General features: G+C 42.6%; 1 protein-coding gene across 1 annotated transcript; it reads right to left on the reverse strand.

The window, feature by feature from the left end:
• Window positions 1-3,806: 3,806 nt before the first annotated feature.
• On the reverse strand, window positions 3,807-42,733 carry slc4a1b (solute carrier family 4 member 1b (Diego blood group)). The gene is made up of 18 exons (XM_014158638.2): window positions 42,624-42,733; window positions 33,270-33,316; window positions 31,187-31,370; window positions 25,861-25,996; window positions 22,830-22,899; window positions 22,627-22,669; window positions 22,093-22,277; window positions 21,331-21,541; window positions 17,703-17,906; window positions 17,219-17,367; window positions 16,276-16,470; window positions 15,678-15,926; window positions 15,257-15,346; window positions 14,311-14,477; window positions 13,661-13,902; window positions 6,246-6,415; window positions 5,694-5,867; window positions 3,807-5,277 (listed from the first exon to the last, which is right to left on the reverse strand). Exons 3-18 carry the CDS (start codon window positions 31,344-31,346, stop codon window positions 5,197-5,199), a joined length of 2,526 nt encoding a protein of 841 aa, XP_014014113.1. The 5' UTR covers window positions 31,347-31,370; window positions 33,270-33,316; window positions 42,624-42,733; the 3' UTR covers window positions 3,807-5,196.
• Between the last annotated feature and the right edge of the window lie 29,356 nt (window positions 42,734-72,089).

Consider the following 72,089-nt stretch of genomic DNA (forward strand, 5'->3'; position numbering starts at 1 on the left):
TACAGACCTATATCTATCCTACCCTGCCTTTCTAAAGTCTTCGAAAGCCAAGTCAACAAACAGATTACCAACCATTTCGAATCCCACCGCACCTTCCCCGCTATGCAATCTGGTTTCAGAGCTGGTCACGGGTGCACCTCAGCCATGCTCAAGGTCCTAAACGATATCTTAACCACCATCGATAAGAAACAATACCTTGAAGCCGTATTCATTGACCTGGCCAAGGCTTTCGACTCTGTCAATCACCACATCCTCATCGGCAGACTCAATAGCCTTGGTTTCTCAAATGATTGCCTTGCCTGGTTCACCAACTACTTCTCTGATAGAGTTCAGTGTGTCAAATCTGAGGGCCTGTTGTCCGGGCCTCTGGCAGTCTCTATGGGGGTGCCACAGGGTTCAATTCTTGGGCCGACTCTTTTCTCTGTATACATCTGTAGCTCAGTTGGTAGAGCATGGTGTTTGCAACGCATGGTGTTTGCAACGCCAGGGTTGTGGGTTCGATTCCCACGGGGGGCCATGTATGCATTCACTACTGTAAGTCGCTCTGGATAAGAGCGTCTGCTAAATGACTAAAATGTAAATGTACATCAATGATGTCGCTCTTGCTGCTGGTGAGTCTCTGATCCACCTCTACGCAGACGACACCATTCTGTATACTTCTGGCCCTTCTTTGGACACTGTGTTAACTACCCTCCAGACGGGCTTCAATGCCATACAACTCTCCTTCCATGGCCTCCAACTGCTCTTAAATACAAGTAAAACTAAATGCATGCTCTTCAACCGATCGCTGCTTGCACCTGCCCGCCCGTCCAGCATCACTACTCTGGACGGTTCTGACTTTGAATATGTGGACAACTACAAATACCTAGGTGTCTGGTTAGACTGTAAACTCTCCTTCCAGACACACATCAAACATCTCCAATCCAAAGTTAAATCTAGAATTGGCTTCCTATTTCACAACAAAGCATCTTTCACTCATGCTGCCAAACATACCCTCGTAAAACTGACCATCCTACCGATCCTCGACTTTGGTGACGTCATTTACAAAATAGCCTCCAATACCCTACTCAATAAATTGGATGCAGTCTGTCACAGTGCCATCCGTTTTGTCACCAAAGCCCCATATACTACCCACCACTGCGACCTGTACGCTCTCGTAGGCTGGCCCTCGCTTCATACTCGTCGCCAAACCCACTGGCTCCAGGTCATCTACAAGAACCTGCTAGGTAAAGTTCCCCCTTATCTCAGCTTGCTGGTCACCATAGCAGCACCCCCCTGTAACACGCTCTCCAGCAGGTATATCTCTCTGGTCACCCCCAAAGCCAATTCCTCCTTCGGCCGCCTCTCCTTCCAGTTCTCTGCTGCCAATGACTGGAACGAACTACAAAAATCTCTAAAACTGGAAACACTTATCTCCCTCACTAGCTTTAAGCACCAGCTGTCAGAGCAGCTCACAGATTACTGCACCTGTACATAGCCCATCTATAATTTAGCCCAAACAACTACCTCTTCCCCTACTGTATTTATTTATTTTGCTCCTTTGCACCCCATTATTTCTACTTTGCACTTTCTTCCACTGCAAATCTACCATTCCAGTGTTTTACTTGCTATATTGTATTTATTTCGCCACCATGGCCTTTTTTGCCTTTACCTCCCTTATCTCACCTCATTTGCTCAGTTTGTATATAGACTTATTTTTCTACTATATTATTGACTGTAGGTTTGTTTTACTCCATGTGTAACTCTGTGTTGTTGTATGTGTCAAACTGCTTTGCTTTATCTTGGCCAGGTCGCAATTGTAAATGAGAACTTGTTCTCAACTTGCCTACCTGGTTAAATAAAGGTGAAATAAATACAAATAAAAAATTATTCTAATCTGCTGCGAAAATTTTTCTATTTTCTAACGTGCTACAAAAAGTCAGTTCTGACTAAAGCAGGGATGGGTGACACTTTTTTTTTGTTGCACTGAAACATGCAAAAAAATCCTGCTAGGGGGAAATGCAGGTTTTAATTAAACAACAAAGACTATGATTTACATGATCAGTCTCTGTGTGTAAAATAAGTGGTTAATGTGAACCTAACTCTCATCTATAAAACTTAAAGAAAGCAATCCAATGTTATTTGTTGCCTAGACTTTACTGCAAATGAGAAAGAACAATACACTAACATTGCAGTTAGCTATGACAGCCTTTATAATAGAACGTTTGTGACCACACACACACCTAAATATTGCACTTGGGGGGGAAAAAAAACATCGTAGAAATAGAATGAAACAAACATGCATTCTATTTTTGCTCTATTATAGTGGCCACTATAGACATCGATCAAGTGCACAAGGCTACATGTGTGCAAAAATAACATTCACTGAGTAAAAAAATTAAAAAAATGTAAAAATCCCCCCTCATTCACAAGTGTTACTGTCAAGTTCAACACAAGAAAAGCAATATCTTTGGGCTACACTGAACATTATTACATTGTACACTTTTTGCCTGTGGACATCTGTGCTACAATGTGCCAGCAGAGCATGATACCCTTTGTTGGCATAATTGATCTCTTTCAGGCAGAGAGTACACCTGGCATACCCCTTTTTAGCCACTGTATTGTAAAAGTGAGAAAGAGGGAAAGTGTGTGGTGTTCCTTTCACCTCCATAGTGGCATCCAGCTTAAGCCAGGCCCAGCTCCACTTGTTTAACAAGTCATTGTCACCTAATTCTCTCATTCTGTAAATTAACCACATACTGTAGAGGGAAAACATTCGTTCACAGATAACTAGTTATAGTTAGCTAACGAACTAACTTCTAACATTTCACACAGATTGCCAGGGTCCAGTAATCAACAAACGAGTTATAACTTGAGGAACGGCAAGGAGTCGTATAACGTTACCAGTTAATACTATAGCGAATTGGTTAGGTTACTAACGTTAGCTCACCAAGGTAAAGTTGGTTTTATATTCACACATTCAAAAGCCATTTAAAATTGTTAAAAAAAAATCAATAACTATTTAATTAATTGTCACAGAAACATAAAAATTGATATGGTTTATTCTATAAGTGTTGTAAAAGTATGCTAGACCTTCTTTTAAAGGTTTCTTCTTTTAAAAATGTATTTTAAATCCAGTTAATGGAAATAACGTTACACACAATCTTTAAAATGCAATTTAAAGCTGTATAAATCAATAACTAATTCACCGTTTGTCATAGAATCAAACTAGGTATGGTTTATTCTATAAATGTCTAGCATGCTTTTACAACCTGTTTGAAGAAAAATTCCAGTTTATCATAATTCCACGCTGATTCAACTCAAACCAACTCCTTCCCCACCCACCCTGAAACCACAAATGGATTAGGCTCCGTCTTCACCACACTTTCCACCTCACTTAACTCGCCCTCATTCCCTTCCATTTCACCCCCAGAACTCGGTCTGGTGTAGGGCTCACCGTTTCCACTTGACACCAGTCTTCTGCGACACACCTCCTCCCTCTTCAACAGATTCTACCTCAGCCTCCCTCATTCTCTTCAACCTCTCTTTTCCCCTCCATTCCTTCTCCGAAATCCAATTAAACGACTCCTTGTGAAAATATTCCACTTTTCCGCAGTGAAATATCTTTCTCGCTCCATTTAGGGACACCATCTTTAACGTACCCCCGTCAATGCAAGTTGTCTTATCTCATGTCTCATATGTTTAAAAAAAGAAATAAAACATGAGCGGGTCAATGCAAAGTAACCAATCAGGTGGACGAAAGGGTGCGATTACCGACGGCAACCGATCAGTGACGAATACAAAAAAAAGTGAAATCACTATATATATATTTTTTGAAGCATTTATTTGATGTTGAGAAGAGATCACAACAACAAAGAAACACTGTCAGACCTAACTTTTTATTGATAAATTAAACACACCCCTATGCATCCCTCCATCCTCTCTTCAAATATACTTTTAATTTATGATTTTAGCTTTGATGTATGTACATATAGATAATAGTAATGGTGTCTTTTTGTAGGCACTAACCACCACATTTCGTTTGCCAAAGCCTATGCGAAAACGAATGGTTATTTTAGAGGGTTTTTGGATAAACGCTGAAAATAAGGTCTGTGGTAAACACAGGTTTAGGAGATCTTAACGTTTTGTTCTATGAGAATCTTCATCCGCTAACGTAATTTTTTTGTGAATGTTGAAGCATTTATATAATCAAAACAAGCACATACAGCACATAAAGGCTTCATAATTCATAAAGGTCATGCTAACTGACTGATATTATCTCACAGAACAAAACTTCTAAGATCTCCTCAGACTTTTTTCAACATTTATCCCAAAACCCCATACTTTCCCCATTAATTTTCCCCATAGCAATGGCTAAACAAACCAGAGGTTACTCATTTCCATTTTTAGGACTACAAGCTTGCTAGCTCTATTGTTCAAATCTCTCTTATACAATATTTAAATCAATAACATTCCACAATCCCCAGGGGCTTAAATTAAAATAAAAGCATTTTTTAGAATTTATCCCATCTCCATGGTACTTCATATCAATACGTAAAACAATACCTAAAAGTTATTCGAAAGGCAAGTTTGAGTGATTTGGCATCTTCAGTCATATGGTAGCTTTGTAATTCATGGATAAAACTCCTTAAAAAGGTGAAAGATATTGACACTGATATGGCCTCAGTCTACAGCTGTCTGCTTTTCAGCTCAACTGTTAAAAAATACCATAATATTGGGAAGACGTGCAAAACGTAATTCTTATATGGAATAAAGCCTTGTACAATTTTTTGCAAGATAATAGTTCTAAGTAAAAACCTTTTTAAAAGGCCTTACAAAGGTGGAAAGTCAATAGAGCAATGTGAAATTAACACACTATCATAGGCCAAAGTATTATTATGGCAGGAAGAGCTGTTTGCTGTTTAAATACACACATATATGGCTGCAGGAATATTTGACTGGAAAGAAATAGGGAAATATACAGAAGATATATTCAACTCTTTAAAAAATCATTTTCTTTTACTGACAATTTCTTATATTTGACATCTAAGGGTCATAACCTACTATTTGGGCTTCATGATGGTTTAAAAACACTCCAAAGGATATATATGTCAGTTCATACGGTAGTAGACAAAAACAAGAATCCTATTAAAATACTTTGTCATGTCAGATAAATAAAATAAAGGGCTTTTAGATAAAACTGGCAGGTCCAGATGTCTACAATGGCATCTGAGTTTCATTGTAGACATCCTGTCCAGGTTCCTCCTCAAATGTCACCTTAGCATCGTCGGCGTCCAACTGAAACACAACAGAACAAGGAAATACATAACAGTAAGGAAGAATCTCATTCGATGTCAACCTCAACAAACGTTGTGCTTATTGGTTGCTTTATGTATGAGACCAAACCAAACAAAGGCCTTCGATTGACTGATTTCAAATGAAGATTCAACCCACAATGATGACCAGCATGATATAGATGAGGGTGAGGTTGCTTGTAGGTATGCTGCATTGTACTGTATTGTTCTGTATTGTACAATTAATAATAATATGCCACTTAGTAGATAATTTTATTCAAAGCAACTTGCAGTACAGTGGGCACATTCCTTTTTTCGTATGTGTATCTGATCCCCTGCGGGAATTGAACCCACAACTTTACCATTACCAGCACCAAGCTTAGGACCACACACACACACAACACCCTGATGTCTACTTACACATTTCATCTCCAGGTCGGTGAAGAAGCGTCCGGTCATGGCCATGCGGAGGGGGATAGTGAGGATGAGAACGAAGGGCAGGGCCAGGGAGGCCGGGCTGGACTTGACGATCCACAGCACTGCCAGACACACCACCTGGATGGCTGTGTATATGTGCATCCTGCCCGTTGACACCTAGTGCAAGTATGAATAGGGAGAAAGGGAATTCTGATTCTTATTTATTTACTAATACCATCTCCTTTTTGAGGGAGTCCTAGCCAATACACAAGAATACAGAGGCATACAGCGTGATGTTGTAATCTGGTAATCTGACCTACAAAAACAAACACATAACCAAAATATGGCATCTTTCCCATGGCGTCTTGATCTAGTCTTTAACTGGTTGTAAGAGTCCAGCTGGTTGTAATCTGGTTATATTACGTCTTCTCAACCAAAAAACTGTTTATAACTACAAAATGTTGTCATAAAGACATCACATCATATGCCACATTTTGCCCAGATTCCTGACACAGTGGGCATATTGTGTCAGGGATCTGCTGTCTGTTAATATACCCTGGTGGCGTAGGGCTCGTTGGGGTGGTATTTCTTGGGGACGAGCAGGAGCAGAATGCGATCCCACAACTGGATCCCGTTGAGCGAAGTGATTCCCATGTAGAGGAAGATCCCGAACAGAGCCGTCATCGGAATCATCTTCAGGATGGGCTCCATGAGAATGGACAGACCTGGATACAAACAGGTATTAGCTTCGTTAATACAGGTGAAGGATGAAGATGCCCCTAGACACTGATGGGGTCAGTTTTGCATTTCCCCCACTAATGGTTAAGGATTGGGGTGGTGTATTTTATGCATTATGCAATGATATGGGCAGTGACCATGTAACGCGTTTACAACATACTGGTGTGCTGGTTATCAAGGCGCAAAGTATTGACACATTTTTTGAATTGAGAGATGAGCTTAAAGTTATCTTTACTGACAATAATTTTCACTTGTCTGACCGCTTGCATGATGACGAGTTACTCACACGACTGGCCTATCTGGGTGATGTTTTTCTTGCCTGAATGATCTGAACCTAGGATTACAGGAACTCTCCGCAACTAGATTCAACGTGCGGGACAAAATTGAGGCTATGATTAAAAGGTTGGAGCTCTTTTATGTCTGCATTAACAAGGACAACACACAGGTCTTTCCATCATTGTATGATTTTTTTTGTGTGCAAAATACAAATAGTCTCGGTAGCCATTTGATTAGGTGTTCATGAGTCTTATGGCTTGGGGGTAGAAGCTGTTTAGAAGTTTGGACCTAGACTTGGTGCTCCGATACCGCTTGCCGTGCGGTAGCAGAGAGAACAGTCTATGACTAGGGTGGCTGGAGTCTTAGGGTCTTCCTCTGACAACGCCTGGTATAGAGGTCCTGGATGGCAGGAAGCAAGGCCCCGGTGATGTACTGGGCTGTTCGTGCCTTGCGATCGGAGGCCGAGCAGTTTCCATACCAGGCAGTGATGCAACCAGTCAGGATGCTCTCGATGGTGCAGCTGTAGAACCTTTTGAGGATCTGAGGACCCATGTAAAATATCTTCAGTCTCCTGAGGGGGAATAGGTTTTGTCATGCCCTCTTAATGACTGTCTTGGTGTGCTTGGACCATGTTAGCTTGTTGGTGATGTGGACACCAAGGAACTTGAAGCTCTCAACCTGCTCCACTGCAGCCCGGTCACTGAGAATGGGGGCGTGCTCGGTCCACTTTTTCCTGTAGTCCACAATCATCTCCTTTGTCTTCATCACATTGAGGGAGAGGTTATTGTCCTGGCACCACACGGCCAGGTCTCTGACCTCCTCCCTATAGGCTCTCGTCGTTGATCAGGCCTACCACTGTTGTGTCATCGGCAAACTTAATGAGGGTGTTGGAGTCGTGCCTGGCCGTGCAGTCATGAGTGAACAGGGAGTACAGGAGGGGTCTGAGCACGCAACCCTGACGGGCCCGTGTTGAGGATCAGCATGGCGGATGTGTTGTTACCTAGCCTTACCACCTGGGGGAGGCCGGTCAGGAAGTCCAGGATCCAGTTGCAGAGGGAAGTGTTTAGTCCCAGGGTCTTTAGCTTTTTGATGAGCTTTGAGGGCACTATGGTGTTGAACGCTGAGCTGTAGTCAATGAATAGCATTCTCACATAGGTGTTCCATTTGTCCAGGTGTGAAAGGGCAGTGTGGAGTGCAATAGAGATTGCATCATCTGTGGATCTGTTGGGGTGGTATGCAAATTGGAGTGGGTCTAGGGTTTCTGGGATAATGGTGTTGAAATGAGCCATGACCAGCCTTTCAGAGCACTTCATGGCTATAGATGTGAGTGCTATGGGTCGGTAGTCATTTAGGCAGGTTACCTTAGTGTTCTTGGGCACAGGGACTATGGTGGTCTGCTTAAAACATGTTGGTAGGGCTGCGCTCAGAGTTTCTTCTCTTGGCAAATCGCGCTGTTAAGACACTGATGCCCTTTGCAACCACGTACCTATGTGAGAGTGGATTCTCGGCCCTCACTAGCATTAAAACTAAATACAGGCACAAACGGTGTGTGGAAAAGGATTTAAAACTGAGACTCTCCAATACAACCCAACATTGCAGAGTTATGTGCATCCTTTCAAACACACCCTTCTCATTAACCTGTGTTAAGTTATTCACCATTTTTGATGAACAAATACGTTTTTATATGCAAGATTGCTAAATAAAAGCACAATTATTGATTATTATTATACACTGCTCAAAAAAATAAAGGGAACACTTAAACAACACAATGTAACTCCAAGTCAATCACACTTCTGTGAAATCAAACTGTCCACTTAGGAAGCAACACTGATTGACAATACATTTCACATGCTGTTGTGCAAATGGAATAGACAACAGGTGGAAATTATAGGCAATTAGCAAGACACCCCCAATAAAGGAGTGGTTCTGCAGGTGGGGACCACAGACCACTTCTCAGTTCCTATGCTTCCTGGCTGATGTTTTGGTCACTTTTGAATGCTGGCGGTGCTTTCACTCTAGTGGTAGCATGAGACGGAGTCTACAACCCACACAAGTAGCTCAGGTAGTGCAGCTCATCCAGGATGGCACATCAATGCGAGCTGTGGCAAGAAGGTTTGCTGTGTCTGTCACCGTAGTGTCCAGAGCATGGAGGCGCTACCAGGACACAGGCCAGTACATCAGGAGACGTGGAGGAGGTCGTAGGAGGGCAACAACCCAGCAGCAGGACCGCTACCTCCGCCTTTGTGCAAGGAGGAGCAGGAGGAGCACTGCCAGAGCACTGCAAAATGACCTCCAGCAGGCCACAAATGTGCATGTGTCTGCTCAAACGGTCAGAAACAGACTCCATGAGGGTGGTATGAGGGCCCGACGTCCACAGGTGGGGGTTGTGGTTACAGCCCAACACCGTGCAGGACGTTTGGCATTTGCCAGAGAACACCAAGATTGGCAAATTCGCCACTGGCGCCCTGTGCTCTTCACAGATGAAAGCAGGTTCACACTGAGCACATGTGACAGACGTGACAGAGTCTGGAGACGCCGTGGAGAACGTTCTGCTGCCTGCAACATCCTCCAGCATGACCGGTTTGGCGGTGGGTCAGTCATGGTGTGGGGTGGCATTTCTTTGGGGGGCCGCACAGCCCTCCATGTGCTCGCCAGAGGTAGCCTGACTGCCATTAGGTACCGAGATGAGATCCTCAGACCCCTTGTGAGACCATATGCTGGTGCGGTTGGCCCTGGGTTTCTCCTAATGCAAGACAATGCTAGACCTCATGTGGCTGGAGTGTGTCAGCAGTTCCTGCAAGAGGAAGGCATTGATGCTATGGACTGGCCCGCCCGTTCCCCAGACCTGAATCCAATTGAGCACATCTGGGACATCATGTCTCGCTCCATCCACCAACGCCACGTTGCACCACAGACTGTCCAGGAGTTGGTGGATGCTTTAGTCCAGGTCTGGGAGGAGATCCCTCAGGAGACCACCTGCCACCTCATCAGGAGCATGCCCAGGCGTTGTAGGGAGGTCATACAGGCACGTGGAGGCCACACACACTTTCATTTTGAGTGTGACTCCAAATCGAGACCTCCATGGGTTGATAAATTGGATTTCCATTGATTATTTTTGTGTGATTTTGTTGTCAGCACATTCAACTATGTAAAGAAAAAAGTATTTAATAAGATTATTTCTTTCATTCAGATCTAGGATGTGTTGTTTAAGTGTTCCCTTTATTTTTTTGAGCAGTATATTATTATTTGTGCCCTGGTCCGATAAGAGCTCTTTGTCACTTCCCACCAGCCGAGTTGTGACAAAAACTCACACTCATTCCTATGCTTAATAAATGTATTGTATAGAGTGTGTGGCAGGCTTACAATTTTGGCAAAAAACAACATTTGAGAGTAAGCTGACCCTGGTGCTAGAGGGGGTACGCAGCTGGAGGTTGAATATTTGAAGGGGTACGGGACTATAAAAGTTTGGGAACCACTGCTCTACACTATACTTGCTTGTTTTGTCACATAAACTGAAATTAGGCAAACTATTAGAATTTTAGTAACCAGGAAATGGCGGAGCGATTCCTGCATAGTGTATCTTTAAAGTTTCATTGTTAGGACAGTCACCATTTCGTTACAATATGATTTGGCACATTTTCTTTTATATTTTCCATACATTTTAATCAAAAAATATATTCCTTAGAAATACATTTAAATGCATTTTTTTGTATTTACCAAAAATATTGATAAATACATTGAAAGATATATTCTAAAATACATTATTTAATGAATTTCAGAATGTATTTTGAACTACATTAAATTTGTTGTCAGAATCATTTCACGTACAGTGCCTTGACTTTTTCCACATTTTGTTACGTTATAGCCTTATTCAGATTTTTTTTTTTAAATCCTTAGCAATCTACACACAATACCCCATAATGACAAAGCAAAAACAGGTTATAGAAAGTTTTGCAAATGTATTAAACATTAATAACAGAAATACCTTATTTATATAAATACTCCCCTTTGCTATGAGACTCAAAATTTAGCTCAGGTTCATCCTGTTTCCATTGATCATCCTTGAGATGTTTCTACAACTTGATTGGAGTCCACCTGGTGTAAATTCAACTGATTGGACATGGTTTGGAAAGGCACACACCTGTCTATATAAGGTTCCACAGTTGACAGTGCATGTCAGAGCAAAAAAGAAGCAATGCGAATGGGGGGAAAAGGGCCTTGGTCAGGGAGGTGACCAAGAACCTGATGGTCACTCTGACAGAGCTCCAGTGTTCCTCTATGGAGATGGGAGAACCTTCCAGAAGAACAACCATCTCTGCAGCACTCCACCAATCAGGTCTATGGTAGAGTGACCAGACGGAAGCCACTCCTCAGTAAAAGGAACATGACAGCCCGCTTGGAGTTTGCTAAAAGGCACCTAAAGACTCTCAGACCATGAGAAACAAGATCGGCGCAAAGTACAGAGAGATCCTTGATTAAAACCTGCTCCAGAGTGCTCAGGACCTCAGACTGGGGCGAAGGTTCACCTTATAACAGGACAACGACCCTAAGCACACAGCCAAGACAGAGCAGAAGTCTCTGAATGTCCTTGAGTGGTCCAGCCAGAGCCCGGACTTGAACCCGATCGAACATCTCTGGAGAGACCTGAAAATAGCTGTGCAGCTGTACTCCCCATCCAACCTGACAGAGCTTGAAATGATCTGCAGAGAAGAATGGGAGAAACTCCCCAAATATAGGTGTGCCAAGCTTGTAGTGTCATACCCAAGAAATCTCGAGGCTATAATCGCTGCGAAAGGTGCTTCAACAAAGTACTGAGTAAAGGGTCTGAATACTTCTGTAAATGTCATATTTCAGTTTTTTCTTTTTATAAATTAGCAAAAATGTCAAAAAACGGTTTTTCTTTTGTCATTATTGGGTATTGTGTGTAGATTGATGAGGGGAATAAAAACAATTTAATCCATTTTAGAATACGGCTGTAACGTCACAAAATGCGAAAAAGTAAAGGGTCTGAGTACTTTCCAAAGGCACTGTATATTCTAATATACATTTTACATACATTTATGTATACATTTTCAAATAAGCTCTGCAGTATTTGTAGGAATGTTTTTAAAATGTATTAAATAAGGCTTCTCTAGTGGCGCAGCGGTCTAAGGCACTACATCGCAATGTTGCGGCGTTACTACAGCCTGGGGTTTGATCCCAGGCTGTGTCACAACCGGCCGTGACGAGGAGTCCCATAGGGAAGCGCACAATTGGCCCAGCGTCATACGGGTTAGGGGAGCGTTTGGCCAGGGGAGCTTTACTTGGCTCATCGCTCTCTAGCGACTCCTTGTGGTGGGCTGGGCGCCTGCAAGCAGACCCTGGCCGTCAGTTGAACAGTGTTTCCTCCGACACATTGGTGCAGCTTGCTTCCATGCTAAGCGAGCATGTGTTAAGAAGCGCGGCTTGGCGGCTCATGTTTCGGGGACGCATGACTCAACCTTCTCCTCTCCCGAGCCAGTTAGGGAGTTGCAGCGATGAGACAAGATCATAATTGGACCACAATTGGATATCACGAAATTGGGGAGAAAAAGGTGTTTACATAAAAAAAAAAAAATTAAATCATTATTTGGCCAATTTTAAATATTTCACATGTATCCGAAAACATTTATCACAAAAATATATTTTAAATGTATTTTCTTCCCATATGGTACGAATAAGAATTGACCGATCAAGCAGTGGTGTAAAGTACTTAAGTCAAAATACTTTAAAGCACTACTTAAGTATTTTTTGGGGGATCTCTGTACTTTACCTGGCTATTTATATTATTGACAACTGACTTTTTTCCCCACGACATTCCTAAAGAAAATAATGTACTTTTTACTCCATACATTTTCCCTGACACCCAAAAGTGCTCGTTACATTTTGAATGCTTAGCAGGACAGGAAAATGGTCCAATTCATGCACTTATCAAGGGAACATCCCTGGTCATCTGTACTGCCTCTGATCTGACGGAGTCACTAAACACACATGCTTCGTTTGTAAGTGATGTCTGATTGTTGGAGTGTCTGATTGTTGGAGTGTGTTGGAGTGGGCTATAAGTTAAAAAAAAGAAAATGGTGCCGTCCGGTTTGCTTAATATAAGGAATTAGAAATGTTTTATACTTTTACTTTCGATAGTATATTATATAAGTATAAGTATATTTTTGCAATTACATTAACTTTTGATACTTAAGTGTATTTAAAACCATATACTTTTAGACTTTTACTCAAGTAGTATTTTACTGGGTGACTTACACTTACTTTAGTCATTTTCTATTAAGGTACAGTTGAAGTCGGAAGTTTACATACACTTAGGTTGGAGCCATTAAAACTTGTTTTTCAACCACTCCACAAATGTCTTGTTAACAAACTATAGTTCTGGCAAGTCACTGAGGATATCTACTGTGTGCACGACACAAGTAATTTTTCCAACAATTGTTTACAGACAGATTATAACACTTATAATTCAATGAATCACAATTCCAGTGGGTCAGAAGTTTACATACACTAAGTTGACTGTGCCTTTAAACAGCTTGGAAAATTCCAGAAATCCTATATCGACATAACCTGAAAGGCCGCTAAGCAAGGAAAAAGCCACTGCTCAAAAATCGCCATAAAAAAGCCAGACTACAGTTTGCAACTGCACATGGGGACAAAGATCTTACTTTTTGAAGAAATGTCCTCTGGTCTGATGAAACAAAAATAGAACTGTTATTCTGACATTTGACATTCTTAAAATGAAGTGGTGATCCTAACTGACCTAAGACAGGGAATTTTTACTAGGATTAAAAGTCAGGAATTGTGAAAAACAGAGTTTAAATGTATTTGGCTAAGGTGTACGTAAACTTCCGACTTCAACTGTATCTTTACTTTTACTCAAGTATGACAATTGGGTACTTTTTCCACCTCTGTGATCTAGTAGTGAGGTCACTCACCGACGAGCAGAGCCACCAGAATCCCACTGACCCTCTGCTCCAGAACCTTCTCGATCTCCGGCTTGGGCCCCTTGCTCATGACGGTAAGGGCGTTGGCATGGGTAACCGAACGCACGGTGGCTGCACTCAGCCACGGCACGCCAAAAATTGCACCAAACCCACCCATGCCCACCAGGATGAGAAGGTCCAGATGGAAGCCGGATCCCTTGACCATCTTCCTCTCCGGCTTACTCACAATCAGACTGACAAGGAAGAAAATAAAGGTTAGGTTATGGGTAAAGGTTAGGGGTAAGGATTGTGTATCTATGGCCTTGTCCAGAAATAATCCTTAGAAACAAATGTGTAGGAGATGGGGAATAGGGGTTTTGGACAGGGCCATCATAATGTAACCCGGTTCAGAAAAAAACCCTAGCCCTTACAACCTGTGTAGCCTTTCTGAGGGCATGGTGGAGATACAAGCATATTGCTCTCTGAGTATGTTTTCCACAATAAATTATTATTCCATATCTCAGTTACTTTTGTAACTGAAATTTCTATCCAATGACTTATTTCACAATCACACAATTTCCCTTGTAAATGGCCTGATTTACAAGTGAAATATCCAGATTTATTGTAAATGGCCTGATTACTGATTGACAGCTGTCACTCACGTGGTGATCTGGGACTCGAGGAAGATGAGGATGAAGACGAGACAAGCGGGCACACAGCAAGCGAACATCACCCACACGGGGAAAGTCTTGTGTTCGCCAAACGGGTTGATGAGCCAACCTCTGGCAGCAGGGTTTGACACCGTCAGACCCTTGGGTACTACCAGTTTCTAACCAGGGAAAGACACCAGTTAGGGTGGCAAACTTTTAATTAATTTAATCTATTCCTACATCAGGTAAGTTAGGCTTATGTAACGGTCGTTGTACGTAATGGACCAAGGCGCAGCGGGTTGAGTGCTCATCTTTACTTTATTAGACCACGTATCAAACAAAACAAGAAAACGAACGAACAGTGTTGCAGGCTAACACACAGCAGTACAACTTCCCACAAAGGGACAGGTGAAAACAGGCTACCTAAGTATGACTCTCAATCAGCAACAATGATGTACAGCTGTTCCTGATTGAGAGCCATACCAGGCCAACACAAAGAAATACACAACATAGATAGAACCCAGAATATGACACATAGAACATAACCCAAAACCCCCGGAATACTCTAAACAAACACCCCTCTACATAAACACACCCCCCGAACCACATAAAACAAATACCCCCCTGCCACGTCCTGACCAAACTACAATAACAAATTACCCCTTTACTGGTCAGAACGTGACAGCTTATTATGCTCAACTCACACTACAAGTTTATTCTATAACAAAGTGAATTGATTCTTTAGTTGAAAGTAGAGTTGAAAATGCTTTATAAAAAATGCTTTATAATTTTGTGTAGTCTGAAAATTTCCAGAAAACCTGCAGTCATAGAAATAACAACTTATCCTGAGTGCCAGTCTGTTTGTGCCACCATACCAACATGTTTGGTCCGACAATGACAGAGCAATGGAGTTGGAAAGAGCACAAACATATCTGAGACCACGCTAGCAAGGACTAACCTGGGTGTACGCATCCTCTATGTTGATGTCCACAACACACATTAAGAAAATAGCAATGGGCACCCCAAAGTCCCCAATCAAGCGCCGGATCTGAAAGGCAGACAAACACATAACAACAAAGTGTATCTGACTGGTTCCAAGGCTAGTGCCGAGTCCCCTGTCTTATAATTTAAAGTGCTTATAGCACTTGAATAATTTAATTGAGTTGAACTTTATTGATCCCCAATCCGGGATTGGATGGGTATGTAAAAAACATTGTTAAACTAAAGATACAAGCCCTATTGAAAGGAAATCATGCTACAATTGAAATGAGTCTGTTGACGTTATCCTCAATGTGTGCATTGTTGTATTCACAAAGCTGAGGCCACTTTAAATGTACATTAAATTGTCGAATAAAAAATGTATTAATTAATATCATTACCTTTCCAGGTAGGAAGGTCCCGTTCTTGAACTGGCGCAGGAAGAAGGCGATGAAGAAGCATCCAAACATGAGGCACATGGAGAGCAGGGCCGTGTTGGGGTAGGCCCGGTCCAGGATGTTGACTGTGGTGGTGGTGTTGCCTGTGCTGTTGTCATACAGGTGGTTGTGGATCACCACTGGGTGCCATGGGTCCTCCACCGTGTTGTTGAGGTGGTCGTAGTTCAGGATCAGTGGGTGGGCCTTGAAAATCTACAGACAGCGATTGGATGAATGTTGATTGTGCTTTTTGAAAAAGCTGTATTTCCATTCCTGTTTTTTAGCAAAAACAATGATTTATTTCTCCGGTCCTTTGAGTCAGACACCAGTAATTGATATTGAAATAAAGTTAAGCGAAAGCAATAGGATTGGAGGAGTAATGTAACAGTAATGACAGTGTAATAATGTAATGTAACAGTATTGACAGTGGAAAAATGTAATGTAATGACAGTGGATTAACGTAATGGAAAAATAATGACAGTAGACTGAATTAATGTAACATTAATGACAGTTGAGTAGTGTCATGTAACAGGATGGACAGAGGTGGGATGGTGATGTATACCCTGCCCAGCTTGGCGAAGGTCTCGTAGATGAAGATGAGGGAGATAAGGATGGAGAAGATCTCCTGGGTGAAGCGGGAGATGAAGCGGACCAAGAAACTGCCCTCGAACGCCACGATGAGCACCACGATGAACACCAGCCACACTCCCACCCACACACGCCCCACAATGTACTCAATGTCCTGAGACTTACAGAACTGAATGGAATGGAATGGAATGACTCCAGGTTATTGCCAGTGGTCAGTGATATTTAGTGGTATTCTACATATACTGTAGTCAAAGCGATATGTGAAAATTTGAACTTTTTCATAAAAACATGAAACTTGGTACACTTGTACAGTTTGGAGCCCTGAACATTTTCAGATATGGATCCATCGCAAAAACAACTCATGATGGCCGTGGTGGACATTTTCCATTCCTACATAACCAAATAATGTATTTTACCTCATATCTCCAAAACCTAACATAATAACATAGGAGTAGACATAAAATGTTCTACGTTTACAATGATGCCATGCACAACTTCAAAAATCACTCCAGGCGGCCATGGTGGCCATTTTGATATTCCGCCACAACCACCTGGCTCCATATTTGAAAATAATCAGGGCCCCAAACTGCACAAGTGTACCAAGTTCCATACTTTTATTAAAAAGTGAATATATCACCTAAAATTTGGCACATATTGCCTGGACTAATAGGATATGCTGTGTACACATCTTTAGCATTCTCAAATGTCCATTTACTATTCATCATACACTTAATGAAATATGATGAAACACATATGACACCACAAACATAACAGAAAGAAAAAAACACTAACAAAACACTTGAATAAGATGCATCGTTGCATGCACGATGGAATATCAGTTTTATGTCGATCAGACATAGAGAGCCATAGCTCATTAGTCATTTTGCAGGAGTTGCGTTACAAGAGGAGTCACTCACGGCAAAGAAGGCCTCCTCAAACACCAGAAGTGGGCCTGAGAAGCCGATGACCAGGACGGGCTGGGCTGCGATGCAGCAGAAAATGACTCCCTGGACACAGGTGGAGACCAGGAGCTCAGACACACCCATCATGTTGTCCACCTTATCAGCTGAAGTAGGGAAGTGGGAAAGGAGAGGTTATGGCGTTACAGACATGGGTTTGAATAGTATTTGTTTTCTTTCAAATATTTTAGTTGCATTTGATTGAGCTTGCCTAACCCAATGGAGTAGTCCCCAAAGTACAAATCACACCCATCTGGCACACTTGACAGGCTCACTCTGACACATAGATAACACGAACACACATGTATATACACACACACACACACACACACACACACACACACACACACACACACACACACACACACACACACACACACACACACACACACGCGAACACGTAAGCAAGCACGTACAACACACACACACAGACAGTATTTACCTAGCAATCCTCCGAAGGTGACGGCAGGGGACAGGGCAGCGAAGTAGATGAAGATGACAGCGGCGAGAACTTGAGCGTTGAGGGCATCGGTGAAGTCACTCACATAGTGCTGGTAGCGTCTCTTCGCATCTCGTATCATCCCGCCGAACGGCCGACCCGTACGAACCAGAGGATCCTCAGGAGCAGGCCCAGATGGTTTGGAAGCTAGGAAAAGATTAGGTATAGCTAAGCTGGGAAGGTTGGGAGTACCAGTCAAAAGTTTGGACACACCTACTCATTCAAGGGTTTCTCTACATTTGTACTATTTTCTACACTGTAGAATAATAGTGAAGATATCAAAACTATGAAATAACAAATATGGAATCAAATATATTTTAGATTTTATCAAAGTAGCCACCCTTTGCCTTGATGTCAGCATTGCAGACTCTTGGCATTCTCTCAACCAGCTTCACGAGGAATGCTTTTCCAACAGTATTGAAGGAGTTCCCACATATGCTGAGCACTTGTTGGCTGCTTTTCCTTCACTTTGCGGTCCAACTCATCCCAAACCATCTCAATTGGTTGAGGTCGGGTGATTGTGGAGGCCAGGTCATCTGATGCAGCACTCCATCACTCTCCTTGGTCAAATAAACCTTGCACAGCCTGGAGGTGTGCTTTGGGTCATTGTCCTGTTGAAAAACAAATGATAGTCCCACTAAGTGCAAACCAGATGGGATGACGTATTGCTGCACAACGCTATGGTAACCATGCTGGTTAAGTGTGCCTTGAATACTACATACAGTCACAGACAGTGACACCTGCAAAGCACCCCCACACCTGCTCTTTCATGCTTCACAGTGGGAACCACACATGCGGAGATCATCTGTTCACCTACTCTGCATCTCACAAAAACACGGCAGTTGGAACCAAAAATCTTATATTTGGACTCATCAGACCAAAGGACACATTTCCACAGCTCTAATGTCCATTGCTCGTGTTTCTTGGCCCAAGCAAGTCTCTTCGTCTTATTGGTGTCCTTTAGTAGTGGTTTCTTTTCAGCAATTCGACCATGAAGGCCTGATTTATGAAGTCTCTCATGAAAAGTTGATGTTGAGATGTGTCTGTTACTTGAACTCTGTGAAGCATTTATTTTGGTTGCAATCTGAGGTGCAGTGAACTCTAATGAAATTGTCCTCTGCAGCAGAGGTAACTCTGGGTGTTCCCTTCCTGTGGTGGTCGTGAGAGCCAGTTTCATCATAGCGCTTGATGGATTTTACGACTGCACATAAGGAAACTTTCAAAGTTCTTGAAATTTTCCGCATTGACTGACCTTTGTGTCTTAAAGAAATGATAGACTGTCGTTTCTCTGCATATTTGAGCTGTTCTTCCCATAATATGGACTTGGACTTTTATCAAATAGGGCAATCTTCTGTATACCACCCCAACCTTGTCACAACACAACTGATTGGCTCAAATGCATTAAGGAAAGAAATTCCACAAATTAACTTTTAAGAAGGCACACCTGTTAATTGAAATGCGTTCCAGGTGACTACCTCATGAAGCTGGTTGTTAGAATGCCAAGAGTGTGGAATGCTGTCATCAAGGCAAAGGGTGGCTACTTTGAAATATAAAATATATTTTGATTTGTTCAACAAGTTTTGGTTACTACATGATTCCACATAAGTGTTATTTCATAGTTTTGATGTCTTCACTATTATTCTACAATGTAGAAAATAGTAAAAATAAAGTGAGTTGGTGAGTTGGTGTGTCCAAACTTTTGACTAGTACTGTACTTCTAATAAAAAATATTTAAATTAGGGAGGAACGCTGATATGATTTTTTTTTCTGGAAAAGGTTACAGTTGAAGTTGGAAGTTTACATACACCTTAGCCAAATACATTTAAACTCAGTTTTTCACAATTCCTGACATTTAATCCTTTCCCTGTCTTAGGTCAGTTAGGATCACCACTTTATTTTAAGAATGTGAAATGTCAGAATAATTGTTAAGAGAATTATTTATTTCAGCTTTTATTTCTTTCATCACATTCCCAGTGGGTCAGAAGTTTACATACCAAATAGTAATTGAGTGTAGCATTGCCTTTAAATTGTTTAACTTCGGTCAAATGTTTCAGGTAGCCTTCCAAAAGCTTCCCACAATAAGTTGGGTGAATTTTGTCCCATTCCTCCTGACAGAGCTGGTGTAACTGAGTCAGGTTTGTAGGCCTCCTTGCTCAAACACACTTTTTCAATTCTGCCCACACATTTTCTATAGGATTGAGGTCAGTGCTTTGTGATGGCCACTCCAATACCTTGACTTTGTTGTCCTTAAGCCATTTTGCCACAACTTTGGAAGTATGCTTGGGGTCATTGTCCATTTGGAAGATCCATTTGCGACCTAGCTTTAACTTCCTGACTGATGTCTTGAGATGTTGCTCAATATATCCACATCCTTTTCCTCCCTCATGTTGCCATTTATTTTGTGAAGTGCGCCAATCCCTCCTGCAGCAAAGCACCCCCACAACATGATGCTGCCACCCCCGTGCTTCACGGTTGGGATGGTGTTCTTCGGCTTGCAAGCCTCCCCCTTCTTCCTCCAAACATAACGATTGTCCTTATGGCCAAACAGTTCTATTTTTGTTTCATCAGACCAGAAGACATTTCTCCAAAAAGTACGATCTTTGTCCCCATGTGCAGTTACAAACCGTAGTCTGGCTTTTTTAATGTGGTTTTTGAGCAATGGCTTCTTCCTTGCTGAGCGGCCTTACAGGTTATGTGGATATAGAACTTGTTTTACTGTGGATATAGATACTTTTGTACCTGTTTTCTCCAGCATCTTCACAAGGTCCTTTGCTGTTATTCTGGGATTGATTAGCATTTTTCACACCAAAGTACGTTCTTCTCTAGGAGACAGAACATGTCTCCTTCCTGAGCGGTATAATGGCTGCATGGTCTCATGGAGTTTATACTTGCGTACTATTATTTGTACAGATGAACATGGTACCTTCAGGCATTTGAAAATTGCTCCCAAGGGTGAACCAGACTTGTGGAGATCTACAATTGTTTTCTGAGGTCTTGGCTGATTTCTTTTGATTTTCCCATGATGTCAAGCAAAGAGGCACTGAGTTTGAAGGTAGGCCTTGAAATACATCCACAGGAACACCTCCAATTGACATCATTTGAGTCAGAAGCTTCTAAAGCCATGACATCATTTTCTGGAATTTTCCAAGCTGTTTAAAGACACAATCAACTTAGTATATGTAAACTTCTGACCCACTGGAATTGTGATACAGTGAATTATAAGTGAAATAATCTGTCTGTAAACAATTGTTGTAAAAATTACTTGTATCATGCACAAAGTAGATGTCCTAACCGACTTGCCAAAACTATAGTTTGTTTAACAAGAAATTTGTGGAGTGTTTGAAAGACGAGGTTTAATGACTACAACCTAAGTGTATGGAAACTTCCGACTTCAACTGTATGTTTTTTTTTAACCGAAGGAGACCTCCATTAACCAACTACAAAACAGGTGCTTTGGATGCAAGTGGGTTTTTGCAACACTTATGTATGTGTATGCTCATGTATTGATGCTATTTTAATTCATTCTAATCTATTGTATTGTTGTAGAATATGTTAATGAGCCTCCACCCACATTTGCGGGGCTTCAAGTCCAGATGCAACACGGGGTCGGAGGGACGGAGCCTCTCCTGCAGCAGTTTCTTCTGGAAGCCAATGATGGACTGAAGCATCGCCCCGTCCTGGATCTCCGTGGGAGGGATCACGATGCTGCAGTCCATGAAGTCAGCCACGGCATCCATCAGCTCCCGTTCGCCCTGTGCTTGGAACGCCGCCTGGTTGAACACCTGGGATAGAGGGAGAAGAAGAGAGGGGAAAGAAATAGGGCTGTGGGTCCCGTGTGGCTCAGTTGGTAGAGCATGGTGTTTGCAACGCCAGGGTTGTGGGTTCGATTCCCACGGGGGACCAGTACGGAGAAAAAAATATGTATGAAATGTATGCATTCACTACTGTAAGTCGCTCTGGATAAGAGCGTCTGCTAAATGACTAAAATGTAATGTGAGAAAGTATGAGGATGATGTCTAGTGTCTTCTTGTATTGTTGTGAAGTTATATACTTTGGGTCGGTTTCCCTAACACAGATTAAGCCTAGTCCTGGAATAATTAACATGCTCCTTGGAGAAATTGTTTTGCATTTCTCCTAAATGGAGAGTGTATCATGGTTGTAGTCCTAGAAACACCCATATCTTACAGACATGTACTGATGCTGGTTAAACAATGTGTCGTGAATCCCGTTTTTGATGATTACCATTTCCTGTTTACCTGCTCTCATTTCCTGTACAGTTTAGCTCATCTCCACTTCCTGCTCTTTCATTGGACCTTTTAATTTGCTAACTCACTTTGTCGGCCATGAGTGCTGCCATTGCCCGGCCGGTTTCGTGGTAGTCCATGTCACTCTTGGTGGGGCCCACCAGGATAAAGACGAAGCGGACTGGCACTGGGGCCTCCAGGGCCGAATCCAGAACCAGAGCCTCTTTCAGACGCACAAATGCCACCGTGGGCCTCTCCAGGAAGTCCAGAGCTCCTGTACACACACACACAAACAAACATACATAAGCATACATAGGGTATGACACAGGATGTTGGTGGCACCGTAATTGGGGAGGACTGGCTCATAGGCTGGAACGGAATCAATGGAATGGTATAGAACTCATCAAACATACAGTATGGTTTCCATGTGTTTTATACCATTCACCTCCTGTGAGGTATGAGTATACGTACACATAGACAGGCATGAAGATGTGCGCACACACACACACACACACACACACACACACACACACACACACACACACACACACACACACACACACACACACACACACACACACACACACACACAGTACTGATAACCAATTCAGATGTGCACTTACCAACAAGCACCATAGAGGCCTCTACAGTGTCAGTTGCATCTCTCTGAGGAAAGAAAAGTAATGTGTATAGTATTTAGTCAAATCAATTATCTAAAATGGCTGTTTGAACACATTGACATTGAATTTGTGTGTTTTTAAATGTTGGTATTGTTGATCTATTACTGTTCAGGGTGACTGCCGACTGAATGACACATTACACGTACCCTCTCTTTGACAGAAAAGGTCTGCATCTCCGCCCCCCCGACCAATGGTTGGCTCTCTACTGCAGTTTGGCTGGGGAGAGAATCACACCTTATATTCATGTACTGTATGTATAGCTCATAGAAAGGCTTATGCCTAGGTAATGTAACAGGTCCCCATTCTATGTCAGTTGTAGAGTTACGACCAGGCATATACACTCAACTGGTTTAACTGGCCCCTGGTCTGTTCCTAACAGCGGTGGTCGGTGGCATTTCTTTTAATGAGTATGTGTCACGCCTGCTCCCGCTATCCCTCTCTGGTGCACGAGGGCCCCAGGCAGCCTTTCATTACACACACCTGTCACCATCATTACGCACATCAGCGCTCATTGGACCCACCTGGACTCCTTCACGTTTTGATTGCCTTCCCTATGTCTGTCTGTTTCCTCTGTTTCATCCCAGTGTCAGCATTATTGTCATTTCCGTTTCCCCTGTCCAGATGCTGTCTGTATTCTGTTCCTGTCCGTGGTCCTTAAATGTTCACTCCCTGTACCTGCTTCTCGTCTCCAGCGTCGATCCTTACAGAATGCTGACACCCCTGTACGAAGCCTCAGGGAAGTTTTTGTTTTTTTGTTTTGTTGGTGAACCGGGGGTGACACAGCTGACTTGTCGGGCTTCCACGCCTTAGCTGGCTCGAGAGGTTACCTTGCCCTGGTTGGGTTGGCAGGCTCCCATCCCACATCATGCCTCAGCCGGCCCATCAGGCTCCCACGCCTCAGCGGGATCGTCAGGCTTTCACGCCTCAGTGGGATCGTCAGGCTTTCACACTTCAGCCGAATCGTCAGGCTCCCACGCCTCAGCCGTCTCGTTGGGATAACCATGCCTCAGCAGGATCGTCAGGTTTTCACGCCTCAGCCGGCTCTCATGGCTCCCATGTCTCTGCCGGCTCGTCGGGCTTCTACGCCCCCAGCCGGCTTGTCCAGCGCCCATGCCTCGCCCGGCCCGTCAGGCTCGCCCAGGTGGGACGCCGGGTGGCGTCCGGGTGGCGTCCCTAGAGGGTGGGGTACTGTCACGCCTGCTCCCACTCTCCCTCTCTGGCGCTCGAGGGCGCCCTTTCATTATGCACACCTGTCACCATCATTACGCACATCTGCGCTCATTGGACTCACCTGGACTCCTTCACGTTTTGATTGCCTTCTCTATATCTGTCTGTTTCATCCCGGTGTCATCATTATTGTCATTTCCGTTTCCCCTGTCCAGATGCTGTCTGTATTCTGTTCTTGTCCATGGTTATTAAATGTTCACTCCCTGTACCTGCTTCTCGTCTCCAGCGTCGATCCTTACAGTATGGCCTTATTTCTACTACTGCATATTGGATGACTGTCATTCATATTCCATTCACTTAACTCAATGTAACATCAATAGGTTTAGGCTACTACATGATACTCTAATTTGCCCTATAACCATCATGAGGTTGCTACAACCTAGCCTACAAATGAAAGTTTATAATGTGGGTGCATCGGTCGAGAGACAAATTGTAGTAATCAAGGTGACAGACAGTGACACATTCAATACCACTTTGCACATTCTTGCCTGCATCTAGCTGATCTGGGGTGTAATCATTAGTCCAAACTGTTGCAAAAAACTAAAGCGAGAGTTTCTATTGAACAAATTCAGGCATGTCCCTCCCCATTTCGTTCCGTTTGCTTCTGTTTAAGAAACGTTTTGCAACAGAATCGGCGGAATGCATACACCCTGATCACCTGCGTATAGAGTTCACTTTCATAGCAGCAATATATAGCATCATCACTTTGCTCGTTGTATAAATCCTTTTCGAATCTACACGCTCTCCTCCTCTCACCTTTTCCCTTCGCTTGTGGACTTCAGTGCACAACAAAACAGCTGTCTGTGACCAGGCGCAAAACCCTCTCCAAGCCAAACCTTCATATCATAACCGTTAGCTGCTACACAGCCTACATCATTTTCACCATATTAATGTTAATGTCAACAAACTAAAATTAACACGTTAGTAAACTCACAATCCAATCCATGTGTATAATCATGCAGTACAGCGTACAGCAAGCAGTTTAGCATTTACACCGACGGGCTCCGGTGGAAATAAATGAATAAAACCTCAAGTTTACCTTGACTTGGAAGAGCTGCAGTGTTGGAAAGCCTTAGTCTGCTAGCTAACATACATAGCATTCCTCTCTGAGTCAGCTTATTGAGTAGGCTAAATTAGCTGCATTAGCTAAGTAAGTGACAGGTTAACAAGGAAGAAATGAGTACAACAAAATATAGCTAGCTTTCTCGCTCTCTCTGCTACTTCTCTTTCATTTGTGAAGAAATGTATTTTCCCAAAACTGTTCAACTATTGTTTTTCTCTCTCTTTGAGTCAACTACTCACCACACTTTATGCACTGTAGTACTAGGTAGCTGTAGCTTTCAGTAGATTCTCTGATTCATTGATTGGATGGGCAAGATGTCAGTTCATGCTGCAAGAGCTCTGATAGGTTGGAGGATGTCCTTCAGAAGTCGCCATGATTACTGTGTAAGTCTATCGAAGGGGGTGAGAACCATGAGCCTCCTAGGCTTTGTATTGAAGTCAATGTACCCAGAGGAGGACAGAAAATACCTGTCCTCAGGCTACACGATGGTGCTACCCTAGAGGGTGCTTTTGAGGCTACTGTAGATCTTGACTGCAAAACCGTGTGTTTTAATCAGTTATTTGGTGTTGTGAATGTCTTTAGTATAGTTTTATCTAAAAATAATAACTTTTTGAAAGTAAAAAAAATCAATTAAAAAACATCACTAAGTGAGATGCTCCTCCCCTTCCTCCTCACTGGTCCCTTAGTATTTATATGGACAGGGGTATGGCTTGGCTTTGAACCACCTCCGATACAAAGACCTGAGTAGGACTTTACTGTGACAGACCATCTGAACCCATTGCGCTAAAGCCTAGACGTTTACTTAGACAGCAAACACAAGTCTTCAGGTCTTAGGCAAGATGACTAATCATACAAGCGTAGCTTAGTGAACACCTAGTGAACTTTACCTGCGGTTTCGGAGCAGGGAACTGAGCACCCCATCCCGATCGCTGGGCCTGATCTCTTTCTTGCTGATCAACTCGTCCACTATCTTCTCAGCGATGCCGGAGAGACTGCGCTCCACCCGGTCTAGCATCACCACACCTGAACAATCCACAGGAAACATCACAGGGTGAGAGGTTGAACAGGGCCAGGGTTAAAATAAGAAGGAAGGATGTAAGAGGGGTTGAAGAGAGAGAGTAACTACGAAGGAAGGGAAACGGAAAGGGGATACCGAGTCAGTTGCACAACTGAATGCATTAAACTGAAATGTGTCTTCTGCATTTAACCCAACCCCTCTGAATCAGGACACTGATGTTGACTGGTTGTATGGGAAGGAATATGCAGGTGCAGTACCCCTATAGGTAATTTCCTCTTATATTGCAACACAACCTAGAAATACAGGTTCGGACGGGTTCTACAGTTAGAGGGCAGTTGACGGAGCTCACTCGAGCTTCAAGGTCAAAATCTGATAATTTCTCTCAAGATCTCATCTTGATGATATTCACTCATCTTCAAACCTGTTCAAAGACTTTTCAATAAATGCTTCCTTTCCCTTTACAAGGTAGCTACTGCAACAAAGCTTTTGCCAATCCAGTCATGCCAGATCACTGATTACCTCACTAAAAGAAGAAGAAACTACCCACTGGGCACAAACTGATTGAATCAACATTGCTTCAATGTAATCATTAATATGATGGATGTCACCATCTCAACCAAACATCTAAGTCAAAGAATAGGAGTAAATGAAATCAAACTTTATTTAAAGTGCATTTCAAGTTTGATAAGATTTTGTCCTATTCTTTAACTGGTTGAGATGGAGATGTGAATCGAACATACAGTATCAAATTATTAATTTTGAGACAAACTGGATATTGAATTGTGCTTGGTTGTCAACGAAACCAAATATCAACATTTGAAGGAGATGTATCTTCTGTTTGCATAGATCCATCTGTGCCACTGACTTAGTCTGGATTTAATTCCAGTTTGTCTTCATCTCAACAAAAAATAAAAGTTAAAGAATAGGATAAAGCCAGTGGCTCAGATGAAACTCTCCTGCGTTGTCAACCAAGCACAATTCAACAATACAGTGGCAAGAAAAAGCATGTGAACCCTTTGGAATTACCTGTATTTCTGCAAAAATTGGACATAACATTTTTGCTTATCTTCATCTAGGTCACAACAGTAGACAAACACACTCTGATTAAACTAACACACAAACAATTACACGTTTTCATGTCTATATTGAACACACCGTGTAAACATTCACATTGCAAAAAGTGTGTGAACCCAATTTAATAACTGGTTGACCATTCTTTGACAGCAATAACCTCAACCAAACATTTTCTGTAGTTGCGGATCAGATCTGCACAACGGTCAGGAGGAATTATGGACCATTCCTCTTTACATAACTGTTTCAGTTCAGCAATATTCTTGGGATGTCTGGTGTGAACCGCTCTCTTGAGATGCCACAGCATCTCAAATCGGGTTGAGGTCAGGACTCTAACTGGGCCACTCCAGAAGGCATATTTTCTTCTGTTGAAGCCATTTTGTTGTTGATTTACTTCTATGTTTTGGGTCGTTGTCCTGTTGCATCACCCAACTTCTGTTGAGCTTCAATTAGCAGACAGATAGCCTTACATTCTCCAGCAAAATGTCTTGATACACTTGGGATTTCATTTTTCTGTCGATGATAGCAAGCTGTCCAGGCCCTGAGACAGCAAAGCAGCCCCAAACCATGATGCTCCCTCCACCATACTTTACAGTTGGGATGAGGTTTTGATGTTGGTGTGCTGTTGTATCAGCCGTTGTAGGAAGTGGACCAAAATGCAGCGGGTATGTGAATGCTCATATTTACTTTATTACGAACACCACACAAAAACAACAACACGAAACCACGAACGACAGCTAACAGTTCAGCAGGCTAAACATAGCAGTGCACGAATACAACTTCCCACAAAGGGACAGGTGAAAACAGGGCTACTTAAGTATGACTCTCAATCAGCAACAACGATGTACAGATGTTCCCGATTGAGAGCCATACGAGGCCAACAAAGAAATACACAACATAGAAAAACATAGAAATACAAAACAAGAACATTACCCAAAAACCCCGGAACACATAAATCAAACACCCCTCTTACATAAATACATATCCCATTAAACCCCGAACCACATAAAACAGATACCCCCTGCCACGTCCTGACCAAACTACAATAACCAATAACCCCTTATACTGGTCAGGACGTGACAGCTGTCCCTTTTTTTCTCCACACATAGTGTTGTGTGTTCCTTCCAAACAACTCAACTTTAGTTTCATCTGTCCACAGAATATTTTGCCAGTAGCGCTGTGGAACAACCAGGTGCTCTTTTGCAAACTTCAAACGTGCAGCAATGTTTTTTTTGACAGCAGTGGCTTCTTCCGTGGGGTCCTCCCCTGAACACCAATCTTGTTTAGTGTTTTACGTATCGTAGACTCGTCAACAGAGATGTTAGCATGTTCCAGAGATTTCTGTAAGTCTTTAGCTGACACTCTAGGATTCTTCTTAACCTCACTGAGCATTCTGTGCGGTGCTCTTGCAGTCATCTTTGCAGGACGGCCACTCCTAGGTAGAGTAGTAACAGTGCTGAACTTTCTCCATTTACAGACATTTTGTCTTACAGTAGACTGATGAACATCAAGGCTTTTAGAGATACTTTTGTAACCCTTTCCAGCTTTATGCAAGTCAACAATTCTTAATCTTAGGTCTTCTGAGATCTCTTTTGTTTGAGGCATGGTTCACATCAGGCAATGCTTCTTGTGAATAGCAAACTCAAATTTTGTGAATGTTTTTTATTGGGCAGGGCAGCTCTAACCAACATCTCCAATCTCGTCTTATTGATTGGACTCCGGGTTAGCTGACTCCTGACTCCAATTAGCTTTTGGAGAAGTCATTAGCCTAGGGGTTCACATACTTTTTCCAACCTACACTGTGAAAGTTTAAATGATGTATTCAATATAGACAAGAAAAATAAAATAATTTGTGTGTTATTAGTTTAAGCACACTGTGTTTGCCTATTGTTGTGACTTAGATGAAGATCAGATAAAATTTTATGACCCAGTTATGCAGAAATCCACGTAATTCCAAAGGGTTCACATACTTTTTCTTGCCACTGTATTTTTGTATTACAGTAAACAGCTTAAAGTATCTTACAAATTAATGTAACAGTATTTTTTCAACCTTAAAATGTATAACACATCCATGGCTTTTTGAGTTTAGTTTACTGTAACTAGTATAAATGTCTTCCTACTTAATCATAGAAAGCATTAATGTTCAAGATAGCATGCAAAGGTCGCAAGTTGTGGCGATCTTCACACTTGCTGTAATAATCTGTGCAGAATCTTGAACAGCGTTGATCACTTGCACTATGTACTTTTTTTTCACCCCAATTGGTAGTTACAGTTTTGTCCCATTGCTGCAACTCCCATACGGACTCGGGAGAGGCGAAGGTCGAGAGTCATGCATATTCCAAAACACGACCCCGCCAAGTTGCACTGCTTCTTGACACACTGCTCGCTTAACCTGGAACCCAGCTTCACCAATGTGTCGGAGTAAACACCATACAGCTGGCAACCAAAGTCAGCGTGCATGCGCCTGGCCTGCCGCAAGGAGTCACTACAGCACAATGGGACAAGGACATCCCGGCCGGCCAAACCCATCCCTAACCCAGATGACGCTGGGCCAATTGTACGCCGCCTTATGGGTTTCCCGGTCGTGACCGGCTGCGACACAGCCTGGGATCAAACCCGGGTCTGTAGTGACGCCTATGTAGTGACGCCTTTGTAGTGACGCTATGCAGTGCCTTAGACCGCTGCGCCACTCGGGAGGCTCTGCAATATGTACTTTTAATGTAATCTCAACTGCAATCCAGGTTATTTGGCTGTGCTATTTGATGAAACACAGTGATAACGCATTAAGTTGTTGTATAAATACAACATATCTGACATTGTATTGCCATTTGAACTTTGTTGTGCTTTTAAATGGTTGAAAGCGCAGATAAGACATTTAGATGACACCTAAACTAAAAAGCAGATATTGTTTTTCCATTGGAATTTAGTTGTGCTTTTAGATGTTTGAAAGGATATTGATAACATATTGGGAATTTACAAAACTTCTGGCTGTCTTTTTGAGTGGGTGAATAATGGTTGAAATCTCAGTGATCAACATCTCAACCAAATATTACCCAAACGTCCACTTTGAAATGACGTGGCGTGCCCAGTTGGCAGGCTTTTCAGTCCATTCTATTCTATTCTATTCTATTCTATTCTATTCTATTCTACATTCAAATTCAAATAAATTCCATTCAGATAAGTAATACTTCTACGAGAGAAGGAGGAAGAATGCATTTGAAAACTATTGGAATGGGACCTTTTCCTCCATTCAACTCTATACTGGGTCGTGTTCCCAAATGTTTTTGGCCAGTGACCCCATTTTGATATATATATAAATATATATTTTTTTTTACGACCTCACCATGTAAAGAAAGTGATGTAATCAATAGCTAATGTTTCATGTTTTATTTGGGCGCTATGACAGTCTATTACAAATCAGTCTGACAGTACTTCAATCTGAAGGAAGTATGGTTTGAAGTGACTGAAATGCATCAGAAAGGTATTAGGAAGTTAAGAAGATTATCAGGCAATAATTGTGTATGATATTTGGTGTAGAAAAGAACACCCTCATCGCTTTCAATGATGATGTTCTTTTCCCCCCCAAGTCTGATTTGGTGCCTGGTCCTGTGCGTGCCTGGTCCTGTGCGTGGCTTGTGAGCATTGTAATAGCTTATAGCTCCAACCGTTCACAAGTTAGAGCGACATTTGTAAGAAGTAAACAGAAACCGCTTTGTTTGTCACGACCTGTTCAGCGGATATCGAAGGTTACTCACATCACAATGGTTCTATGAACCAAGCAGCGATTTTTCTCCATAGTTTCGCTCGTGACCCTATTTTCAAATCAAGCGACCTACATGGGGTTACAACCCCTAGTTTGTAAACGCTGCATTGGGGCATGCAACGGAAAACGTCTTAAAACATTTCAGAACTTAAAATTAAAATTAGCATTTCTCATTGGACAAGTCCAGGTAGTTCCTCCCTGTTTCAGTACATTTTCTTCAGTTTGGTGCCTAACGAACACAACCATGGGACAAAACACGAGGTTCTACCTGGACTAAGAAATGTTAATTTTCGTTTTCCATTGCAAAGCATTTCAAAACATTTTCCGTTGTGTACCCTAATAAACACGGCCCTGTTCTGACCTGTGTTCATGGTGCGGCGCAGCTGGATGAGGCTCTTGAAGGTGAGGTAAGAGATGTGTGAGGGTCCCCAACCCCCGGCCTCGGGGTCGTAGCTCTCCTCATAACCCACCCATCGGCCCCTCTCCTGCCAGAAGCCCTGCTGGTTCTGCTGGTCATTCATCAGCTCGTTCAGCTCCACGTAGGCCTGCATGGGGAGACACAAGATACTGGCAGTGTGGAATTGAGAGGGATCGCATGGGGACTAAGTGAGTTCCCAAAGTAACACACATTTTGTCCCGCAATTTTTTTGCTAATTCTCCAGCATGTATCAATGTAAATATATATGGACAGATGAAGTAATATAGCAGTAGGCCTATGGAAGCCACAGGACACTGATGCAGCCAAACTAATTTGAAATAATCCATAATGCCCGATATCGGTGTTACCCTTGTGGCAATACCGGTGCACTTAAAAAATGTGGTTACACTAATGCAGGTGATTCAAACACCCACAGGCATTCATCATTGTGCTTCACCTTATTCAAGCAAGCAGGTGCACTTGAACATGATTTAGCAGTTTCACCAAAAGGCTGATTCAGGTGTGTTCGTTATTGACATTGGAAGCAATGACCTCTCTATCAACTTTTGCGTTGTCACTCCTGCACACTGCACACATACAGATCTACAAGGCATGTAGTGAGGGTGGGGTGAGGTCGGTCGCCAAGGCACCGACATGCTCGGCTGGTTGCCACAACGAAGGAGGCCGGGTGTAGCTGGTGTCTACAGCGTAAACATGGTGACGGTAGCCCCTGTCTGCAGCGTTTTTGTCCACTGGTTGTTTTCGGTGTCGGTGTGGAGGTGACAGATTAGCTGCTGGCTCTGTTTGGAGTGTCAATAAATGGCGTGTGGCAGAGTGTGTGTGGGTACAAGAGTTTCAAAGGACAGGAGTGTGTGTTTGTTTGTGTGTATGTCTTTCCTATGTATGAATACATTATCAATGGTGACAATCAGTTTGGTGACAACGGTGGCAGCTATGACATAGTGGTGGCAGCTATGATATAATGTATGTGTGAGGGGGGAGGGCTTGTGTGTAACAGTGTTGAAGTTTGTTTTTGTTCTTGAATGAACCCTCCTGTCCCTGCCAGTCACAGGTGTACCTCAGTTTAATTAAGTGCGTTTCAGGGGATCCACTAATGGTTGTAAAGGCTGGTAGGCCATGGGAGGACAGGAGCGGATACCATGGTGTAGCTCAAATGGAGATGTTTAATTGTGAACATACGTTCTATGTAGGTCTGTCAAACAATTAAAACATTTCATTGAGTTAATTGCAGAATTTGCTGTGATTAACCACAATTAATTGCAATTCCAAATTTGCTCAAAGTGAGCTGTAATGTAAGATTTTTTATACAAAAACCATTACAATAATATTGACGTCCTAATTTGTCTAATGTAACGGTAAGCTAAATTAGGTAAATTGAGAAATCACACTTTCTTTAACCTCAATGTCAAAGTATAAAGAATGTGGCATAGTATTGGCTATAGGAAAGGTTATGTATGTATAAATCCCCCCTGTTGTGTGTGTGTGTGTGTGCTGTTCTGCCTCTAAGTGAGGGTCTGAATGCATGTATGAACTACACTACTGATAAGCTGCCCTTCAATGGCTTTTAACTCTTCTCACAGATGGCTGAATCGATCACATAAACTGTATCAATAACAAAATATCTCCATCAGATTGCTCAACATGTTGCAGGTGTCTTAATGCTGTGGTACAAGGTCCTAGCCTTAAAACACTGAGAGACCGTTTCCAGACACTGATTCAGCCTAGTCCAAGACTAAAATAAATGTTTAATGGAGATTCTCCATTAAAAGTGCTTCTTAGTCCAAGGCCAGGCTTCTGTTTCCGGGAAACCATTTCTGAAATGTATTGTTGCAAAAAGGGGAACATAGTTAGATTGAATGGAGAACCCTATTTTCCCAGGGGTGGACAGCACGGGCAGCACAAAACACAGTATTAATACACTTCGAAATCGTTGCAGTATGCTAACCAAGGGAGTTATATACAGTATAAAGTATATACTGTAGAAACGTGTGGAAGGACCACTTACCTGGCAGTCTCCCCTGGGGTTGGCGTTGGTGTTAACGTTCAACGCAGCTGGAACATAGAAAGGAGGCTCTGATAAGCATTGTACATAACCTTTCCTATTACTGTCTATACAATCATCGGTGTCTGATTCATACACTTTACACCTGAATATGATCATTCTCAACAGTATCCTCTAATGACTAGGTCCCTGCCTGAATGCCTAAATGCATTTTTGTTGTAGACATTCAAGTATAGAGAGAAGTTGTTTTTCAACCATAATTATAATGTCCCCAAATCCACTGCAGGCTTGCTGGCCGGATTTGGCTTGTGGGCTGTAAATTTGCCACCCCTGCTATACAGTTTATTCTGTACTGTGCAACTGAATGAAATACAGTGAATCTACAGAGCATTCAGAAATACTTTTTCCACATTTTGCTACATTACAGCCTTATTCTGAAATAAAAACATTTTCCCTCATCAATATACACACAATACATCATAAAGACAAAGTGAAAACAGGTTTTTTGATTTTTTTGCCCATCTATTAAATTAAATAATCTATTAACATACACTACCGTTCAAAGGTTTGGGGTCACTTAGAAATGTCCTTGTTTTTTGAAAGAAAGCACTTTTTTGTCCATTAAAATAACATCAAATTGATCAGAAATACAGTGTAGATATTGTTAATGTTGTAAATGACTATTGTAGCTGGAAACGGCAGATTCTTTATGGAATATCTACATAGGCCCATTATTAGCAACCATCACTCCTGTGATCCAATGGCACGTTGTGTTAGCTAATCCAAGTTTATAATTTTAAAAGGCTAACTGATCATTAGAAAACCCTTTCACAATTATGTTAGCACAGCTGAAAACTGTTGTTCTGATTAAAGAAGCAATAAAACTGGCCTTCTTTAGACTAGTTGAGTATCTGGAGCATCAGCACTTGTGGGTTCGATTACAGACTCAAAATGGCCAGAAGCAAAGATCTTTCTTCTGTTACTCGTCAATCTATTCTTGTATTGAGAAATTAAAGCTATTCCATTCAAGTAATTGCCAAGAAACTGAAGATCTCGTAGAGCGCTGTGTACTACTCCCTTCACAGAACAGCGCAAACTGGCTCTAACCAGAATAGAAAGAGGAGTGGGAGGCCCCGGTGCACAACTGAGCAAGAGGACAAGTACATTCGAGTGGCTAGTTTGACAAACAGACGCCTCACAAGTCCTCAACTGGCAGCTTCATTAAATAGTACACGCAAAACACCAGTCTCAACATCAACAGTGAAGAGGCGACCCTGGGATGCTGGCCTTCTAGGCAGTTGCAAAGAAAAAGCCATATCTCAGACTGGCCAATAAAAAGAAAAGATTAAGATGGGCAAAAGAACACAGACACTGGACAGAGGAACTCTGTCTAGAAAGCCACTATCCTGGAGTCGCCTCTTCACTGTTGATGTTGAGACTGGTGTTTTGCGGGTAGTATTTAATGAAGCTGCCAGTTGAGGACTTGTGAGGAGTGGTCTGCGGTTGTGTGGGCGGCTGGAGGTACTGCCAAATTCTCTAAAACGACATTGGAGGCGGCTTATGGTAGAGAAATTAACATTCAATTCTCTGGCCACAGCTCTGGTGGACATTCCTGCAGTCAGTATTACAATTGTGCATTCCCTCAAAACTTGAGACATCTGTAGCATTGTGTTGTGTGACAAAACTGTGCATTTAGAGTGGCCTTTTACTGCCCCCAGCACAAGGTGCACCTGTGTAATGATCATGCTGTTTAATCAGCTTCTTGATATGCCACACCTGTCAGGTGGATGGATTACCTTGGCAAAGGAGAAATGCTCACTAGCAGGGATGTAAAAAAATGTTTTCAACATTTGAGAGAAATAAGCTTTTTGTATGTTTGGAACATTTCTGGGATCTTTTATTTCAGCTCATGAAACATGGGACCAACACTTTACACGTTGCTTCTATGTTTTTGTTCAGAGTATTTAACAGATTTGCACAAAAATTTGAATTCATGTTAGGATTCTGCCTTTATTGATTGAATGAGTGGGTACACAGTGGAGTCCGAAATTATTTACACCATTGTTAAAGATGAGCAAAAATAACTGTGTAAAATAAAAAAATTCAGGTACTGAGCTATATTGTATGCTCTAAACACTTTGGAAATTATTTTCTGTAGTACTAGTACAATTTCTCAGATAAAAATATTTTGTTTACCAAGTAATATAATTTGTTCTCAAAAAGGTAAGGGTAAAAATGATTGACACCATTTTTCAATACCTTTCAATACCTCACCTTGTGAGGAAAATGGCCCTGAGTCTTCCTCTAAAATGTTTTATGAGTTGTAGAACACATTGGGAGGGATCTTAAACCATTCCTCCATACAGAATCCTTCCAGATCCTTGATATCCTTCGTCTGTGCTTATGGACTACCCTCTTCAATTCAAACCACAGGTTTTCAAGTCCGGAGACTGAGATGGCTATTGAAAAATGTTGATTTTGTGGCCTATTAAACATTTCTTTATGGATTTTGATGTCTTGCTGGAAGAGCCACTTGTGGCCAAGTTTCAGCCTCCTGGCAGAGGTAAACAGGTTTTGGGCAGAAATGTCCTGATACTGGGTAAAGTTCATGATATCACTGGTGTGCGTGGTCAAAGACCTCTTTATTCTGCTCATGAACGTATGAGTGCATGTCTACATGTATTCCTGTGGTCCTGTCTTCCTTGTTACATAAAGTCTGTTGTGGTCTGTCACAGCATCCACAAATCTCTGACGGGAGCTGAGGATAGAAGTTGTCTGTGATAACAGCATGGATTATTTCCAAAACAGAGCAAGGTAAAGGGTAGTAGAGAGTCAGATTAGACAGACTAGACAGGTGTGTGTGTGTCAAGGTTATTATAGTAAACTAAAACTGAAACTAAAATTAAAACTAATCATGAAAAAACTATTTAGTAAACAATTAATAAACCCGTTTGAAAAAACAAAAATATACTGAAACTATTATCTTTGACTCCAAAACGAACTAAAATAGAATAAAAACCATATTAATTATATTTTTTGGGGGGGTGTGGTTGGGGCAAAAATCACTGGTTGAATCAACGTAGTTTCTGCATAATTTCAATGAAATTTCAATGAAATTATGTTGAACAAATGTGGAATGGACATTGAATTGACATCTATGCCCATTATTGAAATTAACTTTATAATTTAAAGGTAGACTCGGTGAGATGACGTTGCCATGAGCAGCACTGCAGATATTGGGCTCGTTTGAGTGGTAAGACTAAAGCAAACGACTGTAGACGAAAGTGGAGGAGTGAAGTCGCGGGACGTGCATCTGAGACAGCTGAAAGTCGCACACTAATGTGGATTTCCAACAGCAAGGCTCAGATCAACATGGCAGTGTTGCCATTGTTTATAAAAGGTTTTCTTTATAATGTCGAAATAAACATGTATCTTACCACCATATCACACACTCAAAAACTCATAATAGAATATTTTGTGTGTACATTGTACAATCTCTTAGTGAGATAGAGCCTCAAATATCACATTAATTTGTATATATCCACTGTACCCATAAATCGTGGCAAATTGGTTCCTGTTTCAGTCACATCTTTGGTCCAGTTCGCATGGGTCAAATCAAATCAAATCAAATGTTATTTGTCACATGCCCCGAATACAACAGATGTAGACCTTACAGTGAAATGCTTACTTACAAGCCCTTAACCAACAATGCAGTTTTATGAAAATACGTTAAAAAAAGTCAGAGATAAAAAAACGAATAATTACAGAGCAGTAGTAAATGACAATAGCGGGGCTATATACAGGGGGTACTGGTACAGAGTCAATGTGTCAATGTGCGGGGGTACTGGTGTTGAGGTAATTGAGGTAATATGTACATGTAGGTAGAGTTATTAAAGTGACTACGCATAGATAACAACAGAGAGTAGCAGCAGCGTAGGGGAGGGGGGGGATAGTCTTGGTTTGCCATTTGATTAGCTGTTCAGGAGTCTTATGCCTTGGGGGTAGAAGCCTCTTGGCTTCCAAGACATGGCACTCCGGTACCGCTTGCCATGTGGTAGCAGAGAGAACAGTCTATGACTAGGTGGCTGGAGTCTTTGACAATTTTTAGGGCCTTCCTCTGACACCTGGTATAGAGGTCCTGTATGGTAGGATGTTTGGCCCAAGTGATGTACTGGGCCATACGCACTAACCGCTGTAGTGCCTTGCGGTCGGAGGCCGAGCAGTTGCCATATCAGGTAGTGATGCAACCAGTCAGGATGATCTCGATGGTGCAGCTGTAAAACCTTTTGAAGATCTGAGGACCAATGCCAAATATTTTCAGTCTCCTGAGGGGGAATAGGTTTTGTCGTGCCCTCTTCATGACTGTCTTGGCATGCTTTGACCATGTTAGTTTGTTGGTGATGTGGACACCAAGGAACTTGAAGCTCTCAACCTGCTCCACTGCAGCCCGGTCGCTGAGAATGGGGGTGTGCTCGGTCCTCCTTTTCCTGTAGTCCACAATCATCTCCTTTGTCTTGATCACATTGAGGGAGAGGTTGTTGACCTCCTCCCTATAGGCTGTCTCATCATTGTCGGTGATCAGGCCTACCACTGTTGTGTCATCGGCAAACTTAATGATGGTGTTAGAGTCATGTCTGGCCATGCAGTCATGAGTGAACAGGGAGTACTGGAGGGGTCTGAGCACGTACCCCTGAGGGGCCCCTGTGTTGAGGATTAGAGTGGCGGGTGCGTTGTTACCTAGCCTTACCACCTGGGGGCGGCCTGTCAGGAAGTCCAGGATCCAGTTGCAGAGGGAGGTGTTTAGTCCCGGGGGCTTTATTTTAGTGATGAGCTTTGAGGGCACTATGGTGTTGAACACTGAGCTGTAGTCAATTAATAGCATTCTCACGTCGGTGTTCCTTTTGTCCAGGTGTGAAAGGGTAGTGTGGAGTGCAATAGAGATTGCATCATCTGTGGATCTGTTGGTGCGGTATGCAAATTGGAGTGGGTCTAGGGTTTCTGGGATAATGGTGTTGATGTGAGCCATGACCCACCTTTCAAAGCATTTCATGGCTACAGACGTGAGTGCTATGGGTCAATAGTCATTTTATACATGTTACCTTAGTGTTCTTGGGCACAGGGACTATGGTGGTCTGCTTGAAACATGTTGGTATTACAGACTCAGACAGGGAGAAGTTGAAAATGTCAGCGAAGACTTACCAGTTGGTCAGCGCATGCTCGGAGTACACGTCCTGGTAATCCGTCTGGCCCTGCGGCCTTGTGAATGTTGAGCTGTTTAAAGGTCTTACTCACATCGGCTGCGGAGAGAGTGAGTACACAGTTGTCCGGAACAGCTGATGTTCTCATGCATGTTTCAATGTTACTTGCCTCGAAGCGAGCATAAAAGTTATTTTGCTTGTCTGGTGGGCTCGTATCACTGGGCAGCTCTCAGCTGCGCTTCCCTTTGTAGTCTGTAATAGTTTACAAGCCCTGCCATATCCGACGAGCATCGGAGCCGGTGTAGTACAATGTGATCTTAGTCCTGTATTGATGCTTTGCCTGTTTGATGGTTCGTCGGAGGGTATAGCGGGATTTCTTATAAGCTTCCGGGTTAGAGTCCCGCTCCTTGAAAGCGGCAGCTCTACCTTTTAGTTCAGTGCGGATGTTGCCTGTAATCCATGGCTTCTGGTTGGGGTATGTACATACAGTCACTGTGGGGACAACGTCCTCGATGCACTTATTGATGAAGCCAGTGAATGATGTGGTGTACTCCTCAATGCCATCGGAAGAATCCCAGAACATATTCCAGTCTGTGCTAGCAATACAGTCCTGTAGTTTAGCATCTGCTTAATTTGATCACTTTTTTTATATACCAAGTCACTGGGACTTCCTGCTTTAATTTCTGCATGTAAACAGGAATCAGGAGGATAGAATTATGGTCAGATTTGCCAAGCAGAGGGTGAGGGAGAGCTTTGTACGCGTCTCTGTGTGTGGAGTAAAGGTGGTCCAGAATTGTTTTCCCTCTGGTTGTACATTTAACATGCTGATAGAAATGAGGTAAAATTGATTTAAAACCTCTTTGGGATAGGGGGCAGTATTTTCACATCCAGATGAAAAGCGTGCCTAAAGTAAACTGCATGCTACTCAGGCCCAGAAGCTAGGATATGCATAAATATATGCTAATAAATATAAATATAAATATATAAATAAATATATAAATATAAATAGCATAAATATGCTAGGATATCTGTGAGTATAACAGAACTTATTTGGCAGGCGAAACTCCGAGGACAAACCATCCAGGAAAAAATATTTTTTAGTTCACTGTGTTTTCTATTAGTTTTCTATGGGAAACTAGATTTATGAGGCACCTGATTGCAGTTCCTATGGCTTCCACTAGATGTCAACAGTCTTTAGAAATTGTTTGATGTTTTTCCTTTGAGAAATGAAGAAGTATGGCTATTCAGAATGAGTGTCAAGCCAAGTGGACTCTTTTGTTTGGTGCGCACGACCTGTAGCTCGCTCCACTTTGATTTTATCCGCTATTGAACACAGTATATTCCGTCTTAAATTTGATTGATTATTTACGTTTTAGGATACCTAAAATTGGATTAGGAAAGTTGTTTGAAATGTTTGGAGCAAGTTTACAGGTAACTTATTAGATCATTTGTAGTCATATTGGGTGAGTTGGAACCGGTGTTTTTCTGAATCAAACGTGCCAAATAAATGGACATTTTGGGGATATAAAGAAGGAGTTTATCGAACAAAAGGATTATTTGTGATGTTTCTGGGACATATTGGAGTGCCAACAGAAGAAGATCTTCAAAGGTAAGGCATGAATTATATCGTTATTTCTGACTTTCGTGTCGCACCTGCTTGGTTTAAATATGATTTTCATGTGTTTGTATGATGGGGTGCTGTCCTCAGATAATCGCATGGTTTGCTTTCGCCGTAAAGCCTTTTTGAAATCTGACACGGTGGCTGGATTAACAAGAAGTTAATCTTTATTTTGGTGTATTGCACTTGTTTAATAAGTTTAATATTTATAGTAATTTAATTTGAATTTCGCGCTCTGCAATTTCACCGGCTGTTGGCCAGGTGGGACGCTAATGTCCCACCTATCCCAAAGAAGTTACGTTTCCCTGCATTAAAGTCTCCCGCCACTAGGAGCACCGCCTCTGGATGAACGTTTTCCTGTTTGCTTATGGCGGTATACAGCTTATTGAGTGCGGTTTTAGTGCCAGCATCGGTCTGTGGTGGTATGTTGACAGCTACGAAAAATACAGATGAAAACTCTCTAGGTAGATAGTGTGGTCTACAGCTTATCATGAGATACTCTACCTCAGGTGAGCAAAACCTCAAGACTACCTTATATATCGTGCACCAGCTGTTGTTTACATATATGTATAGGCCTCCGCCCCGTGTCTTAACAGAGGCTGCTGTTCTATCCTGCGGATAGAGTGTATAACCCGTCAACTATATGTTCTTAAAGTCGTCGTTCAGCCACAACTCGTGAAACATAAGATATTACAGTTTTTAATGTACCGTTGGTAGGATTTACATGCTTTCAGTTTGTCCCATTTATATTCCAGCAATTGAACGTTAGCTATCAGGACTGAAGGCAAAGGCAGATTAGCCACTCGTCACCTGATCCAAACAAGGCACCCTGATCTTTTTCCGCCAAATCTCAGTTTCCTTCTCCACCGAATGATGGGGATCTGGACCTGGTCGGTTGTCTGTAGTATATCCCTCCTGTCCAACTCATTGAAGAAAAACTCTTTGTCTAATCTGTGGTGAGTAATCGCAGTTCTGATGTCCAGAAGCTCTTTTCGGTCATAAGAGATGGTAGCAACAACATTATGTACAAAACAAGTTACGAACTACGCAACATTTTCTTTTGAAATCGCATGGTTGGTTAAGAGCCGATAAGAGAGCAGCCAAGCTCCCCCTTATGATTGGTTGACAATAGAGCCTCCCAGTATGCAAGTGATAGCTGCAGGATGAAGTTGGTGAAGAGCAACTACAGAAACTTGCGGTTGACTGCAGTCAAAACTTCATGACCATTGATCACATGGTTTTTGACCATTTTTTGCCCTAGAATGCAACACACTTTGAAAGACTTGACAAATTTGATCTGCCTCAACAAGCGCATTGACATGAGCACGATGCAAAACTTTGCTCTCATACAGTCATACGGAGTATGGGGGACCAGTACGAAAAATAAATAAATAAATAAATAAGTATGAAATGTATGCATTCACTACTGTAAGTCGCTCTGGATAAGAGCGTCTGCTAAATGACTAAAATGTAAATGTAAAAAATTAGTATCTGCGAATGTACATGGGTGTGCTTCACACTGCAACAATGTGGTAGATATGGGACCAAAACGCTCCTGTTTTTTGCGGAAATTGACCACTACTGTTTACTTTGTGTATCTACGTCATCACGCTGAGTCTACCTTTAAACCTAACCTAACCTAACCTATGACCTGACCCATCATCTTATGCATTACTGCCCCACAGTGGCAAGAACTGACATTCCCAAAAACACATAAATGGCTAAAACTACAACTGAATATTAATAATATAAAAACTAAATATAAATGTTTTTATAAAACTTTAAATAAATAAAAACTATTAAAGTGGATCTGAAAACTAACTGAAAATAAACCAAATTTCAAATAACATTCTTAAAACTAATAGAAATTAAAACGAATATTAAAACACTAAACTATAATAACCTGGTGTGTGTGTGTGTGTGTGTGTGTGTGTGTGTGTGTGTGTGTGTGTGTGTGTGTGTGTGTGTGTGTGTGTGTGTGTGTGTGTGTGTGTGGGTGGGTGGGTGGGTGGGTGTCTGTGTAGATGTATACAAATTGATCCAGCATGAGTTTTGTATGGATAACCAATGGAAATATACACAGTGCAAATGAGGTGGAAAACAACTAGCATCTCAGATCTCAACCTCCAAACACAGTACAAATACAATGATTGCCATTGAAAATTATATTTCCACAACTATCAAACCTATTTTGGACAGTTTTTATAACTAACAAAGTGACAATGAAATGTATATCATATAAATAGTAAATGCATTGTTCCTATCCCTCTGTTACACCCTGACAGCTTTCCTATGGGTTAATTCATGTAACTCTGTGAAATTGTATGTGGCGGTAAATATGTTGCATGATGGCAATGATAAATAAGATAACGACTACAGTTATAATACAAAAATCTACAGATAATTATGAACCGAATATTTTCGATTGAGTTAAAACATTTGCATTGTTGATAATTTCCGGCCAACATATAGCACAATATTATCACAATAACTTAAAATACTATTTCTAAGAGTAACGTTGATGGAAAAGCTTAAACGTACCTGCACCACAAACTAGCCAACCCAACCACTTTGACAAGCGACTGGCCCCTCAATGCAAAAAAAGTGTGATTTTATAAACACCACCTCTTTATAATGTCTGTGACTGTGGCCTTAGAATGGGACACACACACACGCGCACACACACACACACACACACACACACACACACACACACACACACACACACACACACACACACACACACACACACACACACACACACACACACACACACACCACTCAGACTCTGAGCCAGTGTGTTCCCAATGTCACCCATAATATTGATAGTAAATACCGTCACTTGATAACCTCGGACCAGTCTGACTGTCTCACTATCCTGACCGTCATCTTATCATCATATTTATTGGCTATGTTTGGAATAAACAAAGGATAGGATTACACATATTTATTGGCTATGTTTGGAATAACCACCGGATTACACTGGGCCAGGGGCGCAACTTTCGCTGGGGAGGAGGGGACCTGACTCCCCCACACACACTCTTAAATTGCTTTTTTGCCCCCCCCCCCAGTTTTATCATTGCACTGTGATACAAAAAGTGTTATCGGTGTGCTTTATGACCATGCACACGCCTCAGAGCGGTCGGATAGGCTGTTTGGAAGTTTCAGACGGCTGCATTTAGGACCACGTGGCCACCACAGAGCGTGCGAACAGAGGCAGCTGTTGTCTGTGTGTGTTGTGCTTTTTCTCAGAGTTGTAAAAGCAAGCAGAGCAGAAATTGGCTACTCTTTATTTGACTGATGTAGCTGGCAAGGTAACTGCTGTTTGACATATCAGAAAAAAAGCATTTATTCCCAGTGCTGAGCTATTAGTGTAACTGACATGTAGCATTAGCTAATGTTTCAGGTAGCAGTATCTAACAGCTGTTGTGTGTATGGAAATGTTTGCAGCCTTTGCTTTGTCCCGTTTCAACAGAAGTAAACTTGGCTCATTTTCGCCAGTTGAGCTAGCCAAAAGTTGGCTAACGTTAGCTATTATTTTATACCTCAATTACACTAGACATGAATCAAACGATGAAACCAGCGACCAAATTATTGAAGGCCGATATTCTGAAGTTTTTTGATAGCTCAATGTGAATTTTTATTAGAGTCAGTATAGCAATGTTGTATTGGGAAAATAAAGAGAGTGAACAAATGTGAGCGATGATGAAGGCCAGTGATGAAGATGTGTCTAGCGACTTACTGGCGCCGAGGCCCAGCATGATGACACAATCCCGATTTATGGCATTGTTTGCATGACAGACCATCTGTGGGCTATCACAGGGGTCAAACACAACTTATCTGTGGCAATCTCGAAGAAGAGATTGAAGTCCTAGGGTCACTGAAGCCAGGGGAGCTGAAGACTGATGAAACTTGAATCAACTAAATGAATGTCACTGTGTGAATTAAATGGTCATGTTTGTATTGTTTGAAGAGTTCATAGGTAACACAATTGTAAAATGTTTCATTGTACTGTACTATGGATTTATTGTTTCAGAGAAACTGTTTGATTCTGTTCGTCAGATGGCGCATAGTTCAAAGAGGAACGACACAGGGGTGCGCCCGAATAATTTAGATAAACATTGTGATGATTAGATCCAAGAATGTATGCATTATTTTCATGCCTTTGTTTTAATGTTTTGGGCCATGTAAAGGGATTTTAATTAGACGATGGGAGATACTGGGATTTGGCGCTCTTGGATGAATAAAAACTGGGTTTAAACGTTGATCATGGAGCCATTGATAAACCGATCTCCTGATATACGTTTGTATGTCATAGTGGTGAATTTTCTATGCGTTTAAAGGACGTAGGATATTTTATATTATTTTCATCGTGAAGATTTCTGCTATGTACCATTTGTTAATTGTATTCTGTAATGGAACTTTAATAAATTGTATTATTTTTTAAATGGATACGAACCGTATCCCTCACATTTCGGTGTAATATTCCTTGAATTATTATTTGGTGAAATGGTTCATGGTAAATGTTATTCACAATTTACATAGCATATATTCTCGGTCTCTAACTGTGCATCTCTGTGCTAAGGTTAACTCACTCATTTAATGCCAGGACATTGATCGCAAGATATTAGCTCTTTGTTCATTAGCCTCTTAATTATTGCATAACGATAAACCTAAACACCTGCATCTTATAGCATTCTGAGTGGTGACGCAAGGCTCGCAACTTTGGCTATACCCACTGGATACAATTAGGGGCCTATAGCCTTCAAATAATAATGGAGTCAGATATACATCATATTTTAGGGTATTAGACCCTGTACACTAATTCTCTGTCATCCTCAGATGAAGTGAATTTTCACTATTCTACAATACAACGTTATTGATCTGCCAGTTTCCCAGGCTAATTCCCTACTTCTCACACTGACATGGTATAAACAGCTATACAGGCTTCACTGTCATGGTGCACAGTCAGTACACAACACTATGATCATCATGTCTTAGCAGGATCATATGGTGACAGGTGTCCCAGCAGGGTCCGACAGCCAGGGAAGACCAGTTTTCGGAGATGAGGTGAATTTTGCAATATATTATAACAATCAGTGAATGGATACAAAATTCCATCTTGAGTTGATTGGTAGGCTACAGTCTGGGATCTGGGAATAATGGTCATTTCAAATATTGAAACATTGATTCTATTCTTGGAATATAATGTTTAAATGTATACCAAGGTAATACATTTATCAGATGGTGACAGGGGTCTCAGCAGGTTCAGGCAACCAAGGAGGCGAACTTTTACAGATGCAACACTTTATTCTATCTGTGCAGAATAAAGTGGACAAGTGGACAAGGCAGAAGCTTCAAAGTTTGAAACTACTGTATTCTAAGGAAGTCTGACAAACCTCTAAAGTTGATTTCCAAACTGTATTGAGGGTTGAGAGGCTTTTCTCGATGACACAAAACATGTAAAACAAAAATGTGAGGAAGACCTGGGAGACCCTATTGATGATGATGAATGGATACAGATGCAGTGGTTCCTCATTTAATAGTTACGAGCTTACACCGCGGGACTTAGAGGTACCCATCGTCATGGCTTCATTGCTCCAGACCACCGCAAGGGGGAGTTAGAGCACTCATTATGCATTTGGCTCCCAATGTTTTTATATGACCAATCATATTGAGTGGTTCCAATGACAAATTTGACGTGAGCCTCCCGTCCCTATTGACTTTCTCCAGCAAAGATGGCTGACAAAACATTATGGTGGAAGCAAATGTAAGTAAGTATAACGTCATAACGAGTCAAGCAAAACATTTATAATTGAGAGGAATATTTTAGTTAATAATGTAGAGACAAACGTTTGTGCATATTATTTTGTCATAAAGTTAGTTTATGAATGGCCCTGACAAAATGTGACGCCATAGTGAGTAATATATATGATGGCAGCACATCTGTGGAAACAAAACTGCTTGATTTTGATGAATTGAAAGGAGAAACAGCAGAGGGAATTGCAGCTGAGGTCCTGGTGGTCATCCAAAAAATGTAACCTGCAAAACAAAATCGTGGCATTCTCTGCTGACAACACATATACCAACTTTGGAGAAGTGAATAGGCTGGGGAGGGTCAATGTCCATACCAAAGTTAAAAAGGCTCTGCAGCAGGAGGTGATTGTCTTAGGTTGTCCTGCCCACATCATTCATAACATGGCCAGAACAGCTTTGGATATGATTCTCCTTGATGTTGAGTACCTGCTCACAAAGATATTTTCATATTTTCACTGTCAGATTAGAAAGACTGAAGAGCTTTTGTGAGTTTGTTGGCCAGGAGTCCCATAACATTTTAGGACACCGCAATGTTCGCTGGCTGTCCATGCTCCCTGCTCTAGAAAGAGTGCTGAAAATGTATGTGCCATTTCAAATCCTTTTTTCTTTCGGAAGACAGATGCCCTGTTGTTCTGCGAACAATGTTTGAAGATCCACTGACTGAACTTTGGCTGGCCTTTGTACATGGAAACCTAACAGTATTCAGTGACACGATCAAGATGCTTGAAGACCAGGACCGCTGTGCTGTGGAGTCAGCTGCAATTCTGAGAAACGTTGAGGCAAAATTGACTGCAAGACGTGATGACAACTTCACTCCAGTTTTGGTCAGAGGACTTCTGAGAGAGCTAGAGGAAAATGGAGCAATGTCTAAATAGAGATTTCTCAAAACATCCCAATCCTTCTTCACTACAGCTGTGAATTACCTGCAAGCATGGGGAAAGTGTAACCGATGTGAAATGGCTAGTTAGTTAGCAGTTGTGCGCGCTAATAGCGTTTCAATCGGGTGATGTCACTCGTTCTGCGACCTTAAGTAGTTGTTCCCCTTGCTCTGCAAGGGCCGCGGCTTTTGTGGCGCGATGGGTAACGATGCTTCGTGGGTGTCAGTTGTTGATGTGCGCACTGGGTCCCTGGTTCAAGCCCAGGTTGAGGAGAGGGACGGAAGCTATACTGTTACAAAAGCACACAAATAATCTAAAAGATTTACATTGTCTCCTTTTAAAAAGGCAACCTCAGCGTGAAGAGATCCAGAAGGCAGCAGCCACACTGCAGGAAAAATGCCCCAATGTGACCATCAATGAGGATGCATTGTTTGACGAGGTTACTGGCCTGCAAGAGTTCCTAAAGGGGGGATCGCTTGAAGAATGGAAAACATCTGAGACAACGCTTAGTCAGATATGGAGCATGGTGGTTAACCACTTCAAAGAGAACGACATCCCACACACTAACCTGGCTAGATTAGCGTCTGTTGTCATGTGCTTACCTGGAAGTAATGCACCAGTCGAGAGAGTGTTCTCCCAAATGAATGATCTATGGACAGCAGCAGGAAATAGGTTCACTGTTCTGACCATCAAGGCCATGCTTATTGTGAAGACAATCTTCATCCTCCCCTGCCAGGAGTTCATGGAGAAGCTGGCCAAAGACAGAGCAATCCTGAAGAAAATACCAGTAACTCAGATATCTTCTTAGAAATATACAGATTTGGTTGGTATAATGGTATTAAGTAGTTACCAATCTTATCATCTCATTTCTTTATTATGTTGTTAAGTATTTCACATATACTATTGTCTCTTTTTTGTCAATTTTTCTCATGTTCTCTTCTGCTCTTATTCTACCAGGACCACTGAATGGCTGTTCAGATCGGACAGTTCTGTCTTGTCTGTAGGGTTTCTGTAATATAGTTGTTTTCTCTGTCTATCACAGTGAGCCTGTTAGATTCAATACATGAAACCGGAATTGTCCCCTTTTTTTATTTCATAGATAATAACATTGGATATTTTAATGGTATATTGACCGCCAAACTGGAAATGTCCCCGGTTTTCATTTCAGAAATCTGGTCACTTTAAATTAGAAGTTGCATAGAAGTGTGGGCTTAAGCTTTTACTTTTAAAATGGTTCAATAGACAGTCATTCGCTATATGCGAATGCGTTTAATGCGTGAAATAAAGTCACTACAAAAGATTAACACATTCTGCCCACATGTCTACAGATGTAGTTTATTTTAGAAACTGTCATGCCTCAGTTCCAACATCTCCAAATCATACAGAAAATGGGGGCGTTTTCGTTACCACTAGAGTTGAATGGAGGGTGTTTTTCAGGCAGGGTTATGACTCTTGTTCGTGAGCAAACAAATATAGAATGCCTCTGATTTATCAAAGAAAACGTCGATATGTTGTGTGCAACTGTTTGATAAATCCCAATCATTTGTTGCACACGCACATCCTAGAATCTCCACATAGCACAGAATTTTGTAAAAAATATCGAAAAATAAGGAACCAAGGGTCGTGAACGAGCGCTACAACCCCGTCTGGAAAACACCCTCCAATCAATTTTAATGCTAACAAAAATGCCCTAATTTGCTGTATGGTGTGGAAATGTTGGAACTGGGCAATGTCAGTTTCCTAAAATAAATCGCAAAAGCAAATTTGAGCTAATTTCTGTAGAGGTGTGGGCAGAATGTATTAATCTTTTGCAGTGACTTTTCAAACTGAAAATGCATGCCACCTATAGCAAGTGCCAAACACTGGCTGCGCATTCTGTAAGATTGATTGTCTATATGAATATATCCGCAGTGCCTAGTTGGAGCCACCTCTCGATTTTGGAATTTTTTGTTCCGGAACCTATTTGCCATGATCAGTACCTCTCTTGGCATGAAAAATAATTGTCACTGTTTGCAATGTAAAAAGTGTAATAAGATCAATAAGAGTTCATTGAAGTTGCCTTCTCTGTAGTTATCCTGCCCCCTAAAAAACGTAATGTGAAAACGTGCCTGATATTCTGAGAATTGATTCGTGTTGGGCCAAAAATCTCCCCCCTGCCAGAATTCCCCCCCCCCTCTAATTTTCTTCATTTTGTGGCTAGAGTCAAATACTTTCCGTGGCACACATCAGAGTCAAATACTTTCTATAGAACAAACTTCACATCAGGATAGGCAACGGAAATGAATAATACATGTATGTGTGTTATATTAAACATAGAGGAGGGAGTAAAATGTTGGCAAGCAACAAACATTTAAGAACAACTATGGCTGAATTATTATCCTTACACTTTCAAAAATACTAGTCGAATAAGACATGGGAGAGATGACGAATTTTGGCTAATACAAAATCAGTAGCGGGTTAAGTACGGGCGACAAGGGCAGCCGCTCAGGGCAGTATCTTGCCGGGGGCGACACCGGGCGCCCCCAGGTGCAGGCGGGGGCGGGCGCATGCGCGGGCGCAATACAAGTTAGAACAGTCACATACACTTGTATATACCAATGCCTGGCCATTTCTGTGGTTAGAGAGAGAAGCGCGCCTGTATCTCTCACAGAACTAGAATGAGATTCACTTTCTATGATCTCTTTCTCTCCCTCTCTCTGCTCTAATAGACATGCTCCTGCGATTTTTATCTCTCCAGCGTTGCACTTCATAATTTATTTATTTTAGAATTATACACTCTTAGAAAAAAGGGTGCTATCTAGAACCAACCAGGCTTCTTCGGCTGTCCCCATAGAAGATCCCCTTTTGGTTCCAGGTAGAACCCTTTCCACAGAGGGTTTTAAATTGAACCAAAAAGAGTTCTACCTGGAACCAAAGAGGGTTCTACCTGGAACCTAAAAGGGTTCTCCTATGGGGACAGCCGCAGAACCCTTTTGGAACCCTTTGTAGCCGCGTAAAGGGTGCTGGAGGTGCCGCATCACCCCTGGAAATGTTTACATGTTGTAGAATTACTGCTGTCTATTGAGAAAGAAATTAAATAATTTCGAATACTACACCATGAATATGCCAATAATTTAGCAACAGAGGGTCAATAGTTTATTTTATTTTTAAACAGCCTAGCTGCAGATTGTGTGTAGCCCAATCACAAGGCATGCCTACAGTCTGGAACGCGCGGCAAATCTGAGTGAACAGTTTGCAGCCAAAACAGGCCTTTGCAATATTTCAAATCGCCAAACATCGCTGGAAAACACAGGTTTGAAAGCAAATGAATTCTGCTGAAAAGAGAAGACTAATCTGTCTGTAATATATTATCAAAATATGTGTTCAACTTTCAAATAGCCCTACTGAGCCGAAAATCATGGTTTTACAAAGTAAAACAATGCGTTACAAAGTTACACAAGAAAGTTTGGCTTTTGGTACGAGCGCATCGACCATTCGCGGGTGAGTGAGCTGCGCATCCTTGGGTGAGTCAGTGAAACTGGAAAGCTTTTTTAGGACTATAATTTCTTTCTCATATTGTACAACATGTGTGTCTCCACACACCTATGCCTCTGCTATTGATGGATTCAAGACAAGGTCGTTTTGATGTAGAATGATGTAGAATTGCATGTGTGCATCTTCTGCAAGCGCTTAAACTCTACTGCTCTATGCCAGCACGCAAAAGCGATGATATGCATGCAATGCTTTGTTGTAAAGGAGATTTTTTTCCACTTCATGCGTTCCGGTACCACAGGTCAGCCCCATCTCGGCTCAGTTTTTGTTCCGGCACCTCCCAATTTACAAATTACGCGCTGAATATCCGAACAACTTAAACGTAGGCTAAATGACTACAGCCCACACTTCTATTCAAAATTTGAATTGCTGTTCAATATTTTGTTTATCAATACACGATTGTGTTTCTATCTCCTGCCTTGGTTTAGGCTCTGAGATTAAATAGGCTATGATGTTGAGCTCCTACCGCACAGCAATATTGTAGCCTACCCATACCGTCAAATATTTGAAATAGGCTATGTCTATTTAATTTTGAGCATGGTTGGCTATTTGTAACCTTGTCTCAGAGCCTTTCGTATTATCATGTACATAAATCCAAGACACTCCATTTAGTATGAAATGTTATGTTTCATATAATATGTTACGTTTTGTATGGTATGTATTAATTTGTGGATGTCCATCACCCATTTCGTATGATGTTGCAAATTACAATTCGGATTATATGTTCCGAATTTGCAAAACGTACAATATGTTACGAATTTTAAAATTGTACTATATGTTAGGAATTCTAGCTAGGTGGCTAATGTTAGCTAGCTCGCTAACGCTAGCTAGGCTAGGGGTTAGGGTTAAGGTTGTGGTTAAGTTTAGGAGTTAGGTTAAAGGGTTTTAAGGTTAGGGTTGGCTAAAAGGGTTCGGGTTAATGGAAGGGTTAGCTAACATGCTAAGTAGTTGCAAAGTAGCAACAAGTAGTAAGTAGTTGAAAAGTTACTAATTGGCTAAAGTTGTCCGTGATGAGATTTGAACTCACAACATTTGGGTTGCTAGACATTTGCATTATGTGCCCACCGATCCACCCCGGCCACCCCATAAGTAACCATCTGTCTTCTGTAACCATACCAAATGTAACATATCATACTGAAGTGTCTCGAATTTACTTACAGAATGATACGTCATGCTCTGAGACCAGGCTAATATTTAATGAGCAATGGATAAATGGTAGCCTCATTTTTATTGTGTAGTGGGAATAAAGCAGTCATGTCAGAAAAGGAGAGCCATGCCCTCCAATATGATTATTATTTAGGCCTATATAATAAAAGTAAAATAAATAGGCCTATATGAATTAGACAACATGCTGCTATATACAGTATATGCATATATGCGATCTCTTCACCAAAGGCAAAGGCGTCTGTTTTATCATTAGGCCTACATGTTAATGTTGTTAATAGCATACCATTATTATAATTCCTGTGCATCAAACACTTCCTTTTTCCCCAAAATAACAATATTTGCTTGCAATACAGTTGATCACCCACTAGAAGTTGTGCGTATGCATGGTCTGATATTTGCGTGCAGATTAGCACACATTCCCGTCAAATTCAAAATGGAAATTTACCAACCTTTGTGGGACAACTGGTGAACACACTGTTTAGTCTTTTTTTGTGAGCACACACCTTCGATAAATGATGCCCCTGGTGAGGGGTGTCTTTATGACAAGAAAAAGTGAACTCATGTCAAATGTGGAGTAAAGTGAAAAGAAGGTATGGCTTGTGGAGAAGAAGCTGACATGAAAATATGATTGAGAAATTGTTCTTACAGTGACTGAATTACTTCATTATACCATCTCATAACATATTAATTTCATAACATGTCATCATCATTGGACCGACCATTGAAACAATGTAATTAGTCAACTCCATCCTGAAAACTGAAGTTTTTGTAAATAATACTGGTTACTGTAAATTGGGGCAAATGTACATGTGTGTTTATAGCTACTTGTTTTATAACCCATGGCTACAATAGTTACTAGTCCAGCTTTGAAAGTCAACATGAAAGCAGGCCTGCCTGAGATTTCAGTCAGAAAAAAGCTTATTGGCATGATATCAGTATAAATGTGTGCATCATACTGATATGAAGGCCTAGTAAAGTTATTTTGGGAGCAGAGTTGCAGAGACATCTCACCTATACATGCTAACATGAGCTAATTGGCCAAGTGCCAGGGCAGAGACGATTTATTGTCCATTTCCAATAAACAGTACAAGACTCATTTTACTACTGCTTTTATCACATAATAGAAAAGTCATTATTACGAGGTGCATGGTAAGTAAATAACAGAAAATTAGAATAAAATAAATCAAAAATAAAATCATTGCTGTGATAGTCCAAGTGTGGGTGGCAGGCCAACCAAATACTACTATTTGAAATTAGATTTTGATATTGTGGAACCCTTGTAGAAGTCTTCATTGATTTGTTGCATTCCATTTATTTCCAGCAAAGATGAATGGACATTTGATGATACAGCCACAGAAAAGAGAATTTGATAATAAACATTCATGAAAACAGTGACGATTGAAAGCTGCTGATATTGTTCACTGGAGCGTCATTTGCCCCCTGCAACTTGTGATGCAATGAGACTTTAGGTTTAAAAACATGACAGAGACGTTGCTCTGCTTTAGAGAGGAAAGTGGGGTTTGATGAGCACACTAGTGGAAAAAAAGACTGATGTGTTATCACTGGTGATGAAAAATGTTAGTTGGCTCTCAGTACCATGCTTACTCCAAAGGACACTATCTGGCCCAGAAAGACGGTGTGAGGAGAGGGTGTGTGTGTGTCTGTCACAACACCAGGGGTCTACACACTCAACTCCAAGAGGACCATGTGGAGACCATGCTTGTTTCCATTATACAATTACAATAGCAAAAAATGCAGGATACAGTATATGTTCCAAAATTGACGTTTGAATGTTATATGCTACAGTACTGTACATTACAGTACATTACACTGTTATCTTATTAGGCAATACCTTTGCACTACCCATTAAAATGTACTGAACATAACATTTCCATCATTTCTATCCCATGTGTGATCATTGAAGACATCTTTCACAATCATTAATGCAAAAAATAAATGTATTGTTTAAATATAATTACTACATAGGTCTACTGTAATCAAAAAGACCCTATCAAAAAGTCCCCAGCGACGTGTATGCAATTTATAATTTCTAGAACTACAGAACAACAATCTTTATATAATCTATATACAAATGTCAAATATTGACTGACTGAGTTTGATATGCTACTTCTGATTTGCTGATTCCTTTCATGACTATAGGAGGTAAACTTTTCCCACGGCACAGAAGACGTGGATGTCGTTTAAGGCCGCCCCCCGCACCTCTCTGATTCAGAGGGGTTGGGTTAAATGCGGAAGATACATTTCAGTTGAAGGAATTGAGTTGTACAACTGACTAGGTATCCCCCTTTCCCTTTAAACATACATGATTACTAGTGGGTGGTGGATTTCATCCATAAAAAAAGAGGGGACAAAACAGCAGAGGGCAGTACCGTATTGCAAATACCAATACATTATATTGTCACTAGCAACTGGATGGATACAAACAAACAACAGTTAAGAGTGGTGTGTTCATGACATGTTGGAAACTTGGAAATACGAGCTTCCAAGTGGGAAAAATCCATCTGAACGGCCCACCAACTCATAATTACTTCTTTACATGCTGAACTCTGACTTCATCTAGTAAGGAAATTACTTTGACGACAGCATTTTCAGCAGTTAAATACAACAACAAAAGGTTATTTATAAAAAAGCAATCTATTTATATGATTATTGAACACTATAATTTGTTCACGAGCATATTAGCTGTACCTTCGTTTATGGTTGACTCCGCTAGTTTGCGTAGGTACGTCAACCACTCCGACGTAGCTAGAATTCAAGCAACAAACACCCAGAATTCGTAGCAACAAACACCCAGTTTGTTGCTACGAGTTTAGAAGATGGATTTCCAAACATTCCAACTGATTTATAATTATATAGAGCAATATTTCCATCGTGTACCTTTCAGCAATCAAAACACAGCAGAGTTACTTGAAGGAAGGAAGGCAAGAAGGATTCATGTTCAAATAATTTGATCTGGGCCCCAATTTAGCTGTTTGGGGTCGTTTTTTGGATTGTTGAAAAAAAACAGACACAGTTAACTTGACAATGATGACAAAAGACATTCAAGCCAGTGAAAATGGATGGAAAGCTGTTATAAATAAATGCTCAGTGTTGCAGCTTTTGTCCTAAATATTATTAGGCTTTGCAGATATGATATGAAGTGAAGTGTCACTACTTTATAATATTTTTGGAATAATAACACATTATTCGTGAGTCTGTACGATTTCAGCATGTACTCATCGGACACAGGGGAATGTGGTGTTCAGCATCTCTCTCTCTCTCTCTCTCTCTCTCTCTCCAACCAGCCCATTTCCTGGAACACAGAAAGATTGCGGTTCGGTCACTAGGTCATAGTGAACTCTGATATCCTCCTGGATCACAATGCGCTGATGCAACCCTGATTAACTTTGAACCTTGAACCCCAACCTCAGTAAGAGGATGGAATCAATGACGCATTGTGGGCCATACCAAAGGCCACTGGCTGATGGGTCAACATGGTGATGGCATGAGCATCACATCATCACTTGACATTTGTCTCATCGTTTTGTCCCTCTATCTATCACTTTATCCATCTCCCCACTCCAACTCTCTTTCTACACTCTTCTTTACGCACACAGTGTCTCTTGAAATTGTCCCTAGCCATGTCATACATACAACAACATATGCATCCCACTGGGCACAGACGTCAATTCAACATCTATTCCACGTTGGTTCAATGTAATTTAGTTGAAATGATGTTGCAACAACGCTGATTCAACCAGTGTGTGCCCAGTGGGATGAGTACACAAATTCAATCACTGGAATAGGACTTTGGAAAAGGAAAAAAACAAATGAATCTTGCCTAATGAAAGAAGGATGGATGAAAAGAGAAGAAGGGATGAAAAATGAGAGAACAATAATGGGTGTTGGGGGAGCTCAAGGTACAAGATGAACAGGGGAACAGAACAGGAAGAGGAAGCTGTAATCAATGCTAATACATTTTTTATAGCTGCAGCCAAGCTTCAATCTATTGTTCCATGTATTGATTCTGAGGGTTGAAACACTGCCTTGAAGCGGAAAGGTGCTTCTTGTAAGTATTGTGTCAAAATGGTGAGGAATAAAAGGGAGGGGAGGGGAAGTTAGTCTTTGGTGCATGTGTTTACTCTATAACAATCACCTCAGTGAAATATAACTGAGTATAATATATACTTTACTATCTTTATATGTAATCTACAACAGTGTGTATACATACAGGTAACTGCCAAAATAAAGGAAACACCGACATAGTGTCTTAATAATAGGGCGCTGACCGCCAGAACAGCTTCAATGCTGTTGGAGGGATGCGACACCATTCTTTCACAAGAAATTCCATCATTTGGTGTTTTGTTGATGGTGGTGGAAAACGCTGTCTCTGGCACCGCTCCAGAATCTCACATATGTGTTCAATTGGGTTGAGATTTAGTGACTGAGATGGCCATGGCATATTGTGAAACATAAGCAAGTTGAGCAGTCTTTGTCACTGAAGTTCCTTTCAAACGCGCCCCAACAATCACCCCTCTTTCAAAGTCACTCAGATCTCTTCTTCTAGCCACGATAGCCAAAATAATGGGCAACTGGGCCTGCCTAGCATTTTTTACATGACCCTAAGCATGATGGGAAGTTAATTCTACACCTGTGTTGAAGCTCCTGCTTTCAATATACTTTGTATCCCTCATTTACTCATGTTTCCTTTATTTTTGCAACTACCTGTATACATGCATTCGGAAAGTATTCAGACCCCTTGACTTTTTACACATTTCGTTACATTACAGCCTCATTCTAAAATGGATTTTTTTTAAAAATCCTCAGCAATCTACACACAATACCCCATAATGACAAAGCGAAAACAGGTTTTTCAAAATTTTTGCACATTTATAAAAAATAAAATAAATAACAGAAATACATTATTTACATAAGTATTCAGACCCTTTGTTATGAGACATGAAATTGAGGTCAGGTGCATCCTGTTTCCATTGATCATCCTTGAGATGTTTCTACAACTTGATTGGAGTCCACCTGTGGTAAATTCAACCAAACTGAGCAATCGGGGGAGAAGGGCCTTGGTCAGGGAGGTTACCAAGTGTCACATGTGCTCCCTCTCCGGCCTCATGGTCACCAGGCTGCTCGTTATGGCGCACACCTGTCACCATTGTTACGCTGTTTTGTTCATTAAATTATACACTCCCTGAACTTGCTTCCCGCCTCCCAGCGCACACGTTACACCAAGAACACGATGGTCACTCTGACAGAGCTCTAGAGTTCCTCTGAGGAGATGGGAGAACCTTTCAGAAGGACAACCATCTCTGCAGCAGTCCACCAATCAGGCATTTATGGTAGAATGGCCAGATGGACAGCCTGCTTGGAGTTTGCCAAAAGTCAACTAAAGACTCTCAGATCATGAGAAACAAGATGAAACTCTTTGGCCTGAACGCCAAGCGTCACGTCTGGAGGAAACATGGCACCCTCCCTACGGTGAAGAATGTTGGTGGCAGCATCATGCTGTGGGGATGTTTTTCAGCGGCAGGGACTGGGGACTAGTCAGGATCGAGGGAAAGATGAATGGAGCAAAGAGAGATCCTTGATGAAACTCTGCTCCAGAGCGCCAAGGACGTCAGACTGGGGTGAAGGTTCACCTTCCATCCTTGGCGCCCACCAGCCAGTGTCTCCACTCCTCTAATGCCAACTTCACCGCCAGGAGCTCTCAATCACCAACGTCGCAATTCCTCTCTGCAGGGTCAGTTTCTTAGAGTAATATGCACACATACACAATTTCTGTGGATTACCTTGTCATTGAGACAGATCTGAACCCATGTCCACACCTGAAGCGTCCACCTCTACCACAAAGGATATCGTGGGATGTAGGTGTTTGAGCAATGGGGCGGAGGTGAAACGTCCCTTGAGTAGACGGAATGCCTCGTCGGATGCTGGGCTCCACACCAACCTATGGGGACCACCCTTGAGGAGAGAGGTGAGAGGAGCGGTGATGGAGCTGAAGTTCCTGATGAAACGGCGGTAGAAGTTGGCAAACCCCAAAAACCATTGTAACCCCGTTACGGTGGTTGGGACTGGCCATGACCTGACCACATCTACCTTCTAGACGTCCATCCTCACTCCCTGCGGGCTGATTTGGTAGCCTAGGAAGGAGACCAGCTTGACACACCTGTATTTGGGTAGTTTCTCCCAGTCTTCTCTGCAGAACCTCTCTTGCTCTGTCAGGTTGGATGGGGAGAGTTGCTGCACAGCTATTTTCAGGTCTCCCTGGAGATGTTTGATAGGGTTCAAGTCTGGGCTCTGGCTGGGCCACTGAAGGACATTCAGAGACTTGTCCCAAAGCCACCCCTGTGTTGTCTTGGCTGTGTGCATAGGGTTGTTGTCCTGTTGGAAGGCAAACCTTCACCCCAGGCTGAGGTCCTGAGCGCACAGGAGCAGGTTTTCATCAAGGATCTCTCTGTACTTTGCTCTGTTAATCTTTCCCTCGATTCTGACTAATCTCCCAGTCTCTGCCTCTGAAATACATGATGCTGCCACCAGCATGCTTCACCATAGGGATGGTGCCAGGTTTCCTCCAGATGTGACGCTTGGTATTCATGCGAAAGAGTTCAATCTTGGTTTCATCAGACCAGAGAATCTTGTTTATCATGGTCTGAGAGTCCTTTAGGTGCATTTTGGCAAACACCAAGTGTGCTGTCATGTGCCTTTTTACTGAGGAGTGGCTTCCGGCTGTCCTCTCTACCATAAAGGCCTGATTGGTGCAGTACTGCAGAGATGGTTGTCCTTCTGGAAGGTTCTCCCATCTCCACAGAGGAACTCTAGAGCTCTGTCAGAGTGACCATTGGTATCTAGGTCACCTCCCTGATCAAGGTCCTTCTCCCCTGATTGTTCAGTTTGCCCGGGCGGCCAGCTCTAGGAAGAGTCTTGGTGGTTCCAAACTTCTTCCATTTTAGAATGATGGAGGCCACTGTGTTCTTGGGGACCTTCAATGCTGCATACATTTTTTTGTACTCTTCCCCAGACCGGTGCCTCGACACAATCCTGTCTCGGAGCTCTCCGGACAATTCCTTCGACCTCATTGCTTGTCGACCTCATTGCTTGGTTTTTGCTCTGACATGCACAGCCAACTGTGGGACTTTGTATAGACAGTTGTGTGCCTTTCCAAATCATGTCCAATAAATTGAATTTACCACAGGTGGATTCCAATCAATTTGTAGAAACAAATAATCAATGGAAACAGGATGCACCTGAGCTCAATTTCGAGTCTCATAGCAAAGGGTCTGAATACTTATGTATTTATGTTTTTAATTAATACATTTACAAAAATTTACAAAAAATATGTTTTCGCTTTGTAATTATTAGGTATTGTGTGTATATTGATGAGGAAAGAAAATGTATTCAATCCAAATGCACTGTATATGCCATATAGCAGACGTTTTTATCCAAAGCAACTTTGTCATGCGTGGATACATTTTATATATGGGTGGTTTAAGGAATCGAATCCACTACCCTGGCGTTACAAGCTGAAATGGAAATGTACAGTACACATCACAGGTATTGAAAATGCATATCGTATTAATAATGTACTAATACAATACATATTGTCTTCATGTGGCAGCTGGCCGCTGCTGTGCGTTTTGTTGCCGATCTTACTTTGCTACCTGACGGTTTTTTACTTTTTCATTACCGTATATTTTTACTTTTTCCCTCACTCAACTTTTTTCATTCAACTTTTTCACCCCGGAGGTTTTATCTGGACATGGTTCGTCAGGACTTCAAACAGCCGAAGCTAAGTAACATTAACATGATGCCTTCTAATTGCAGTCGTTGTACTTATAATACACAGGAGAACGATCGCCTTACGGCAAGGATAGCTGTGCTGCAAGCCCAGCTTCAGACGCGATCGTTAGGCAAGGGTAATTTCAGTGTAGGAAAGGATGAAACACCGTCTGTGCCACCAGTAAGTACAGATAGTAACGTTAGTATAAACCCCCTCGCACGGTCCCCGCAGCCGGACATCTTTCTCATGGCTTCTGGAGGGAAACGCTGTAGGAATGCTCAACCGGTGTCGCTTATTCAGCCGACAGAAACTTTCAACCGGTTCTCCCCATTAAGCGAGTCGGAGTCGGAGGCCGAGACTTCTCTGGTCTCTACTCCTCCCGTTGTGGGATCTGAGACGCCGACGGCTCCCACCATTAGCTCTGACAAATTGAAAACCCTAGTCATTGGCGACTCCATTACCCGCAGTATTAGACTTAAAACTAATCATCCAGCGATCATACACTGTTTACCAGGGGGCAGGGCTGCTCAGACCCCAACCAAGGAGCATTAAAAGTCGTGCTATAAATTCTCAGACAACCCAAAGATTCCTTGATGCCCTTCCAGACTGCCTCTGCCTACCCAAGGACGTCAGAGGACAAAAATCAGTTAACCACCTAACCGAGGAACTCAATTTAACCTTGCGCAATACCCTAGATGCAGTTGCACCCCTAAAAACTAAAAACATCTGTCATAAGAAACTAGCTCCCTGGTATACAGAAAATACACGAGCTCTGAAGCAAGCTTCCAGAAAATTGGAACGGAAATGGCGCCACACCAAACTGGAAGTCTTCCGACTAGCTTGGAAAGACAGTACCGTGCAGTATCGAAGAGCCCTCACTGCTGCTCGATCATCCTATTTTTCCAACTTAATTGAGGAAAATAAGAACAATCCGAAATTTCTTTTTGATACTGTCGCAAAGCTAACTAAAAAGCAGCCTTCGCAAATGGAGGATGGCTTTCACTTCAGCAGTAATAAATGTATGAACTTCTTTGAGGAAAAGATCATGATCATTAGAAAGCAAATTACAGACTCCTCTTTAAATCTGGGTATTCCTCCAAAGCTCCATTGTCCTGAGTCTACACAACTCTGCCAGGACCTAGGATCAAGGATGATACTAAAGTGTTTTAGTACTATATCTCTTGACGCAATGATGAAAATAATCATGGCCTCCAAACCCTCAAGCTGCATACTGGACCCTATTCCAACTAAACTACTGAAAGAGCTGCTTCCTGTGCTTGGCCCTCCTATGTTGAACATAATAAACGGCTCTCTATCCACCGGATGTGTACCAAGCTCACTAAAAGTGGCAGTAATAAAGCCTCTCTTGAAAAAGCCGAATCTTGATCCAGAAATTATAAAAAACTATCGGCCTATATCGAATCTTCCATTCCTCTCAAAATTTTTAGAAAAAGCTGTTGCACAGCAACTCACTGCCTTCCTGAAGACAAACAATGTATACGAAACGCTTCAGTCTGGTTTTAGACCCCATCATAGCACTGAGACTGCACTTGTGAAGGTGGTAAATGACCTTTTAATGACGTCAGACCGAGGCTCTGCATCTGTCCTCGTGCTCCTAGATCTTAGTGCCGCTTTTGATACCATCGATCACCACATTCTTTTGGAGAGATTGGAAACCCAAATTGGTCTACATGGACAAGTTCTGGCCTGGTTTAGATCTTATCTGTCGGAAAGATATCAGTTTGTCTCTGTGAATGGTTTGTCCTCTGACAAATCAATTGTAAATTTCGGTGTTCCTCAAGGTTCCGTTTTAGGACCACTATTGTTTTCACTATATATTTTACCTCTTGGGGATGTCATTCGAAAACATAATGTTAAATTTCACTGCTATGCGGACGACACACAGCTGTACATTTCAATGAAACATGGTGAAGCCCCAAAATTGCCCTCGCTAGAAGCCTGTGTTTCAGACATAAAGAAGTGGATGGCTGCAAACTTTCTACTTTTAAACTCGGACAAAACCAGAGATGCTTGTTCTAGGTCCCAAGAAACAAAGAGATCTTCTGTTGAATCTGACAATTAATCTGGATGGTTGTACAGTCGTCTCAAATAAAACTGTGAAGGACCTCGGCGTTACTCTGGACCCTGATCTCTCGTTTGAAGAACATATCAACACTGTTTCAAGGACAGCTTTTTTCCATCTACGTAACATTGCAAAAATCAGAAATTTTCTGTCCAAAAATGACGCAGAAAAATTAATCCATGCTTTTGTTACTTCTAGGCTGGACTACTGCAATGCTCTACTTTCCGGCTACCCGGATAAAGCACTAAATAAACTTCAGTTAGTGCTAAATACGGCTGCTAGAATCCTGACTAGAACCAAAAAATTTGATCATATTACTCCAGTGCTAGCCTCCCTACACTGGCTTCCTGTTAAGGCAAGGGCTGATTTCAAGGTTTTACTGCTAACCTACAAAGCATTACATGGGCTTGCTCCTACCTATCTTTCCGATTTGGTCCTGCCGTACATACCTACACGTACGCTACGGTCACAAGACGCAGGCCTCCTAATTGTCCCTAGAATTTCTAAGCAAACGGCTGGAGGTAGGGCTTTCTCCTATAGAGCTCCATTTTTATGGAATGGTCTGCCTACCAATGTGAGAGACGCAGACTCAGTCTCAACCTTTAAGTCTTTACTGAAGACTTATCTCTTCAGTAGGTCCTATGATTAAGTATAGTCTGGCCCAGGAGTGTGAAGGTGAACGGTTCCCCTCTTTCCACTGGGATTCTCTGCCTCTAACCCTTTTACAGGGGCTGAGTCACTGGCCTACTGGTGTTTTTCCATGCCGTCCATGGGAGGGGTTCGTCACTTGAGTGGGTTGAGTCACTGACGTGGTCTTCCTGTCTGGGTTGGCGCCCCCCCCTTGGGTTGTGCCATGGCGGAGATCGTTGTGGGCTATACTCGGCCTTGTCTTAGGACGGTAAGTTGGTGGTTGGAGACATCCCTCTAGTGGTGTGGGGGCTGTGCTTTGGCAAAGTGGGTGGGGTTATATCCTGCCTGTTTGGCCCTGTCCGGGGGTATCATCGGATGGAGCCACAGTGTCTTCTGATCCCTCCTGTCTCAGCCTCCAGTATTTATGCTGTAGTAGTTTATGTGTCGGGGGGCTAGGGTCAGTCTGTTACATCTGGAGTATTTCTCTTGTCTTATCCGGTGTCCTGTGTGTATTTAAATATGCTCTCTCTAATTCTCTCTTTCTCTCTTTCTGTCTTTCTCTCGGAGGACCTGAGCACTAGGACCATGCCGCAGGACTACCTGGTATGATGACTCCTTGCTGTCCCCAGTCCACCTGGCCGTGCTGCTGCTCCAGTTTCAACTGTTCTGCCTGCGGCTATGGAACCCTGACCTGTTCACCGGACGTGCTTGTTGCACCCTCGACAACTACTATGATTATTATTATTTGACCATGCTGGTCATTTATGAACATTTTAACATTTTAACATCTTGACCATGTTCTGTTATAATATCCACCCTGCACAGCCAGAAGAGGACTGGCCACCCCTCACCCCTCACCCCTAGGTTTCTTCCTAGGTTTTTGGCCTTTCTAGGGAGTTTTTCCTAGGGAGTTTTTCCTAGCCACCGTGCTTCTTTCACATGCTTTGCTTGCTGTTTGGGGTTTTAGGCTGGGTTTCTGTACAGCACTTTGAGAATATCAGCTGATGTACGAAGGGCTATATAAAAATAAATTTGATTTGAATTTGATTTGATGTAATTTAAACACATTTTTTGTACTTCTGCAAACACAAAGCTGTTTTGAAATGTATTTTCTAAGAGTGTAAATTTAAATGATGTTGTGAACACATTGGAATGGCAAATGGAACATATTAATCTTGTAAAGTTCAGTGGGGTACAGCAGGGTAGTGAGTGCAGTAAAGCATTTTCAGCCAGTATCTTCCCACAAAAGTCCCCAAATGTTCAAGAGGTGAATGAATTTGCCCTTTCAATTTGACCACTCATGAAACACCCTCTTAGGCGCTGATCTCGTCTGAACCTCATAACTGTCTCAGTGTCCCACTTCACTTTATTTCCATAGTGACTATGTCATAGTCGTAGGGGGCGAGATGACAGGGCAGGAAGATAGACCAAGTATACTTACTAGACAAGAGGAGACCTCTTTCTGTCTCCCCAGTTGAAAACAATAGGGAATGTGTTGTTTTGGGCCTGTGGTGTCTCTGCAGTCTCTGGTTATGTCCCAAATGACACCCTACTCCCTACATAGTGCATTCATTTCAAGGTAGTGCACGATATAGGGGATAGGGTGCCATTTGGGATGAGAAATCTGCATAATCAGAGGCTAGTGGGGCTCCTGACTTGTAGCTTTGTCAATGAGTAGCATTTTGGGGGAACAGCCACAGGCATTGATCAGATATCATCATCAGACACAGTGCAGTTTAACACGTTGCCCAACAATGACCCCTCAGGCACTGAAGAAGGCTGGCTCGGACTGGGAGAGTCAATGCAGCCCTTTATACACATGCAGAGTCACACACACTGGCACACAAGTATATGAGTGCACAAGAGTACACACACACAAACACACATATGCTCATGACCGCATTCGTAACCATGTACAACACACACGTGCATGCACACTCAAACATGTATGACACACACAGACACAAGCACACAGCCACACATGCACGCACATTCACGCACATTCACTCACTCACTCACTCACTCACACACAAACACACACACAAACACACACAATTCATATAGGCACACACCCAACACATGCTAATGACCTTCAGTGCACTGACAGTGTAGAACATGGGTCAAGAATGTTGCATTTGTTTTCATCCCCCATGTCTTTGTAAGTGCTTACTAGCACAGCAGTAGTGGCCTGGACATAACATTCCATTCCTTGTAGTCCGTGTCATGGCAAACATGTTTTGCATGACAAGGAGTGAAAAGGAGTGGAATGATAGCTAAACAGACTGGTACCCAGGCTACTGTTCAGTTGGCTGTTGAATTGAACAGGAAGTATTTTATGTTACATCATTGCACAGGAGTAGGAGCCACTGGCGTATGGTGCTCTTTGTTTTATGAGAGCATCCTGACCGTTTGCATCACCACCTGGTATGGCAACTGCTTGGCATCTGACCGTAAGGCGCTAGAGGGTAGTGCGTATGGCCCAGTACCTCACTGGGGCCAAGCTTCCTGCCATCCAGGACCTCTATAATAGACGGTGTCAGAGGAAAGCCCATAAAATTGTCAGAGTCTCCAGTCACCCAAGTCATAGACTGTTTTCTCTGCTACCGCACGGCAAGCAGTACCGGAGAGCCAAGTCTTGGACCAAAAGGCTCCTTAACAGATTCTACCCCCAAGCCATAAGACTGCTGAACAATTAATCAAATGGAAAATGGCAAATGCAGGTAGCCTAGTGTTGGGCAAGTAACCGAAAGATTGCTGGATCAAATCCCTGAGCTGACAAGTCAAACTCTGCCGTTCTGCCCAAGAACAAGGCAGTTAACCCACGGTTCCCCTGTAAGCTGTCATTGTAAATAAGAATTTGTTCTTAACTGACTTGCCTAGTTAAATGAAGGTTAAATAAAAAAATTAAAACGGCCACCAGACTATTACATTGACCCACCTCCATTTGTTTTGTACACTACTGCTACTCGCTGTTAATTATCTATGCATAGTCACTTCACCCCTACCTACATGTACAAATTACCTCAACTAACCTGTACTCCCGCACACTGACTTGGTACCGGTACCCCCTGTATATAGCCTCGTTATTGTTATGTTATTGTGTTATTTTTAATATTTTTTTAAATTAAATTTATTTTTATTTTTTATTTGGTAAATATTTTCTTTACTCTTCTTGAACTGCACTGTTGGTTAAGGGCTTGTAAGTAAGCATTTCACGTTAAGGTCTACACTTGTTGTATTTGGCGCATGTGACAAATAAAGTTTAATTTGATTTGATTATTTGCTTAAAATGTATATCTCACAGTATATACAGCCAACATTTCAGCTAAAGTCTCTTTAGATTCCTATCTTATTTTGCAATACGGGAGAAAACGTAACAAGTATATACACTCTAAATAAGATTATACTGTATGTATTTCAGACAGGTCTGGTTGATAAAATGTACTATGGACACTGTGGGTTTGGTGGCTATGGCTTTCTGTGGCTAGCAGTTGTTCTTGTAATACTTTTGAATGATTTGAGGTACCGAACAATTTTCACCAACGTGTAGCTCCCACCTGGGTGAAACAGGGCAGCCATTTTGTGACAAAAGAATCACCGCACATCTGTTTATTGGGGAGGGAACAGGCATTCAGGAGGTCAGTGGCCAGATAACTCTGGTCCGGAAGCTACATTTCTGCAATTCTAGACATTTTTACATGGGGTTTTGTACCACAATTTTTTCTACTGCTGTACATTGCATTTACAGTTAGACAGTTACACTGTCTATACACACCACATATTTATATACTGGATTTTTGGAGATAGCTCACTCTAATATATCTACCTATATACATTTACATTTACATTTAAGTCATTTAGCAGACGCTCTTATCCAGAGCGACTTACAAAATGGTGCATTCACCTTATGATATCCAGTGGAACAACCACTTTACAATAGTGCATCTAAATCTTTTAAGGGGGGGGTTAGAAGGATTACTTTATCCTATCCTAGGTATTCCTTAAAGAGGTGGGGTTTCAGGTGTCTCCGGAAGGTGGTGATTGACTCCGCTGTCCTGGCGTCGTGAGGGAGCTTGTTCCACCATTGGGGTGCCAGAGAAGCGAACAGTTTTGACTGGGCTGAGCGGGAACTGTGCTTCCTCAGAGGTAGGGGGGCCAGCAGGCCAGTGGTGGATGAACGCAGTGCCCTTGTTTGGGTGTAGGGCCTGATCAGAGCCTGAAGGTATGGAGGTGCCGTTCCCTTCACAGCTCCGTAGGCAATCACCATGGTCTTGTAGCGGATGCGAGCTTCAACTGGAAGCCAGTGGAGAGAGCGGAGGAGCGGGGTGACGTGAGAGAACTTGGGAAGGTTGAACACCAGACGGGCTGCGGCGTTCTGGATGAGTTGTAGGGGTTTAATGGCACAGGCAGGGAGCCCAGCCAACAGCGAGTTGCAGTAATCCAGACGGGAGATGACAAGTGCCTGGATTAGGACCTGCGCCGCTTCCTGTGTGAGGCAGGGTCGTACTCTGCGAATGTTGTAGAGCATGAACCTACAGGATCGGGTCACCGCCTTGATGTTAGTGGAGAACGACAGGGTGTTGTCCAGGATCACGCCAAGGTTCTTAGCACTCTGGGAGGAGGACACAAGGGAGTTGTCAACCGTGATGGCGAGATCATGGAACGGGCAGTCCTTCCCCGGGAGGAAGATACATATTATTGTAAGTATATTTTGTGTAAATTCATCTGGTGTATATATGTATAGATTGCATTTGGATTACTGTTACAGTGCTATTTGGGTTGTTAGTTGGATTAGATCTAACATTTCAAGATTTATTTTTTTATTATTTGTGTTTCACATTTTACTGCATTGTTAGGAGCTAGTAACATAGGCATTTTGCTGCACCTGCTATAACATCTGCTAAACTGTGTACGCCTGTCATGTCCGTCGTAGTAAATGGACCAAGGCGCAGCGGGTCGAGTGCTCATCTTAACTTTATTTGCGAACACTTAATAAACAAACCACGAACTAACAGTCTTGCATGCTAAATACAGCAGTGCAAAGAACAACCTCCCACAATACCCATAACAAACATACTCCTAAATATAGGACCTTCAATTAGATGCAACGATAACCAGCTGCCTCCAATTGAAGGCCCCAATCCCAATTACCTAAACATAGATCTAAATACCCTAGAACAGACATAGAACTATACAACATAGAACTAAACCAAAAACCCCGGAATACATAAATCAAACGCCCCTCTACATAAACACACACTCAAAACCATATAAAACAAATACCCCCTGCCACGTCCTGACCAAACTATAACAACAAATAACCCCTTTACTGGTCAGGACGTGACAACGCCACCAATAAACTTTGATCTGATTTGAGATGGCACGAATCCCTTCCCATCCCAGGGACCCCCACACCTGTGCAGTATTGAACATGTCTGTTCATCATGCTATCCATCCAACTGCCGTTTCTTCCTGAGTATTCTCTCCATACGCTGGAAGCAGAGTCTAAAATATAAGGAAGATAGGTCATGGATGACTATATATGAATGGACAAAGCCATCGATCAAGTGACACCATTCATTGAATATGTCAAATCAAATCCAATTTTATTGGTCACGGTCACATACACATGTTTAGCAGATATTATTGTGGGTGTAGTGAAACGCTAGTGGTGCAGCGAAGTGCTTGTGAAGACTCAATAGTGCATTTGAAGCCGAGGAAGCCGGTTTCAAACATATCCGGAAGCCGGAAGAACATATCAAGACTGTTTAAAGGACAGCTTTTTTCCATCTACGTAACATTGCAAAAATCAGAAACTTTCTGTCCAAAAATGATGCAGAAAAATTAATCCATGCTTTTGTTACTTCTAGGTTGGACTACTGCAATTCTCTACTTTCCGGCTACCCGGATAAAGCACTAAATAAACTTCAGTTAGTGCTAAATACGGCTGATAGAATCCTGACTAGAACCAAAAAATGTGATCATTGTCACGTCCTGACCAGTAATAAGGGTTATTTGTTATTATAGTTTGGTCAGGACGTGGCAGGGGGTGTTTGTTTTATGTGGTTTGGGCTATGTATTTAGGTAGAGGGGTGTTTGGTTTATGTGGTCCGGGGTTTGTTAGTCTATGTTCTATGTTAGTATATTTTCTATGTTCTATCTAGTCTTTTGTATTTCTATGTGTAGTTAATTGTGGTTGGACCTTCAATTGGAGGCAGCTGGTTATTGTTGCCTCTGATTGAGGGTCCTATAATTAGGAGTTTGTTTTCATGGGTTTCTTTTGTGGGAGATTGTTCTTGTTTAGCTGTTTGCCTGACAAGACTGTCAAGTACATTTTGTTTTGTTTTTCCTTCTTCACCTAAATAAAAAGAAGATGAGTATATATTTTCCCGCTGCGTCTTGTTCTCTACCCTACGTCACCCGTGACAATCATATTACTCCAGTGCTAGCCTCCCTACACTGGCTTCCTGTTAAGGCAAGGGCTGATTTTTAAGGTTGTACTGCTAACCTACAAAGCATTACATGGGCTTGCTCCTACCTATCTTTCCGATTTGGTCCTGCCGTACATTTATTATTATTTTTTAAATCTTTATTTTAACAGGGAAAACAGACTGAGACCTGGATCTCTTTTACGGCTGTGCCCTGTGTAAACATGTTGGCATGTACAGTTTTAGGCATACAGACAAGAACATTTCAAACATACAAAACAAAGACACAATTCGACAGAAACAATCACAGACAACATCATATTGATCCTCCATAACATTTTTGAAATGGGCAAGGGACACCAGAGTGTCTAACTGAAGTTGGATCTGCAGTTTGTTCCATAAATAAGGTGGAAATGTCACGTCCTGGCCAGTATAAGGATGAATTGTTATTGTAGTTTGGTCAGGACGTGGCAGAGGGTATTTGGTTTATGTGGTTCGGGGTGGTGGTTTTTCTAAAAAGTGCATTTGATTTATGTATTCCGGGGTTTTTGGGCACTGTTCCTTGTTTATGTAATTCTATGTTTAGTCTAGGTAATCTATTTCTATGTTGAGTTAATTGGGGTGGACTTCCAATTGAAGGCAGCTGTGTGGTGTTGCCTTTGATTGGAAGTCCTATATTAGTTGGGTGTGTTTGTCTGTGTATTTTTACATTTTTGTCATTTAGCAGACGCTCTTATCCAGAGCGACTTACAGTAGTGAATGCATACATTTCATAGAATTATTTTCCTGTGCTGGCCACCCGTGGGAATTGAACCCACAACCCCTGGCATTGCAAACACCATGCTCTACCAACTGAGCTACAGGGAAGGCTGTGCATTTGTGGGAGATTGTTTCTTGTCTAGCATGTATGAGCCTGAGAAGACTGTCGGTATATCTTGAGTTCGTTTTGTTGTTTTTGTGTTCATTTTGATTTAATAAATGTTCAAAATGAACAAACACAGTCCTGCTGCATTTTGGTCCTCCTTCACCGACGACAACCGTGACAGAATCTCCCACCAAAAATGGACCAAGGAGCAGAGGAAGGAGCAAGGGGAATTCGGTGAGGACCGGGAACGCTACCGAGGAACGCGACTGGCGTTTAAACCGGAGAGGCAGCCCCAATAATTTTTTTGGGGGGGGCACACGGACAGATCGGCGGAGCCGAGGATGGAACCAGAGCTAGTGAGGGGAAAAGTGGAGGAAAGAGAAAGAGACTATAAGGGAGTTGATGGGAAAATTGGAGGAGAAAAGGATGAGAGAGCTACTGTGTTGGTGTTTTAGGCACGACATTCGCCCTACAGAGCGTGTCCTAATGTTATCACCTGGAGTAGCGTTTATTAATAGTCCTGAGGTGCGTGCTAGCTGTCTGGTGAAGATAATACCAGCACCACGCACCAGGCATCCAGTTCGTCAGCCCAGTCCGACTCGTCCTATTCCCGCTCCCCGCACTAGCCTGGAGGTGCGTGTTCCCAAGCCGATACCTCCAGTACCAGCGCCACGCATCGGGCTTTTAGTGCGTCAGCCCAGTCTGACTCGTCCTGTTCCCGCTCCCCGCACTAGCTCTGAGGTGCGTGTTCCCAGGCTGATATGTCCAGTACCAGCACCACGCACCAGGCTTCAAGTGCGTCATCCCAGTCCGACGTCGCCAGAACTGCCCGTCAGTCAAGAGTCGCCAGAACTGCCCGTCAGTCAAGAGTCGCCAGAACTGCCCGTCAGTCAAGAGTTGCCAGAACTGCCCGTCAGTCAAGAGTCACCAGAACTGCCCGTCAGTCAAGAGTCGCCAGAGCCGCCCGTCAGTCAAGAGTCGCCAGAGCCGCCCGTCAGTCAAGAGTCGCCAGAGCCGCCCGTCAGTGAGGAGTCGCCAGAGCCGCCCGTCAGTGAGGAGTCGCCAGAGCCGCCCGTCAGTGGGGAGTCGCCAGAGCCGCCCGTCAGTGGGGAGTCGCCAGAGCCGCCCGTCAGTGGGGAGTCGCCAGAGCCACCCACTAGTCAGGAGTCGCCAGAGCCACCCACTAGTCAGGAGCTGCCAGAGTGGCCAGACTGCCCGGAGCTGCCAGAGTGGCCAGACTGCCCGGAGCTGCCAGAGTGGCCAGACTGCCCGGAGCTGCCAGAGTGGCCAGACTGCCCGGAGCTGCCAGACTGCCCCAGCGGCCAGGATCAGCCAGAGTGGCCAGACTGCCCAGAGCTGCCAGACTGCCCAGCGGCCAGGATCAGCTAGAGCTGCCAGACTGCCCTGAGCTGCCAGAGCTGCCAAACTGCCCAGAGTGGCCAGACTGCCCGGAGATGCCAGAGCGGCCAGACTGCCCGGGGATGCCAGAGTGGCCAGACTGCCCAGGGATGCCAGAGTGGCCAGACTGCCCGGGGATGCCAGAGTGGCCAGACTGCCCGGGGATGCCAGTGGCCAGACTTCCCGGCGATGCCAGACTTCCCGGCGATGCCAGACTGCCCGGCGATGACAGACTGCCCGGCGAAGCCAGACTGCCCGGCGAAGCCAGACTGCCCGGCGATACCAGACTGCCCAGACTGCCCGGCGATACCAGACTGCCCAGACTGCCCGGCAAAGCCAGACTGCCCGGCGATGCCAGACTGCCTGGCGATGCCAGAGTGGCCCGACTGTCTTCCGGGTCTGCCAGAGTGGCCCGACTGTCTTCCGGGTCTGCCAGAGTGGCCCGACTGTCTTCCGGGTCTGCCAGAGTGGCCCGACTGTCTTCCGGGTCTGCCAGAGTGGCCCGACTGTCTTCCGGGTCTGCCAGAGTGGCCCGACTGTCTTCCGGGTCTGCCAGAGTGGCCCGACTGTCTTCCGGGTCAGCCCGAGTGGCCCGTCTACCCGGAACTGCCGGGGTGGGTCGTCTGCCCGGAACTGCCTGAACCAGAGCCACCTCCAGATATAGGTGGGTTGGGGAGGGGGGGTGTAGCACAGTGCCACCCTCCCTTCCCTCCCTTTAGTTAGGGGGATTTTTTTGTTGTTGTTTGGGGTTTTTGTTAATTTGAGGTGCTTCCGGGGTTAGCACCTTTAGGGGGGGGGGGTACTGTCACGTCCTGGCCAGTATAAGGATTAATTGTTATTGTAGTTTAGTCAGGACGTGTCAGAGGGTATTTGGTTTATGTGGTTCGGGGTGGTGGTTTTTCTAAAAAGGGCATTTGATTGATGTATTCCGGGGTTTTGGGCACTGTTCCTTGTTTATGTAATTCTATGTTTAGTCTAGGTAATCTATTTCTATGTTGAGTTAATTGGGGTGGACTTCCAATTGAAGGCAGCTGTGTGGTGTTGCCTTTGATTGGAAGTCCTATATTAGTTGGGTGTGTTTGTCTGTGTATTTGTGGGAGATTGTTTCTTGTCTAGCATGTATGAGCCTGAGAAGACTGTCGGTATATCTTGAGTTCGTTTTGTTGTTTTTGTGTTCATTTTGATTTAATAAATGTTCAAAATGAACAAACACAGTCCTGCTGCATTTTGGTCCTCCTTCACCGATGACAACCGTGACAGCAAAGGAACTAAAGGCAGTCCTACCCAACTCTGTGGAGACCGCAGGAGTCTCTAATGTAATCCACATCTGTGATCTGGTTTTAAAATTAGTGTATCTAGTGGAAATTAATGATGATATATATGGAGGTAGTTTTAAAAGAAGTGCTTTATAAATAGACAAG

This window comes from Salmo salar, chromosome ssa19, assembly GCF_905237065.1.
Source record: "Salmo salar chromosome ssa19, Ssal_v3.1, whole genome shotgun sequence".
Taxonomy (NCBI): Eukaryota; Metazoa; Chordata; class Actinopteri; order Salmoniformes; family Salmonidae; genus Salmo; species Salmo salar.

Bases quoted from the DNA above. Each gene is read 5' to 3' on its own strand.
- slc4a1b (XM_014158638.2), bottom strand. From the start codon at position 31,346: ATGAATGACCAGCAGAACCAGCAGGGCTTCTGGCAGGAGAGGGGCCGA. The intron at 25,997-31,186 runs GTCAGAACAGGG...TGGATTGTTCAG, and splicing joins GCGCCGCACCATGAACACAG to GTGTGGTGATGCTAGACCGG. The intron at 13,903-14,310 runs GTGAGTGACAGC...CTTCCTTGTCAG, and splicing joins CTCGAGTCCCAGATCACCAC to TCTGATTGTGAGTAAGCCGG.